At 33.6% G+C, this 72,089-nt stretch overlaps 2 protein-coding genes and 1 long non-coding RNA gene across 4 annotated transcripts; 2 read left to right on the top strand and 1 right to left on the bottom strand.

Annotated features, from left to right (window-relative positions):
• The first annotated feature begins 5,115 nt into the window (after positions 1 to 5,115).
• LOC138338232 (uncharacterized) lies at positions 5,116 to 29,230 on the top strand. 2 transcript variants are annotated; one of them, XR_011211674.1, is made up of 4 exons: positions 5,116 to 7,240; positions 24,741 to 24,829; positions 26,010 to 26,085; positions 28,919 to 29,230. It is a non-coding gene; the product is annotated as an uncharacterized lncRNA (long non-coding RNA). The 2 variants fall into 2 exon arrangements; XR_011211673.1 differs by lacking the exon at positions 28,919 to 29,230 and having other exon boundaries at positions 26,010 to 26,422.
• A 14,278-nt stretch (positions 29,231 to 43,508) lies between these two features.
• LOC138338544 (uncharacterized) lies at positions 43,509 to 46,603 on the bottom strand. The gene is made up of 5 exons (XM_069289518.1): positions 46,411 to 46,603; positions 45,842 to 46,324; positions 45,026 to 45,230; positions 44,367 to 44,933; positions 43,509 to 44,274 (listed from the first exon to the last, which is right to left on the bottom strand). The coding sequence occupies exons 1-5, from the start codon at positions 46,601 to 46,603 to the stop codon at positions 43,509 to 43,511; spliced, it is 2,214 nt and encodes a 737-aa protein (XP_069145619.1).
• Positions 46,604 to 54,567: 7,964 nt separating this feature from the next.
• Positions 54,568 to 55,044, top strand: LOC138338545 (secreted RxLR effector protein 161-like). Its single transcript, XM_069289519.1, has one exon. It carries the CDS (start codon positions 54,568 to 54,570, stop codon positions 55,042 to 55,044), a length of 477 nt encoding a protein of 158 aa, XP_069145620.1.
• Positions 55,045 to 72,089: the final 17,045 nt, after the last annotated feature.

Raw genomic sequence — 72,089 nt, forward strand, 5'->3', positions numbered from 1 at the left:
TAGCTTGATTTGAGATTGATTTTCAAGAAGCAAGAAACACACTAAAGCTGGTCTAAAATATCATCTATCCTTGGGAGAGCATACTTATTCTTTATGGTCGTTATTCAACTGACGGTAGTCTATACACATCCTAAGGGAACAATCTTTCTTCCTTACAATTAAGACATGAGCGCCCTAAGGTGAGACACTTGGTTAAATGAAGCCTTATCTAACAAATATTTCTTTGTTCTTTTACCTCTTTTAACTCTGTTGGTGTCGTTTGTATGGAGGAATAGAGATAGGACGACTATCTGGGATGATGTCTATGGCAAATACTATTTCTCTCAAGAGGGACGCCAAGTAGATCATCAGGAAAGACTTCTGGAAACTCACTGACTAAAGGAACAAACTAAAGGGAAGATATCTTAGCGCTTGAATCGTTAACTCGAACTAAGTGATCGATACACCCCTTGAAAACTAACTTCCTTGCCTTTAGGTAATAAATGAAACGACTCTTAGGTACAAACGAACTACTAGTCCACTCTATGACTAGCTCATTTGGAATTTGAAACTTCATAACTCGAGTTCTGAAATCTATTGATGAATAATAGGCATGAAGATAGTTCATACCCAAAATGACATCAAAATCTACCACGTCCAACCCTATTAAATCAGTCATGGCACTCTTGTAACTGACGAAAATAGGACAATCACAATAGACTCTTTCTGCTAGAATGGATTTACTAATAGGTGTGGAAACAGTTAATGGTTCGCTAAGTTGTTCACGAATAAATTCAAAGTTCAAATCAACATAGGGAGTTACAAAAGATAAACTTTCTCCTGGGTCTAACAATGCATAAATAGTAAAGTCAAAAACTCAAATCATACAAGTGACAACATCTGGCGAATCTTCCTTCTCTTGGGGATTGTCGAGATCATACAAGCGGTTTCTTCCTCTGCCAGCACCAAAAGTAGCTCCCCTAGATACAGCCTTCTCTGGTGAATCAGTTGATGAAGAAAGAGATCTATAACCCCCATTACCACCACCTTGCTTTCTCTTTAGAAATTCTTTCATGAAATGTACGGTTTGACCGCACCTGAAACAACCTGCGGAGCCTTCAAGAAATATGTCAGAGCAATTTCTACCACACATGGCGTAGGCAAGAGGCTAACTACCTCCTTGCACCACACTACCCTATGAATACGCAGGCCTAGCTCGCGAATTCTGACCATGATGCTCAACTCTGTCTCTAGGCGCAGGTGCAGTAGCACATGATGGTGCATGCCCTTTTAGCTTTCGAATAGTAGCCAACTCGAAACACTTTTCTGTTGCCAAAACTCATTCTGGTCTTTGCCTTCTTATTTCTATACTACTCTCTATCCCTCAGCTTTTCTTCTTCAACGTGCTGCACATAGACCATAAGCTTGGAAATGTCCATGTCACTAATCAACATTGCAGCCCTACGTTTGTTACTTGAGGCACTACCCAAACCAGTGTCAAAAATCTCATTCTACTACTCATATCGTTAACCATATCTGGAGAATAGCGAGATAGTTAGGTGAACTTCAACCCATTGTCATGAATATTCAGCGAATCCTATTTCAGGGTAAAGAACTCGCGTAACTTTGTTTCCTCCAGTTATCAGGGAAAGAAACACTCCAAATAGGTTTCTTCAAAGCAAAACCAACTTGTATGTGGTGCATCCCCATCTCTAGCATCCTTCCATTGATCAAATTTGGTTCTAGCCACACTCTTTAGTTGATATGCAACCAACTCAACTCTCTCTACCTTGACTACATGCATCACCTCGAACACCTTCTTCAAACCTTCCACAATTTCTTTTGGATCTTAAGTAGTGCTTGAACCAGTGAAGCTTGGGGGATTCATCATCAAGAATTCCCGAATCCTCAAAGTGTCAGACCCTTCTTGTCGACCTCCTCTTTATTGCCCGACCTGGTTGGTTACAACTTGACTCAAAATCATAATACCCTCACAGAACTTAGCATTAGTAACCTCCCCTTAAGTCTGCATTTCAAGATCATTGGGTAACTCTTGTTTCTTAGCATCTATTTCTCCTAGCTGGATGACTCCTTTTTTCCTCTTCGTGGAGGCATTTTTATCTGAAACACACACAAACACAAATTAGAGAGAGTTTTAGTGATAAACCATAAAGCATGAAAAGGAATATGCATTAATGGACATATTCCTAAATGTTGTAGCCTTCTAATCATAGATGTGGTGCATTTGACACCGAAGACTAAGACTCTAAGACACGACTTCATAGACTCCCTAGTACTCTTGAACTTTGTGCTATGATATCAAGTTTTTCACTCCCCGAGCCTACACCTGAGTGGGACTGGCACTCGGTAACAATTGTTGGCCTCTAGCGAACCCTTGGCTTGACTTTCTTAACTCAGTGGAAGACAAATAATCAGACTTATAATGACAAAATAATTTACTAAATTAAATACTAATACTATTTGGAATGTTTTAAATGTTTAAACATTCAACTTGGCTAAATTGACAACTAAAGTCTTTAGCATAAGAATAAACTCTAAAGACAACAGAACTACTAACTATCCATGAAACCTCTAAACTTACAGAGATGAATGTTGGGACAAACCCCACATCATTTTATTTAACAATCTAGAAAGCAATAAAAGATGTCCTATGGAATGCAAGGAGGATCACCAACTTACTCTGGGATGCTCAATTAGATCAACGCTACGCTGGATGTCAATCCTCATAGCCAGTGTCTTCACCATGATACGATGAAGGCAACTGGTATTAGTACATTTAATGTACGAGTATACACATTTCAATGCTAAATGTAACGTAAGGTTCAAAAGAAATAAGAAAGAACACTAACCTTGGCTCAGCTCGACTCATTATTTACTAACTCATATTCATCATATGCAGTTTAAAAGTAAATGCAATATAAAGAAAACTGATTGAAATATGTTGTAACCTCTGAATGTATACAATTATACAAATAATATTTGAGACGTATGTAAAAATACAACTAACTGATGTATATGGAAACACGATACTTCTGTGGGAGCTTCTGTGACCAAAAATCATCACTTAAGTGCTATAGTGATGATACAACGTTACTTGGCCCACACTGCCCAGCCAGCCTAACCTTGACTGAGTATAAGACCTGAATTGCCTAATTGATCCGCTAGTATTCTACGAAAAGGGTTCATCTAAAAATATGACCCTGTTCTACCAATCATGGCTACATGGTTTACATAGAGATTTCAGTTAATATGAACTCGCATCCCCATATCAATGCTTAATACTAATCCCAAAAATATATATTGGCTCTAATGTTTTTAAAACATATTGATTCTATGATTTGAGATTAGTGCTCAAAACATAGGTTTAAAAAGTTCTCTTGGAAATCATAGTTTCCCTGGTTGTTTAAATGTGAAAACATTGTTACTTCTCTTTAGGGATACGTAGTCCCCATATACTCTTGAAGAAAGGAATTTCTACTTAAATTTTTACTCTTTGCTCAGTTATATATTGAGCCTTAAAACAAAGTTAAAATGTTAGTTTAAGAATCTAGAAAACTTTACGCACTTACTTTTACTTGCTTCTTAACTGTTAGACTTGAATCTTAACTTCTTTGACTTTGAACTTAATTTTCATTGAATTGGATTATGGATTGAAGGATCATGATCTCATGTTTATGGATTATTTCATAATTTTTATTTGTACTTAGAGTGTTGAAATCAACTCGGAATAATAGGTACATCCCTTAGGAACTAGTACAAAAGATGAGGGAGAAATGGGAACTCCAGGTGACCCCAGCGCTCTGAGAGGCGGGGGGTGGGGGGGCGCAGAGCCTGACGGTCTGTCATGAGGGGCTCTCGTAGGCGCGGTGCCGCAGGTCCTTTCAATGGGTCTTTTGACTTTTCTTCTCCGATTTTCCACTTTAAACCTCTCAAACTTCCATGGATCTTCCCCAAAAACTTAGAATCACTAGTATCCTCTATACAATAGTGAAGGCTTGTAAAATAGTCCGGAAACACGAATCACAAACCAAGAAAGGTACACTACAACTCTACCAACAAGATTTCAACAATTGGTCATCAAGAAAATCAACATTCATTATTCAATCAATACAAAACTTGCTGAATTAAACATATTGGTGTGTGGATGAAAAAACCCACACTGAAATATCTTACATACCTCTATAGGAATCACTTACGATGAATTCCACTAGCGAAACCTTAAAATTCTTGAAGAAATCTTGGTCTTCCTCTTCTCTTGTCTTTTCTCCCAACCCTAAGTGTTCTCAACCTTTCAAAAACTTAATTGGGACTTGGTTTTACCCATATTAAACCCTGTAAAGGAGTTAGGCAACACTAAGGCAAAAATACTATTTTACCCTACTAAAATCCGGATTGTACTTTCCTCATTCCAACATCCCAACTTCCGAAAGGCATATATCCCTCATACAACATTTAAAATTCGCAAACTTGGCGTTGTTGGAATGATCTTCCCAAGGTATATCTAATCATATAAACACTAACACTAACTTTTCCTAAGTTGGGAATTATGGCCGTTAGAAAATGACCAAAAGTCACTTTGAAAACATAGAAATTTTTCAAGATTTCCCTATTTTTTTCCAAAAATCCTTATTCTTATTTTCTTCAAGTTACGAGATGTTGCAATTTAATAACATAAACTTATAATTTTAAAAAAATTTAAAGATTTAGAATAGTATTTTTAAATTTTTTATAGTAACTTTAAGACTAAATTGTATATACCCATTAGTTTTTTAAGAGCTCCCTTTTAGTCAACCACAAATAGACGATAAGGAGAACGAAGGGACGAATGTTTTGAAAAAAATATTCAAACTTTTTGCTGAATGGAAGGGGTGATTTGTTGAATCAATCCCATTGTTTTAGTCAACTTTAGCTATTCAATTGGTACAAGCAATTGTTAAAAAGGAATAGTAATTGGAGTTGAAAAGAAAAGATTTGGTAGTTGGAAAATTGGTAAGATTTGCAACCATTTTTGACTTTGCTATGTTTACATATGTCATTAGTGACATAGGTATGGTTTTATCCTTCTTAAATAGAGCATTCTTGCTCATTTGTAGAACACACCAAGTTTGAGAGGAAAACCATTTTGAGAGCAAAGTGAGATATTCCATAGACTATATAAGAAAATAGTCTGTGAAGAAAAATAGAGTGTGAGTGATATTTTAGTAAGAGGGAAACCAAAAGAGTGTTGTTCCTTTTGAGTGTGTAGTAGTCACATTGAGTGTTGTATTCGTGACTACACAGTGTAAAATTCCTTACTATAGTAATATCAGTTGCTCCTCTTGGCCCGTGGTTTTTTCCCTTATTCAGAAGGGTTTACACGTAAAATTCTTTGTGACGTTATTTTCTCATTTTATTTCCATTACTTTTACCATATATACTTTTGTGCTTGTCCGCGTTTATTGTGTTTTCTTTCTGATCTTACAAGGTAAATTTTCTTCTCATTTCTATTTCAAATTATTAAAACTAGAGTTTCATAAGGAAAAAAAGCATTGTCATTTATTTGTAATATTTTTTTTCATTTTTTTGTTATGAATTTATTTTTTTAAGAGTTGAACTTAACTCAAACGAGTTCTTTAGTCTGTATAAAGTTATTTTGTTAATGAAATTAGTGAATTCGATTTAGTTTTTTCAGCCAATAACTTTTTTTTTGTCTTGACAACTATTAAAGTTGTTTATAGGAATAATTAGGCATACCATTAAATACAAAATGGTCCAACAACTGCATGTAGTTGCCGGACGACTAGAAAAGTTGGTCGAACAACTAAGGCAGTTATTGGACAACTGTGTTTAGTTGTTGATCAATCGATTATTTGTAGGATAAATAATATTATTATTGATTTTTAAGGTGATGCAACTAAAGTTTTTCAATCAATACTATTAAGTTAATTCTATATTATTCATTTTTTAAAAAACTATTTTAGTATAGGTATAATGCATCAATATAAGAGGAATCGAATTGGGACATCTTCATCCAATCCAGATGCTAGAGAAAAAGCTAAGAGCTTAACTGGTGCTAAAAGAAGTGGTACTGAAACATTTAAAAGTAGTATGAGTTGTTGTGACCTATTAGGAGAAGAAAAAAGTGATGAAAATAGAAACAAACAATCTAATGAGATGGAAAAAAGCAGTAGGAGCAGCAATAACCTATTAGGTGAAAATATAATGAAAGTAGCTACAAAAATTCAAGCGAAAAAGGAAAGATGATGAGAGTGATGGAGATAAATTAAGTAAAGAGGAAAATAATGAAAGTGATAGAGATAAATCTAGTGAAAAAGAAAAAAGTGATTAAAGCTAAAGCGAGCAATCAGATGAAAAAGAAGAAGGTATTGAATCCTCTCCACATTATGTCAAAATCATTGACAATTATACATATAAATTTAACACTCACTTGCACCTATTTGGGTCTTATAATTCTAAAAACAATGCGGGAATCAACTTTGGAGATCAATTTCTTGATTTTAGAAAGTTTCTAACCGCACAAAATAATATGTTTTTCTAAAATTTTATAAAACTAGTATAAGTGTATTCCAAAGTAACGTTTTAGGATATATTTTATTTTTTAAAAGTTGATGGCGTCAGATTGATACAAAAATTGATGTTTTAAAAAAAGAAATTGCCACTTGTAAGAATTATGAAACTATATATATATAGTGAAAAGGATCTTTGTATCACTGGTGGAGAAAATATTGTTGCAAAAGATTATGGTGTTGAGAGGTACAGTGATGGTCAAATTGCTTTAGATACTTATAGATCTTTTGGGGATGTTATGTGAGTCATATCAAGTTGATCTAGGTAGGGTAGAAGATCTTCGGGTGGGATAAAAAATCCAAATGTGATGCCTCTGATGTTGAGTGTTGTTGTATATGGGAGACATGTGGTGATAAGTATGAAATATTTTTGAATGAAGTAAGATCCTTGTCAACAAAATTTTATGGATAGAAATCAAAGAGGACTATATATTCGATCTATGTAAGAACGTCTCCTTACACTACTGCATTAAAAAGAAGGTTGACCAAGGTAAAATATGCAAAGAAGAACATATTGGAAGTGAATTTTTACAAATCTCTTGATGTGCAGAAAATAAATGCTTTTAACTTTTTCAGTAACAAGAAGAAAGAGAAAGAAAAATGTATTTGCTTGAAAATTCAATCATCAAGACTCGGTGGACATGGTTGATCCATATTTTTTATTTGATTGAAAGGTAAATATTACTAATTTTCAATTTATTTAATTAATTGTTGATAATAAATTGTCTGTCAAATTTTTTTTAGCATATTGATGAGATTATCTCTTATGCGCAAGATATATATTTGTTTTCTAGGCACTATAACCAAACATATCTAATTTTGAATCTGAATTTCTACAACACCTTGTAAGATCAATACAAGAATTTTAGTGATAAGAGTTTAGGGGATAGTGCTCTACCAATACATGAGGCGCTCACATTGTTTGAGATAAACATCTCTTTAAATTGTTACGTGTAACTATTTAGTTGATTGTACGATTCCATCAGTTGTTCGTTGCAATTGTTAAGTCGTTTGTATAACTCTTAGTTGTTCTGTGCAATTTTTAGTTGTACGTACAACTGCTTCAGCTATTCCTGTAAATTTCTTAGTTGTTATACTTAGCTTATACTTAATAATTCACGAATTGACTAAATTGATATTTACTATGTCATGCCCCGAGCCTACACCTTGGGTGGGACAGACACTTGAAGATCATTGCTGGCCCACAAAAGAACCCTTAGCCTGGCTACTTTAATCAGCGGAAGACAGACCTCAACTTTGACACGAGTAAAAGCATAAATAAAGGGAAATACGTCATGTCATAAGTTTGGTCAAATGGAACTTGAGTTTTAATACCTGAAAACAACTCCAAACTGAAACATTATAGTCTACGAAGCCTATAAACTATGTAGGCAGGGATTGTTGGAAAATAGCATACACAGCGGAAGCATTCCAGAATCATACATCTTGCATGAATATAAACAACAACCACAAATAGTCATCACATACAAAATATTCTGAAAATTAACTCAGGATTACCTCTTGAAGCGTGTGCAGATATCTTGAAGTAAATCCAACTCCAGCTCTATAGTCTTCTACAGTGATCCCAATCAACAATTGAACTCCCTCAATACTTGGGTGGGCAAGTATTGTATAGAATACTCAATCCAATATAGGTTAGAAGAATCCCTATTTATAGAGATGTCTTGCTAGTCAAAAGAGGAGAAGAAAAGCAAATCCTTTTTCTTCAAGAACTTGAAACACAGATTTCTTCCTTTTAAAAGAAAAACACTCGCTACTTTTCCATCTTCTACTAGAAAATAGGATTCTGAGTTCTAGTTAAATTGGGCACTAGAGGGACCACATAATTTATTACTGAGGCTTCCTATTATGGAAATAATTCTAAATAATTAATTTAAATTATTCTTGCCATAATAAATTACAAATCATTCCACTAAAATTTGTAATTGAACTCCTCTATTTATTTCGAAATTTACCACTTAACACTTATTTGATTCCCCATGTTAAGATTACCGATACTAATCAATAAATAAAATACTGACGAATTTAATTCAATGATTAACTTCTTTTAGAGCAATACTCAACTTATTTGATGTGCAAGATTCATAAATCTACCGGCCGGGTTTACAAATGAAAACTTACAAGCTTCTCATAAAAGGTGTATCATCAATCTCTATACTGAAAGATGGATTCCATCAGCTAACTAATTATTTCACCAATATATATTATTATCATCCAATCTACAAGGCATATTGACCCATCTCAGAGTCTCACCTTTTAATAAATCAAAATGATAAATAATATATATAGATCATAATCATTATATCAAGATTAAGAATATAAGTACATTTAATAGTTTAAAGAATATGTTTTTTTTAAGTCAGTCTAAAACAACTATCTCTGCTTGGTCCCGTTCAATACATATCAAATGCACTAGCACGAGATTTTAGAACTATGCCATTCTCATAATCAAGATAAATTACATTTAATCTTGTGCTACAATCTTTCTGATTATATTGTCCAAATTTCCATCTATGATTGTGAACTATAAATTTTAACTTATAAGAATTGATGATTTAATCTTCTTTGTATAATCTTAAACTCTATGCACCAAATCATCTACTATATAAGTTAAGGACACATATATGACAATTGATCTATTAAATGTAACACTTTATTGAATTGAATAAATAAATAAACAATTGTTCAATATTAATACTATATCAAAATGCATGTTTAATAGTATATCCTAACAATCTCCCACTTAGCCTCATAACCATGCACCTACAACTCTAACACCTATTCCTTCAACATGTCTATCAAAAGACTTTTGCGGTAAAGCTTTTGTGAAAGGGTCTACAAAATTGTTCTCTGATGCAATCTTCGCCACCATCACATCCCCTCTCTGTACTATGTCTCTAATCAAATGGTATTTTCGCTCAATGTGTTTTGCCTTCTTATGTCTTCGTGGTTCCTTTGAATTTGCAACCGCTCCAATATTATCACAAAACATTGTAAGTGGCATTTCTATTGCAGGAACAACCGCCAAGTCTTTCAGAACGTTTCTGAGCCACATTGCCTCCTTAGCTGCTTCACAAGCTGCTACATATTCGGCTTCCATGGTAGAATCAGCAACACATGTTTGCTTGATGCTTCTCCAAACAATGGCTCCACCTCCCAAAGTAAACACATTTCCTGAGGTCGACTTTCTAGATTCCATATAAGACTGGAAATCTGAGTCTGTGTACCCTATGTGCACCAACTCATCTGAATGATAGACTAGCATGTAATCCCTAGTCCTTTTCAGGTACTTGATTATATGCTTAACTGCTGTCCAATGTTCTCGTCCAGGATTAGACTGATATCTGCTAACCATGCCTACGACAAAACAAATGTCACGTCTAGTGCATAACATGGCATACATGAGACTTCCTACCGCTGATGCATAAGGAACTGTCTTAATGCTTTCTGTTTCCTCATCTGTCTTAGGACATTGATCCTTAGATAAAGAAATTCCATGTCTAAAAGGAAGAAAACCTTTCTTGGAATCGTGCATGCTAAACCTGGTAAGAATTGTATCAATATAAAGAGCTTGAGATAAACCTAACATCCTTTTCTTGCGATCACGCAGAACCTTGATCCCAAGGATGTGAGCAGCTTCTCCCAAATCCTTCATATCAATGTTTGTGGACAACCATTTCTTAATTGAATTCATCAAGCCCACATTATTTCCTATGAGTAAGATATCATCTACATATAATACCAAAAACACCACTTTATCACCATTCCACTTTATGTAAACACAAGAATCATCAAGACATTGCTCAAAACCAAAAGACTTGACTGTATGGTCGAAAAAAGTGTTCCATGCCATAGAAGCTTGCTTTAATCCATAAATAGATCTTTTAAGCTTGCACAACATGTGTTCTTTTCCCTTTTCTATGAAACCATCTGGTTGTCGCATAAATATGCTTTCATCAAGACATCCATTAAAGAAAGTTGTCTTGACATCCATTTGCCAAATTTCATAATCATGATGAGAAGCAATGGATAAGATAATTCTAATAGACATAAGCATGACTACTGGCGAAAAAGTTTCCTCATAGTCGATCCCTTCTTTCTGAGTAAACCCTTTTGCAACAAGTCTAGCTTTGTAAGTTTGCACTTGTCCATCTACTCCTCTCTTTTTCTTATATATCCACTTGCATCCAATGTGTTTAAATCCATCTACACGTGGTTCTACAAGATCCCAGACTTTGTTAGAGTACATAGACTTCATTTCTTATTTCATAGAAACAATCCATTTCTATGCATCTTTATCTTGTAGTGCTTATTCGTAATTCACAGGTTTGGTATTCGAATCTTCAGGGATTCTGTCAAAAGACTCTCCCAAGAGTGCATACCGAAGTGGTTTTCTTATCACTCTCCCACTACGACGAGACACTACAGTTGCAGGGGCAGGTTCAGAGATATTTGTATTATTATGATCTTGTGGTGGAACCACATCATTTTTAGGATGTTGAGTTTCCATGTTATCTTCAGTATCTTACGGTGCGGAGATATCAATAACTTCTTGCTCTAATACAATCTGCTCACTCTTACTCCCACTACCTTGATGCAATGAATTTTAAAGATCTTGTACTTGCAGAATTTTATGTTTGTTAACATCTCTCCCACTATTATAATGCAATGGTATGTTACTCTAACATGTGGGGTCTGAATTTGGTTTTCATTATTTTCAGTAGATTGATTTTTTTTCTCTTTGCTCAATTCCTGTAAAACTAGATTACTTCTAGGAATATGGTTTGTTAAAAAATCCATTTCCAGAAACATGGCATTGGTAGTCACGATAACCTTCTTTTCTTTAGGATTATAAAACATACCACCTTTCGTTCCTTTAGGGTATCAAATAAAAACACATACTTCTGTTTTAGGTTCCAATTTTTCTGCCTTCCCTTTTAATACATATATTGGACATCCCCAAACCCGAATATGTCTCAAACTAGGTTTATGCCAAGTCCACAATTCAATGGGTGTCAAAGGAAAAGATTTAGAAGGAACTAAGTTCAGAATGTAATTTGCAGTTTCTATGGCATATCCCCAAAACAAATGCGGCAAATCAGAGAAACTGATCATTGATCTAACCATTTCTAAAAGAGTTCTATTTCTTCTTTCTGCTACACTATTTTGTTGTGGCGTTCTAGGTGCAGACATTTGAGATGTAATTCCTTGTTCTGATAAGTAACTAATAAAATTATTAGAGAGGTATTCACCACCACGATCAGATCACAATGACTTTATATATATTCCATTTCGTTTCTCTGTTTCAGCCTTAAACTCTTTGAATTTCTCAAAGCATTCAGACTTACGGCGCAACAAATATATATATCCATATTTTTAGTAGTCATCAATGAAGGTCACGAAGGACTCATACCCACCTCTAGCTTGAATGTTAATTGGGCCACACAAATCAGAATGAATTAACTCTTGTTTATCATTGGCTCTATTTCCTTTTGAGTGAAAAGGTCTCTTAGTCATTTTTCCTTCTAAACAAGATTCACATGTTGGTAGTGCCTCCACTTTTAATGAACCTAAAGGTCCATCATGAACCAACCTTGAAATCCTATCTAGATTTATATGACATAGCCGCAAGTGCCATAGATAAGTCTCATTAAAATCAGAAGAACATTTTCTTTTACTTGAAAGGTTAACATTATTCAATTCTACGATTTGTTGCAGTTCTCGATATACATTAATAATAAAAAGACCATCAATTAATGTACCAGCAGAGACAAGATGTTTATTATAACTAATAACACAACCGTTATCACAAAAACTACCATAACCATCTCTCAAATATTTGGAAACTGAAATCAAATTTCTTCTAACAGCAGGTGCATATAGAACGTCTTTTAAGATTAAAAATCTAACACTATCAAACGAAAAAGTAATATTTCCTAATGCTTAAACGTGAGCTGCAAAGCCATCAGCTTGAAAAACGCTAACTTCACGTCTAATCAGCTTGCACGTTTCTTGAAACCCCTGCATAGTAGTGCAGATATGATCAGTAGCTCCTGAATCTACACACTATGAAGTTAAAGTGAGTTACCTGGTTTGTTTTTCTTCTTGGCTAAGTAATCTGGACAATGTGCCTTCCAATTACCTGACATTTTGCAATGAAAACACTTACCCTTATACTTTTTCACTCCCCCAGTTAGAGGTGCAGTTGCCTTAGCTTTGTGAGCCTTTTTCTTCTTCTGTCCACCTTGCAGTTAAGAAGTAGAACCTTTCTCAACATTAAGTGCCATTGATGGTGCATGTTTTTTGACAACGGTCTCTGCCGCCTGTAGCTCATTCAACAATTGTGCCAAAGATAGACTCGTCTTATTCAAATTATAATTTACGCAAAATTGTTGAAAACTATCAGGCAGAAACTGCAATATCATCTCAACTTGTGAGTCATTGTCGATTTCAGCCCCCATAACCTGTAGTTCATTCAGAAGACCTATCATCTTAAGAACATGGTCTCTTACAGGGGTGCCTTCAACCATCTTAGTGTTTATGAGAGTTCTCATGGCAGTCTTCTTAGCTGATCGACCCTGGTCTCCAAACATTTGTTTGAGATTCTCCAGAATATCAAAAGCAGACAACATAGCTTGATGTTGATGTTGAAAAACATTTGACATTGAAGCCATAATGTAACATCGCGCCATCTCAACACCTTTGCGCCATTTCTGATAAGCTAACTTATCCTCATCACTAGACTGATCATTTTGTTTCAATAGACATTCCTCATGAAGCACAAACTTATATTCTTCAGCAGTTAACACAATGTCAAGATTTCTCCTCCAGTCAACATAGTTAGAACCCTTTAGTTTGTATTGACCCAAAATAGTACTAATGGGATTAAAAGGAGACATGTTGAATCTGAGATTAAAGAAATAGTTACAATAGATCAATAACATAGTCATATAACATTGAATATTTACATTCAAACTCATGATATACATATACATTCATGCATCTTAAATAGCCAATTGTTGGGATTGGAGAACTATTCAGACAATATACATATATCATGACCGATTATTCACTACATAAACTTATACAGACCTAATTCAGTTGGAGAGTCTACTGTTACTTTAAGTCAAGTGAAAATCCTCTAGTTGCATTGATCCAATTATATATTACTCAGTTTAGGAGAGTTAATACAAATTATCAAATTAGAGATTAAATACGTAATGACTTGTATTAATTTCATCCAATGAGGAGGAAGGTCTAAGCCAACACATAAACTTAATAACATCATTAATATTTAATCTTTGTAAAAAATTTACTCATCACCATTTTTTTTTCCAAATTTTATACAAAAAAAAAATTTCAGAAAGAAAATATGCGCACACCAAATCTTCAATACATTCCATGTACCATATCATATATATATTCAATAATACACCTCTTGATTTAAAAAAAATTATGGCTACCAATAATATGAACAATAAAACAACAACCATACTATTTTATTTTATTTGTACAAAATCAAAAGTTTCTTTCTATATTAAAACACGTGAGCCAAAAAAATTAATTTACACCCAAATTTTCCGTAATTTAATTTTTTTTTATTTTTTATATTAAAACAGTCAGCCACATAATATGAATACAAAATTGTACATAAGTGCTGCCACAAGACAACACAAAAAAATTGATCGGTGCAGATATCAAAATTTCTTTTAAAATTATCCATCGAAGGAACACCGTGCATGAAAATATGAAAATATTATCAAATCTTATAAATCAATTTTCATAAGTAACTATTACCGTATGCATTTAACAAAAATAAATCAAATCAAGTTTTTATCCGTTCTTTTCTTTTAGTGATAAAACAAAATTCACAATCAAGAATCAGACATATAATTTAACATATGCATATTTTAGGTTATGTATAAAGATGCAAGTATGGCTCTTGATTCAGTTGTTGGAAAATAAAATACATAGCTGAAGCATTCCAGAATCATACATCTTGTATGAATATAAACAACAACCACAAATAGTCATCACATACAAAGTATGCTAAAAATTAACTCAGGATTACCTCTTGAAGCGTGTGCAAATATCTTGAACTAAATCCAAATCCAACTCTATAGTCTTCTACAGTGATCCCAATCAACAATTGAACTCCCTCAATACTTGGGTGGGCAAGTATTGTATAGAATACTCAATCCAATATAGGTTAGAAGAATCCCTATTCATAGAGATGTCTTCCTAGTCCAACGAGGAGAAGAAAAGCAAATCCTTTTTCTTCAAGAACTTGAAACACACGTTTCTTCCTTTTAAAAGAAAAACAAACGCTACTTTTCCATCTTCTAATAGAAAATAGGATTCTGAGTTCTAGTTAAATTGGGTACTGGAGGGACCACAAATTTTAATACTCTGGCTTCGTATTATGGAAATAATTCTAAATAATTAATTTGAATTATTCTTACCATAATAAATTAAAAATCATTCCACTAAAATTCGTAATTGATCTCCTTTATTTATTTCGAAATTCACCACTAAACACTTATTTGATTCCCCATGTAAAGATTATCGATACTAATCAATAAATTAAATTACTGACGAATTTAATTCAATGATTAACTTCTTTTAGAGCAATGCTTAACTTATTTCATGTTCCAGATTCATAAAACTACCGGCCGGGTTTACACATAAAAACTTACAAGCTTCTCATAAAAGGTGTATCATTAATCTCTATACTGAGACATGGATTCCATCAACTAACTAATGATTTCACAAATATATATTATTATCATCCAATCTACAAGGCATATTGACCCATCTCAGAATATCACCTTTTAATAAATCAAAATGATAAATAATATATACAGATCATAATCGTTATATCGAGATTTAGTTTATAAGTACATTTAATAGTTTAGAGAATATGTTTTTATCAGTCAGTCTATAACAATTATCTCTGCTTAGTCCCGTTCAATACATACCAAATGCACTAGCACGAGAAGTTAGAACTATGTCATTCTCATAATCAAGATAAATTACATTTAATCTCGTGCTACAATCTTTCTGATGATTTTGTCCAAATTTCCATCTATGATTGTGAATAATAAATTTTAACTTATAAGAACTGATGATTTAATCTTCTGTGTATAAGCTTAAACACTATACACCAAATCATCTACTATATAAGTTAAGTACATATATATGACAATTGATCTATTTAATGTAACACTTTATTGAATTGAATAAATAAATAAACAATTGTTCAATACTAATACTATATCAAAACGCATGGTTAATAGTATACCCAGAAGCTAAGCTAATATAGAAATGAAGAGGATGTCCTCCATCATGCAAGGAGGCGCACCACAAACTTAGAAGCTCAATATGGATCAACAAAGCACTGCGTGCTGAACCTGGGTACCTGCGTCTGCATCAGAAAATGACACAGGTCAACTAGCATCAGTTCATTGAATGTATGGGTATGCGAGTTGGAAGACTAGACAAAACTTAGGCTTAAAAGGGAATAAGAATGAATACTTACCTTGGCTCTGCTCAACTGATTATCTACTAACTCTTATTCAATATACAGAGTTAAAAATAAATGCAATATAAAGATGTTGACTCAAAACATGCTTAAACCTCTCAGTATATATATATAATATTGTTGTTTATAAAATACAATGACTTATATATATATATAGAAATATGTTTTTCATGTGGGAGATTTTCTAACCAACAACCATCACTTAATAGCTACACTGATGAAAGAGTTGTCTACTGCACGCTGCCAACACATTCTATACTCAGCAAAAGGTAAAGGACTTGAACTGCCTAATGGATCCATTAGTAAACTATGAAAAGGTATCATCTAAAAAGTATGACCCTTTTCTATCCATGGTGGCTAACATGGTTTATGGGGATTGCCAGTTCTCTGAACTCTTTCCCAAATCGGTGCTGAATGATACTCCCAAAAATATAGTGGCTCTTATGTTTAAAAATATATTGATTTTTTTGTTTGAGATTACTGTTCAAAACTTAGCTTTTAAAAAGCTATGTTGGAATTCATAGTTTCCTCTTCCTTCTTTTAAATCTAGTCATAGGCTTTGTGGAAGTCTAGCTTCCCTTCTTTCTCAAAGGTTTGGAAACATTTTCTTTAGACTCTTAGGGACTACTTAGTTGACTTATAACTATTGAGAATTAAACTCAACTTGATAGTCTTTGCTTACTTGAAACATAACTCTTAGGGAATACTTAGTTTTCTGATAGCCATTGAGAAATGAACTTAACTCTTTACTCTTTCTTGACTTGAATGTTAAGTTTTTAAAACAAAGTGAAAATGTTTGTGAAATACTTTAAAATACTTTTTAACTTCACTTTGACTTGCTTCTTATCTTATAGACTTGGCTCCTAGCTTCCTTGACTTTGATCTTAACTTTCCTTGAATATGATTATGGATTCAAGGATCCTGATCTTATGTTTATGGATGATGTAGTGATTTTAGATGTACCTTAGAGTGTTGGAAACAATTATGAATTAAGTGTACATCACTTAGGAACTAGTACAAAAAGATAGGGAAATAACGAGGTCTTCAAGGGGTCCTGGCGCTCTGAGAGGCGGAGCGCCATAGCCTGACCGACAGAGGCTGTCCTCAAGTGCTCTGAGAGGCGCGGTGTGCCAGAGCCTAACGTACAGACTCTGTCCTAAGGGGCTTTGGAGGAGGCGCCACAGCATCCCCCCAACTGGTTTTTCAACTTTCTTCTTCGTTTTTCTTTTCTAAATCTTCCCAAAATCTCATGGATTTCTCCCTAAACACTAAGGATCCCTAATTAACTTTTTACCCAATGATTTAGACCCGAAATCAATTTTAAAACATGGATTACAACTAGCAACAATCAACAACAATCCAGTCAACGAGAATGTGAAACTTTCTTTCAAGATTTCAACCTCCAACATAAGTTAATTCATGAACTCGATGGTTTTAAATGAAATTGGTGTGCGGTTGATGTACCCTACAACAAAATATCCCACATACCTTGTTAGGGATCACCCCAACGAAAATCCACGACGCTAAACTTGGTGTTCTTGCGTCTTTCTTCTTCCTCCTCCTTTTTTCTTCTTGCATTTAAAACCCTAATATATTTTTCTAAATAAGTAAATTGAATGAGATTAGTTTAGATCCCAACATATTAATTCAAAATAAAAAATTAATTTACTTGAGGAAAAGACCAAAACACCCTTACTAAATCCGGTTTTGGAACTTTCACTACTTAATAGCCAATCTTCCAAAGGTCATATTTCACTCATATGACCTCGGAAATTCACAAACTTGGCATCGTTGGAAAGATCTTCCAACAAGATTTCATTCATAGAAATAACACATACAAATTATTCATGGTCTTGCGAGTTATGACCTTTTTAAAATGACCCAAAACATACTTTTGACATCTTGAATTTTTTAGATTTCCTTACTTATTTCCAAATTTCATCTTTCTTTTTTTTCCCTAGCGTACCCTTAGCTTATCTAGAATTCTATATGTTTCAATATATCCCTCTTGGGAACATTCGTCCTCGAATGAGAATTCTTTCTCTAAGCTAAGCATAGTAATATCATTTCAGTACTCAACCACAAAAGCAAGAAATTACATGTTTATACATAATCTTACAAAGTGCTAGTAAGAGAGTTTACTACCTTTATCTACATTCTCTCTGGATTCAAAGAGATGTGGATACCTCTTCTTCATATCCTCCTCATCTTCCTAAGTCGCTTCTTTAACAAATTGGTTCTTTCAAAGGACCTTGACCAAAGAAACTTCCTTTGTCCTCAACTTGCAAATCTGAAGATCCAAAATTTGAACCGGAACTTCTTCATAGGACATGTTATCCTTAATCCCTACATTCTCTGTTGGTATTATCAGTGAAGGATCCCCAAGAAACTTCTTCAACATAGAAATATGGAATACCGGATGAACCACTTCTAACTCTTGTGGTAGCTCCAACTCATAAGCCACATTGCCCACTCTCTTGGAGATTCTATAAGGTCCAATATATCGGGGACTAAGTTTCCCATTCTAACCAAATCTGATAACCCCTTTCATAGGTGAAACCTTAAGATACACCCAATCATCTACCTCAAACTCTAATGGCCTTCTTCTAACATCCGTGTAAGACTTTTAGTGACTTTGTTCAGTCTTCAACCTTTGTTGAATCACTCTCACCTTCTCCATAGCTTGGTGGACTAAATCAGGTCCTATAAACCTAGCTTCTCCATCTTCGAACCACCCGATAGGATATCTTCATCTTTTTCCATGAAGGGCTTCATATGGGTCCATTTGGATGTTCGAATGAGAACTATTGTTGTAGGCGAACTCAATGAGTGATAGATGATCATCCCAATTTCCCTTGAAGTCGATCACACAAGCTCTCAACATATCTTCTAAGGTATAGATAGTACGTTCTGCTTTTCCATCCATCTGAGGATGAACAAAAGTGCTCAAATTCACCTTAGAACACAAACCTTTCTGGAAATATTTCATGAATTGTGCAGTAAATTGTGCACCTCTATCTGAATAATGGAGATCGGGACTCCATGAAGTCTTACCACTTCCGGAAGGTACAACCTAGCATAATCCTCAGCCAAATAGGTAGTCTTGACTGGAGAGAAATGAGTTGACTTTGTCATTTTAACGACAATCACCCAAATGGAATCATGTTGCCTTCGCGATCTTGGCAAACCTCTAATGAAGTCTGTATTAATAATCTTCCACTTGCATTTCAAAATCTCTATATTTTTGAGCTAAACCTCCAGGCCTTTGATGTTATTCTTTCACTTGCAGAAAATTTGAATGTTTTGCAACAAGTTCAGCAATGTCTTTCTTCATGCTTTCCTACCAATATACCTCTCTTAAATCACAGTACATTTTGGTAGAACCTGGATGAATGGAATATCTTGATCTATGAGCCTCCTCCAAAATCCTCTATCAAAGACCATCCACCTGAGGTACACATAATCTGTCTTGGTATTTCATAAAGACATAAGGGGTTACAAAAGATAAACTAGCTCTTGGGTCTAATAATTCATAAGCACTAAAGTCAAAGACTCGAATCATACCAATGACAACATCTGGAGAATTTTCTTGTTCATGGCAATTATTAAAAGCATACAAGCAGTTTTTTTCCTTCGTTGTACCAGAAGAAGCTCCCCTAAGTTCAACTCGATTTGGTGGAGGAACTAATGAAGATTGGGCCCTACTGCTTGGATTCCAACCACTATGCTTGCCTTGGGACACACTCTCATGAAGTTACCCTCTTGACCATACTTGAAACAACCCGTGAAACCTTCGCGACAGTTTCCAGAGTGATTCCTACCACACTTGGCGAAGACAGAAGGCTTAGTACCTCCTTGCACCACACTACATTGAGATTGAATTGGCCTAGCCTTAAAGTGCTGTGAATTCTGGCAACTATACTCACTTTCTAGGTGCAGGTGCACTTGCATATGATGTTGCATGCCCCTTTAGTTTCTAGAATTGTGGTCATCTTGAACCACCTTTCTGTTGGCCAGACTCATTTCTGGTCTTGGCTTTCTTGTTTTAGTACTCTTCTCTATCCTTCACCTTTTCTTCTTCAACTTCGTTTAACATATACCATCAGTTTGGATATGTACATGTCCCCTATGAACATGGAAGCCCTTTATTCCTTACTTGAAGCACAACCCAAACCTGCAACGAACAAACTCATTCTGCTCCTCATGTATTTCACCATCTCCGTAGCATAGCGAGATAGCTGGTTGAACTTTAACCCATATTAATGAACACTTATGGAGTCCTGTTTCAGAGTACGGAACTCCCTCTCCTTGGATTCCTTCAGTTCACGAGGAAAGAATCTCCGCAAGAAGGCTTCCTCGAAGAAAGCCCAACTTGGATGTGGTGCATCCTTAGCCCTACCATTCTTCGATTGATTGAACCATGTTCTACCCATACCTTTCAGTTGATATGCAGCCAATTCAACCCTCTCCGCGTCGACCATATGCATTACCTCATACACATTTTCAAATCCTTGATGAAGTTCTCTATATCTGCAGTAGTGTTTGATCCAGTGAAACTAGGGGGATTCATCCTAAGGAACTCACGAATTTTCAAAGTATCTGCCCCTTCCTATCGAGCTCCTCTCTGCTGCCCGACTTAGTTAGGCACATAATTACTCAAAATCCGGATAGCTTCTAGAAATTCAACATTGGTAACCTCTCCTTGAGGTTGTACCTCTAGTGCATTTGGAACCTCTTGTTCCTCAATATTACTCTATGGATTCTTGAACTCTGTGCTCTGATACCATGTTTGTCACGCCCCGAGCCTATACCACCGGCATTCGAAGACCATTGCTGGCCCTCAAGCGAACCCTTGGCCTGACTACTTAAATCAGCGAAGACAAACCTCAACTTTGACATGCGTGAAAACATAAATAAAGGGAAATACGTCATGCCATAACTTTGGCCAAATTGCACTTCAATCTTAATAACTGAATATAACTCTAAACCGAAATACTATAGTCTACGAAGCAACTAAATTGTCTATATAGGGATGTTGAGACATACCTCACAACATCCTAAAAGCGAAGCTAATATAGAAATGAAGAAGATGTTCTCCAAGGTTTGTAAAGAGGCTCACCAAAAACCATGAATCTCAATCAGGATCAATGAAGAGGTGGAAACTACTCCGGGGTACTGGTGTCTGCATCATAAAATGATGCAGGTCAATTGGCATTAGTAAATTGAATATACCAGTATGCGAGTTCGAAGGCTAAACAAAACATAGGCTTGAAAGGGAGTAAGAATGAATATTTACATTGGATTCGCTCAACTAATGATCGACTAACTCTTATTCAATATACGTAGTTAAAAAATGCAATATACAGAAATGCTGACCAATAACATGCTTAAACCTCTGAGTATATATATATATATATATATATATATATATATATATATATATATATATATATATACAAGGACACAATTATGTGTGAGATGTATATAAAATACAATATTGCTATGTATAAAATACAATGACTGATGTATATATGAATATATTTTTTCTGTGGAAGATTCTCTAACCGACAACTATCACTTAAGATCTACAGTGATGATATAATGGTATTCCGCATGATGCCAGCGCATCCTATACCCGTCCAAAGGTACAGGACTTGCACTGCCTAATGGATCAACTAGTAAACTGTGAAAAGGAATCATATAAAAAGTATGACCATTTTCTACCCATGGTGGCTGACATGGTTTATGGGGGTTGTCAGTTGTCCCAACTATCATCCATATCTGCGCTCATCTAAAAGCTTGGCTTGCTTCTAGGATGCACCACATCCAAGTTGGGCTTGGTTCGACGAATCCTTCTTGGGGAGATTCTTTCCTCGTAAACTGAAGCCTTCTAGCTTTCCTTCCTTCTCAAAAGTTTGAAAACATTCTTTAGACTCTTAGGCACTACTTAGTTCCCTTATAACTCTTGAGAAGTAAACTCAATTTGATACTCTTTGCTTACTTGAAACTTAACTCTTAGGGAATACTTAGTTCCCTCATATCTATTGACAAATGAACTCAAATCTTTAATCTTCATTGACATGAACTTTATGTCTTTAAAACAAAGAGAAAATGTTTGTGAAAGTCTTAAGAAACCTTAATAACTTTACTTTGACTTGCTTCTTAATTTCTAGACTTGGATCCTAGCTTCCTTGACTTTGATCTTATCTTTCCTTGAATTGGATTATGAATTTGAAGGATCATGATCTCATGTTTATGGATGATTTCATGATGCTTAGACATACCTTAGAATATTGGAAATAACTAGGAATTAGGGGTACATCGCTTAGGAACTAGTATGAAAACATAGGGAAAAAACGAGGTCTCCGAGGGATCATAGCGCTCTGAGAAGGGCGGAGTGCCATATCCTGGCGGATAGAGACTTTCCTAAGGCATGAAGCGCCAAAGCCTAACGGACAGACTCTGTCTTGAGGGGCTTTGGAGGCGCGGCGCCCCAGCATCCCCTCAACGGGTTGTTCGACTTTCTTCTTCATTTTTCATCTCTAAACCATCCCAAACTCCAATTGAATCCACCAAAAACACTTTGGATCCCTTATTGAATTATTACCCAACGATATAGAGCTGAATTCTGTCTTAAAACATGCATTACAACTAACAACGATCAATAACAATCTAATCAAGAAGAATGTGAAACTTTCTTTCAAGATTAAAACCTCTAACATGAGTTAATTCATGAACTTGATTGTTTTGATTGAAATTGGTATTTGTGTGAAGTAACCCAACACAAAAGAGCTCACATACGTTGTTGGGGATCACTCTTGACGAAAATCTACGAAGCTAAACTTAGTGTTCTTGCGTCTTCTTCTACCTTATCCTCCTTTCTTCTTGCTTTCAAAACCCTAGTCTAATTTCTATGTACATAAACTGAATGAGATCAGTTTAGACCCCAACATATTACTTCAAAACAAAATAATTAATTAACTTGAGGAAAAGACTAAAACACCCTTACTAAATCTGGTTTTGGAACTTTCACTACTCATAAACCTATCTTACCAAGGTCATATATCACTCATACGACCTCAGAAATTTGGAAACATGGTGTAGTTAGAAAGTTTTTCCAATGAGATCCATACATATATAGAACTCACCCAAATTCTTCATGAGGTAGGAATTATGAAACTTTCTTTTGAAATCTGAAATTTTCAAGATTTCCTTACTTATTTCCAAATTTAATCGTTCTTGTTTTTCTTACCTTAATCTTAGTTTATCTAGAATCTGAGATGTTTCAGAATGACTTACTTTATATTTGATAATTTAAAAAATGACTAAATCGATCTTCGGTTGTTATTAAACGATTTAATTTATACTTATTTCTTCACAATAATTAAATTAATCTTTGGCTATTATTAAACGATTTAGTTTATACTTAATATTCACAAAATCACTATATCGATGTTCAATTATTATTAAACGACTAAGTTTAGAGTTTATAATTCACAAAATGACTAGATTGATGTTCAGGTATTGTTAAACGACGTAGTTAATACATAATAATTCACAAATTGACTAAATTGATCTTCAATTATTATTAAACGACTTAGTTTATTCTTAATAATTCATAAAATTACTAAGTTGATGTTCAGTTATTATTAAAGGACTAAGTTTATACTTAATAATTCAAATAATTACTAGATCGATTGCAAGTTATTTTTAACAACTTAATTTACACTTAATAATTCACAAAATTACTAGATCGACCTGTGGTTATTATTAAAAGACTTTGTTTATACTTAATATCGATCTTCAACTTTTATAAAACAACTTCGTTCATGATTAATAATTCATAAAATAACTAGATCAATCTTCGTTTATTATTGAACGATTTAGTTTATACTCAAAAGTTTACAAAATGACTAAATAAATCTTCAACTATTATTAAATAACTTATTTTATACATAATCATTTACAAAATGACTAAATTAATCTTCAATTATTATTAAACGATTATGCAAAGTTGTTAGATAACTCTCCAATATCGTTGGATAACTCTTTAATATCGTTGGACAACTAATTCAGTTGTTTGAAGGACTTGGCCATTCAACTGGTACAATTGCCCAACAACTTTAAAAATTGATGATATAAAAATTAGAAGCTTCTGTTATAAAAATTAGAAGTTGTTGAGATGTATAATGTTTTTGAACTAATAATCGTATCATTAAGTACATGTTATAAATACGATAAAAATAATAAAACTACATCATTACTTGTTTATGTAACTTCATTTGATCTGGTAAGAGATCTGGTTTTTTTGTGGCCAATTTTTTTTTACATAATCAACATTTGTTTCTCTTTTTTGAAACGCCTTATCCTATATAAAGATACATGTTTCATCCGCTTTCTTTACGCATAGTTTTAATTTCATGTGGAGGTATTTACTCTCACTAAAATTTTGGAGAAAGATTTTAAAATTCTTCAGCTAGCAACGGATAAATTGAATCTTTATATGCAAGTATATACAACTCTAACTTATAATACAGAGGAAAACTTGTAAATCATCTTGCCATATTTATTTCTAAATTAATGCATGAGTGTTGTCATAACGTGTTGACTAGGTATTTCTTTCAAATCAAACTCTTGACAAGAACACATTTTGCTTTGAAGATGGACCATTGTGATCCCATTGTATGTGATGACGGTGAAGGTATCTTTATCAATTTGATGAACCAATAACTTATTCCCCAGATTCTTTTTATCCATTATTTTGATTTAAACTTAATATATAAAATGGATTTTAACTTGGCATATGTCATTCATCTCTCATAAAAAAATTCTGACCATCTTTTATTTATATTATTCAACAGGAAAGTAATGGAAAATTTTCTTTCTTCGTTGAACAATACATTAACAGACTTCACACTATTTGAAGTCAATACATCATACCTCAAATATTAAAAATATAAAAATATCAACAAACTAATTTAAAAAGTATTATTGACTTTAAACAACGATTTCAAATTTGGAACAACTATTCCAATGCCCATCAAAACTGCACTTGATTAAACTAATCTTAAATTTGTTTCAAAAACTATATAATAGTCTCAATAACTATAATAATTTTTTCAGCAACTAAAATTATTGTTTGGAACCCGCAATATTTGTGTTTGAACTAATAAGAAAATTTACTTGCTTCCTGAAAAATATTATTTACTCTATTTGAGAAATTCAACATTTTCAAGATAATCCACGACTTCCGCATTAATCATTTTGATTTATTCAAAATGACCATAAAACATATCTGTCCGGTATGATTTTTGTTGGATGATACTAATGTCCCACAAAATCTCCACAATGAAAATTTTTATGAGCATTCTGACTGAGATGCCTCGTGCAACATCTGCGGTGCGCTTTAGAGTTAAACTTTGATAACACTTTTTCGATGCTTGAATGTCTATCAGAAATTAAGCACAACTTTAAAGTATCAGAGAGTGTCTAACAGTTTCTCAAAAAAATACTCATATATAGTATCAAACTCATTATTTACTACACAAAATACAATAGATAAATGTGATTTTTCGTGCGACAGAAGACAACTAATCCATTAGAACGACCTCTTAAAAATGTACCATCAACAACAAAGACTTTTTCATGTGAACAATCCCTCTAATCCAAGATCCATGTGATATAAAAAATATTTGAACATTCCCTTGTCATCAAGTTTTAATGATGTCTTGGTCCTTCATTTACAATCTTATGCATACGGACATAACCTCGATGTCCCTCTTATCATATCATTTGCAATTTTGCTTTTTTTTAAACACTTCTAGTAGTTAATATTGCAACCCAAATCTGCTTGAACAGTAATTTTTATATTTTTTGTGTAGGGACCTTTTCCATTCAAGAAACTAGGTAGCATGCATTCTTACGAGGACCTCCGCTGAAGCATGTGGATGATAACTTGTAAGATCTTGTGCTCGACATGAGTGAATGTTGCAGTGTCGTTTAATCTCAAATTATTTACAATTTTAAATTTTTGTCACTCATAACGACCAATCATAATTTTGATCTACACATCTAGCACAACACACATCTTTAGAACTCTTCACTAATTTGAGTCTTTGATCTTTCTTCACAGAAGCAAGCTTCAACAATCTAGTTAATTCTCTCTTGTCCATGAATTTTACCTTTATAAAAACCTATGCCTTCATCATCCATGTGGTTGCCTTGTGTAGAAATAAAATTCTAAGAAGCATCCTTGCTTATAGAAATATCAATAGTAACATGATATTTTTCATCATTTGCAATTGAATTTGTTGCCTTTGCTATTTTATATTCTTAAAATGGACCTACTTCGATCATTAAAAAATCATAAATCCGAATCATTCCTTATCCTAGAAGGAGCTCCTTTTTGCTTTTTGATGAATCCAAAAATATAAATAATAGAGAGATCATCTTTACCACAATTTAAGTCAAACCTAAAAATTATGATCTCAACAAACTCATTATACGGAACATTCTCACTGATCTTTATTGGTACTGTTTCTCGATCCTTTAATCGTAAAGTATAAGAAGTAGGATTCACTACCCATTCACCATGTAAATCAAATGATATTCTATAGATGGACACACTACCTTAAGACATCACACAATATTTATAACATCTGCAATTCGAAATATCTATGAAGAAGCTAAGAACTAGAAATAGCCATATTTAAAAGTAACAAAAAAATCAGGAATTTGTTTAAGTTAGGAAAAGTTGAGTTTTATCAACTTCAAACTCATAACTTCTAAATCATTATAAGTTATATGTACTTCCATATATTGTTGGAAGGCGCTTGGGATAACCTTTCCGACGCTTCCAAGTTTGTTCAATTTAGAGTTTGTATGAATGTGTTATAACTATTGAGAGTTGGACTATTGGAATAAGCAAAGTCTGAAAATCTGATTTTAGAAGAGTAGTTTGGTCTTTTCCTTACCCAATTAAATTAATTCGTTTTTAGAATTTTAATTGGAGTAAAGTCAGATTTTAGTGAGTTAAGAAAAATGAATTATACACTAAGGCTTGGAGAGAAGAGGAGAAAAGGGAAGAAAGTTCAATATTCATCAAGAATCACTTGTGGATTTCGTTAAAGGGTGATCCCTACGAGTTATGCCAACTTTCGTAGTGTTTGGTTTATTTACCCACACATCAATCAAATTTATTCATCGTAATTTCATTCTTGAAATTTAAGGATTTAAATTTTGGATGAGTTCTTGAAGTTTCCATATCGATTAAGTTTTGATGTAAGATTCTACTTTGGTAAAATTAAAACGACAATATCTCTTAGAATATAACGAGCTACATGAGACATAAACTATTTAACTAGATTTAATTGAATTTACTTTCTAAAGCCGCCAATTTCGCATCTATCCAATTTTTAAGGAAAAAGTTATGACTATTTTAGTAACCTATACAGCGCTATTCAAATTGTCTGGCAGAAAGCATTAAAAAGGGTTGTTTTTCTTCTTTTTTTTTTACCTTCAAGAAAAACCTACACGAATTTCTTGACTAATAAAGGTTAAAAACAATCTGATTTTCATTTTTAGTCATGAATATCATAATTATTGGCCATAGAGATTTCAAGAAACTATTTCAAGAATTTCAGGAATGATTTTCTTGATCATTTACCTTCAATGTAGGATTTCAAGGTGTCTATTTACGTTCTTATCAAATATTCTTCAAGAACCTTGTTCTTCATATCTAGAATCATTCCTAAAAATCATGAGATATTTCCTATCACAAATCATACTCCTTGAATCCACACATCAATTCAAGAATAATCAAGAAGTTAAGAGTCAAGTCAAGAAGTCAAGCGTTAAGTCAAGATAAATTCTTAAAGTTTTTCAAAAGTCTTTCACAAATCTTTTAACTTGTTCTAAGACTTCAGTTTCCAAGTTAAGCAAAGAGTTCAAATTTGAAGTTATTTTCTTCAAAACAGTATCTGGGAACTGAGTATTCCAAGAAGTTTTAAATATTTTTACATTTAAGTAAAAACGGTTGAGATTTCCAAAGAGTATTTGAGCTAGTTTTAATAAAAGAGTAAATGCTTTCATAATCAAGAAAGAGGGGAAAGTTTGATTTCTGAATAGTCTTTGAGCTATGTTTTTGAAAAATTATCTCAAATGACAGGAAGAAGTATGTTTTAAACATAAGACCTAGTTTTATATTTTGAGAGTAGTATTGAGAATTGATATAGGGAGAGTTCAGATAAATCACATCCGCCATAAACAATGTAGTCATCATGGGTAAAAAAGGATCATACTTTTTAGATTATTCCTTTAATGTTTTTTAGCATAGATTAGTGGATCCACTTAGTAGTTTAGATCAAATATCCTTGGCAAGGTATTGGATGCTCTGATAGCGTTAGAAAAATCGTTGTATCATCACAATAGTTCTTACGTGATGGTTGCGTCTAGTAAAACTCCCAAAATAATATTTTTTATTTTTATATAGATCATAAATATTTATATTTTTATATACAAATAAAGTTCATATTGTATCTTTGCATACTTAAAAAGTTATGATTGTATTTTTAAATATACGGAGTTGAAAATCATGTTTTAAATCTTTTCTTTGTAAAACATTTATTTACATTGTTTTATATTGAAACAATCTGAGTTAAGTAAAGCCCAGGTAAGTGTTTCTTTAAGACTCTTTTCAAGCCTATATTATGTTTAGTATACCAACTCGCATGCCCGTTCATTCAATGTACTGATGTCAGGTTGCCTGCATCGTGTTATGATGCATACACAGGTAACTAGGATCGGCATCCAGCGCATCATTGATCAAGTGAGCATTTTAGAGTTTGTTGGTGAGCCTCTTTGCATTCCAGATGACTCCCTTTATTTCTTTCAGTCTTACATTCAGTTCTTTAGGATGATGTGGGTTTTGTCCCAACATCCATTTCAGTTGTTTTAGAGGCTTTATAGATAGTCCGACAGTTAGTTATGAGTCTATTAGCTTTGTATTCTAGGTGTATTGCTAGGAGACTTGAGTAGCCATTTTGGTCATTTGAATGTTTCTTTTAAAATATTTTTAGTTTATTCCACAAGTTCTTTATTTAGAGTATTCTTGTGTTTTTAAGTCTTCCGTTGCATATGTAAGTTTGGTCAAGGGTTCGTTTGGGGCCAGCAATGGTTCTCAAGTGACAGTCCCACCTAGGGAATAGGTTGGGCATGACAATATTTCAACTAGTCAGACAGTCATCAAACAAATTTGAAATCACTAATATTTAATATCTATTTATACACCTATTTCTTTTTTTAAAAACTATAAAAAAATAGTAAGAAATGTTTTGTAGATTTAAAAGTTTTATACTTCTTCTATTGACCTATAACAGAACACAATTGTCGAACAACTGGACTAGTTGTTGGGACAACTTCTACTATCACTGAACAACTAAAGACAGTTGTGGGACATCAACATAGACATATTTAACTATTTCGATAAACAATTTCGACATTCATCCAGACAACTAAGAAAGTTGTTTACTGCAACAATCACTTTTGATTCACTAAATACAACTTAAGAATGGATACAAAGTAATTTTCATACTTATTAATAATGTTCTTTTTAGTTTATTCAAAGTTCAAGAAAATAAAATCTATACAAAAAAAACTCATATATATATATATATATATATATATATATATATATTCTCTTTTCATAAGTTTTTCTTGATATATCTAATTAATAAAAACACACATTTTTTCATATAAAGGAGGAAAAAGAAGGAGACAAATATACCTGCGGTTGAAGAGGATCATTGGGAATACGATGTAGTGAAAAAGAGCAGCTTTTTTTTTTTCTATTTTTGTAAAATTTTAGAATTTTAAGTTTAAAAATATAGAGGTAACAGTTAAAAGATTGTGGTTATGGAGAAAGTTTTAGTTTTTAAAAATTTAGTTTAGTAATAAAAATTATATTGAAAATGAAATGCCTATATATTATGTTTGTCCTAATCTTTAACAAGTAATTTAAATGTGAACAACTTTAAAGTTTTAGGATTGTAGTTCCTAATTTTTAGCTTCAAGTTTTTTTAGCATACAAAGATATGTATTGGCACTCTTTAATTCATTCAGTCAAAAACAACTCCTTCAATAATATTTTCTTTTTCTCTATACTGTTTTTTAACTTACATATATATTTCTAGATTCTAACTTTTCCATCAGCGGTATCAGAGCACAGGTTATATTATGAAGATAAAAAGGAGAAATACATAGTAAGTTAATGGCTTCAAAGAGAAATAACATGCAAGCACCTATTCTGCGTTTTGATGGAAAACTTTTTAAGGTCAAAGGAGTATTGGCCAATTGTGAAGGTTGGTATCTGTCACGACCCAACACGAGTCATGAGTGGCACCCACACTTACCACCCCTAGGTGGGCGAACCAACAAGTTTGAACCCCAACATATACCAATAGTACAACTATAAATAACAAAAATAATGCGGCAGCTCCAAAAGTTATTAAGTAACCAATTTAAGTAAGTTTATAAAGTTTAATACTTATTATCCCAAAATCTTATAGTTATCACATCAAGGAAATCTATTTCAAAATTACCAAGTCTAAGAGTGTTTAAGAAACTAAAATAAGCAAAAGATGGTCCATGTCCGAAATTCTAAGACATCAAGACGTGAATGAGAGAATCCAACACGAGTTAGAATTAACTGCTCACCCTGAATTCTGATGTGCTTGAGACTGGCTAGAGATGAAGGCGAGTCGAAGTCGATGGTACACTTGTTGCACTCCACAAAAGAACAGAGAAGAAAATACAAGTAGGGGTTAGTACAAGGAACACGTACTGAGTAGGTATCATCTGTCAATTCAAAATATAAATCAAAATATATTGAATAATAATATAAAAATCAACTACAATATTTAACAGGTGGGAAGCAAAATTCATATGAACCATTGACAAGAACTCTATAATAGGTACACCATCAAGCACACCTATGAGGACTCATGCCTCCACACCATACTCATTCGGAAAATAGGTTCTTTGAGATTAAGTATATTAAGTTACTTTAATGTTCCTTTCCTTTAATATTATTGTGCCGGAACATGACAGTCCGATCCCATATACTGTGACGGAACGTGACACTCCGATCACATAATATCGTGTCGGAACGTGACACTCCGATCCAATTATCTCATTATTTTATTTCATCAAGTCTTCTTTATTCAAGGCGTCATTTTAATAGAGAGGGTTCAAGATTAGAAATTCAACAGTCCCATAATTTTAGGCCAACCACAAATCACACAATAAAAACATACAACCACACAATCAAGTACATAGGAGACTTTACAATATCACTCAATACATATCAATCGCTATTTAGAGTTCATATATCAAATAGAAATAAACCATAACCTAGCTCCAACGAAGAACAAAAGTCAAGCAACTACTTCTTCAAAGCTTTTCCTGACCTCAATGCCTCCAAACACTTCCAATCTATCAAATATATATGGGCATAATTTATAAGTTAACAATTCTATAAACAATAATATTATCCTATGTATAGCCTACACCCAAAAAACTCACAAGATTCTATAACCAATTGTCTAATGTTCAAAATTAGGTGTAAGTCTTAATTCCTCCAATTAACTTATCTTTCGTGGAATTTAAATAATTCGATACATCTAATATTTAATTACCTATATCAATGTATCAAAATATAATTTATAATATAATAATAAAATTATAACGTTTAAAAGTTAAAGTCACTAGTTAAAACCAGTGCCAACACACAATTATTAAATTATCACTTCCTCACTTGCATCCATCGTCCCAACTCATCAGTGGGTACAACATAGTTCTCCATCTACATTTCATTTTTATAATTCCATTAATTAATTAACATCAATTCATTCACTTTAATTATTTCCACCCTCCTTTCCTATCAAGTTATAACACATCGTATATGATTATAATGAATTGGTCTACTCATTACTGCTTATCATTAATTGGATATTAAGAGATTATACAATAATTTCAAGAACTGTAAGTATGTGAACTTGCATGTAAGAATTCATCATTATCCCTAACTATTGAATTTAATCATTATCCTATATTTGGCCGCTAGGAAATTTTTCAATAATCGCAAAGAATTCACATTGACCAACAAACAAATTTCAACCAATTTTTAATAATATTAACAATAAACCGGTTTTTTAAACTTAATGGCATCAACAATTCACCCACAATTTTTCGTTACAGCCTAACGACCCTTCAACTCCATAATCATTATACCATCGTTATTTAGCCTTGACCATTAAAGTTTCTCCCCAATTTCACATAATTAATCCAACGGTTTATCGGATGTAACTTATTATCCAACCTTTATTATATATTAATAGTTTATACTTTTATTATTTTATTGACAATATATATATATATATATATATATATATATATATATATATATATATATATATATATATATATATATAAACAAGGACAGAGATTGAAAATTTGGATGAAGACTTTTTTACCTGCAAGGTCATATAATCGATCCTTTTTTTTGTACTCCTCTCTTCACCGCTTTTCTTTTCTTTTACATATGATTTATTAACCCTAATTATTATATGACTTATTATAAAAGAGGTAAAAGTGACTCACTATTAATTTTAATGTTATTTCTTCTAATCACCAATTAAATAAATTATTAAAACTGCCCAAGTAATTTCATAAATATAATTTTAAATAGTCCAAAACACCTATTTAGAATATATCGAAAGTATTTTCTGACATAAAAAGTTCTTGTGCTCAAAACGGCTGAAAATGGTCGTTACAATAGATATCATTTTACCCATCGTTTGTCCTAGAACGATCATAGGAAGAAAGGCGAGGGCGAGAAAGAGTACCTGAATCTGTAAAAAGATGTGGATATCTTTCTTGCATATCAGCCTCACTCTCCCAATTGGACTCTTCAACTTCCCAATTCTTCCACTGAACCTTGATAGATGCAATCACCTTTGATCTCAACTTGCCGACCTCCCTATCTAGAATAGAAACAGGCTCCTCCTCTTAAGACATATTCTCATCAAGAAGAACTGAATTCCAACGAATAATGTAATTTCCATCATCGTGGTATTTTTTCAGCATAGACACATGAAATACCAGGTGCACTCATGATGGCTCTGGAGGCAAGGAAAATTCATAGGCCACCTCCCCCACGCTCTTCAAAACTTTAAATGGACCAATATACCTCGCACTAAGCTTACCTCGCTTATCAAACCGCATCACATATTGCATGGGTGAAACCTTCAGCAAGACTTGTTCACCCTCCATAAAACAAAGTCCCTAACCTTTCGATTTACATATTCCTTCTACCTTCTCTGAGCTGCTAAAAGCTTCTCTTGAATGAATATTACTTTATCTAACGATTCCCTAAAAAGATCGGTACCCCAAGGTATTACATCAAATGCATCAAACCAACCAATGGGAGACCTATATCTCCTCCCATATAGTGCCTCAAATGGGTCCATATCAATACTTGAGTGATAACTATTGTTGTACGAAAACTCTGCTAAGGATAAGAATTTATCCCAATGACCACCAAAATCTATCACACATGCACGAAGCATATCCTCCAACACTTGAATTGTTCGCTCAGACTCCCCATCAGTCTGAGGGTGAAATGCAGTACTAAGATCCAATCTAGTACCTAATTCAACATGTAGGGTCCTCAAAAACGTAGAAGTAAATTGCGTACCTCTATCTTATATGATGGAAAGTGTAACTCAATGCAATCGAACAATTTCTGAGATATAGAGTGTGGCTAACTTCCCTGCATTGTAATTCATCTGATCGGAATGAAGTGAGCAGACTTACTTAACCTGTCAACAATAACCCAAATAGAATCAAACTTACCCTATGTCTTTGGAAGACCAACTACGAAATCCATTGTAATTTTTTCCCACTTCCATTCAGGAATGGGCATTATCTGATGTGTCTCTCCAGGCCTCTAGTGTTCATACATTACCTGTTGACAATTCGGGCATTGAGCAACAAAATCAATAATATCACGTTTCATTCTACTCCACCAAAAATGTTGCTTTAGATAACGATACATCTTAGTTGCACCAGGATGTATAGAATACCTTGAACTATGAGCCTCACTAATAATAGTGTGAATCAAATCATCCAACGGGGCACACATACCTTTACCTTAATCCTTAAGATGCCTTCTTCATCAATTCCTGCCTCTTTAGCCTCTCCTCACAATACCATATCTCAAATTCAGCTCAGCGATAAACTGATTTTCCTTAATCTTTTCATGAAAAGAAGATCATGCCTCCACACGGATTGAAAATCCTCCTTTCTCTAGTTCTTCCAACCTCATAAAGTCATTATCCAGAGTATGAACCTCTCTAGCCAATGGGTGTCTAGGAACCTGTAAGTGGGCTAAACTATCCATGTTCCCTGCTTGTCTACTTAAAGCATCTGCCACAACATTAGCTTTTCCTGGGTGATATAAAATAGTAATATCATAGTCTTTCAATAGCTCCATCCACGTCCTCTGCCTCAAATTCAAATCTTCCTGAGTAAAGACATATTGTAAACTACGATGATCTGTATAAACTTCACACTTTACCCCATATAGATAATGTCTCCATTGCTTTAATGCAAATACAACTACAACCAAATCCAAATTATGGATCGGATAGTTACGTTCATGCTCTTTCAATTGCCTCAAAGCATAAGCAATTACATTCCTGTGCTGCATTGGCACTGCACCCGAACCAGAATAAGATGCATAACAATAAACAATAAAATTCTTACCTTCTACTGGCAAGGTAAGAATTGGTGCAGTAGTCAACAAGGTCTTGAGTTTCTGGAAGCTTTCATCACATTCGTTCGACCATACAAATGGAACATTTTGCTTAGTCAAATTTGTCAGCTAGGAAGAAATAGAAGAAAATCCCTTGACGAATCGGCGGTAGTAGCTAGCTAAACCAACAAAGCTCCTTACCTGTAAAACATTAGTAGGCCTTACCCAACTCTTCAGTGCTTCAATCTTATAAGGATCCACCATCACTCCATCCTTGGAAACCATGTGCCCCAAGAAGGTCACTGAATCGAGTCAAAACTCACACTTGGAGAATTTGGCATAAAGCCTTTTCTCCCTCGACAACTCCAATACAACTCTCAAATGCTTTTCATGTTCTTTCCTTCTCTTTGAGTATATCAGTATATCATCAATACATATAATATAAAAGAGATCCAGATATGGCTTGAAAATCCTGTTCATCAGGCTAATGAAAGCAGCAGGGGAATTCGTAAGGCCAAAAGACATTACTAAGAATTCCTAATGCCCATACCTGGATCGAAAAGTAGTCTTTGGCACATATGTTGCCCTTATTTTCAATTGATGATAACCAGATCTCGAATCAATTTTAGAGAAGACACAAGCACATTGTAACTGATAAAACAAATCATCAACGTGAGGAATGGGATATTTGTTCTTAATAGTTACCTTATTCAGCTTCATGTAGTCTATGCAAATCCGAAAGCTTTCCATCTTTCTTCTTCACAAATAAAACAGGAGCATCCCAAGGGGATGCACTCGGTCTAATAAAACCTTTACCTGACAACTCCTAAAGTTGGGCCTTTAACTCCCTTAACTCAGCTGGAGCCATTCTATAAGGGGGAATGGGACGAGTGCCCTGCTCCAGGTCAATACAAAAATCAATATCTCTATCCAGTGGCATACCAGGAAGGTCTGCAGGAAAAACATATAGAAACTCACGAACTATCGAAACAGACTCAATCAAAGGCACTTCGGAGGTATCATCCCTGAGATGTGACAAGAAGGATAAACAACCCTTATGCACCAACCACTTAGAAAGAAGAAAAAAGATAATACAAACTGGGGTGGAAATATGGTCACCCTCTCACACTAGAGGATTTGTCTCAGGCTTGGCTAATGTCACAGTTTTAGCATTACAAACTAACATTGCAAAATTTGGAGAAAGCCATGTCATACCCAGAATTACGTCAAAATCAACCATATCTAGAATAATCAAATCTACATAAGTATTGCTCCCCACAAAAGTCACAAGGCAAGACCTTTACACCTTCTCAACCATCACAGCCTCACCCACAGGAGTAGTGACACGAATAGGCATGTCAAGAAAATCACAATATAAATCAAGACCAGTAGGAAATGAGGAAGATACATATGAAAATGTGGATCCATGATCAAATAATACAGAAGTCATGCAATCACAGACCAAAAGAGTACCTGTGATAACAACATCAGATGTCTCTGCTTCAAACCTTCCAGGGACAGCATAACAATGGGCCCTATCACTTGTCTGTCCATTGCCCTTACTAACCTGCCTGCAGTAGTTCCAAGTTTCCCGCTACCCCGATTGAACTGGTGACCGCCATTACCTTGGACACCACGTCCTCCAGAATGGCAACCTCTACCATGACAACCTCTACCTCTAACTACTGGGGATCTGTAACTCTGCTTTGGACAATATTTCCTAATATGTCCAGCCTCTCCCCACATCCATAACAATTCCTGGATTCAAGTATAGGTTTCTGGGAAAATGACAAAGTCTTGAGATAACCTCCAAACTTAGAAAGAGGTTGACTGATCTGTGATGGACCCCTAGCTGATGCCACCAATTAAGACTGAATAGGACGCGCTGGGTAACCTTCTGAACTCTTCCCACTGGAGTAAAAACCACTAAACTCATCTGTGTTACAGAACTTCTTAAATGTCGACACCATGCTGAAGTCGTCTGGCTTCAACCTCTCTACCTCTATCACAAAATCATCCACCTCTTGAAAGGATTTTGCTGCAGCGGGTACCTGTAAGGATGGAATCTCCAAATCTGACCTCAATCATTTCACTAAGAGGCGAATCCTCTCTTGTGGGATGAAGCAAAGCTGAGTGGCATACCTGGATAGTGAACGAAACTTAGCCTCATAAGAAGCAACAAACATCTTTCCTTACTCTAGGCTCAGGAACTCATCTCTCCTCCTATCCCTCAAAGTCTGGGGTATATACTTCTCCATAAATAAGCTAGAAAAAGATGCCCAAGTCATAGGTGGTGCCCTTGCTAGTTCACACTCAACATACGACCACCACCATATTTTGGCATCCCCTTGAAACTAGTAGGTCACAAACTCAACACCGCATCGTTCTACTATGTCCATTTTATGTTGCAGCTCATGAAAATCAACCAGAAAATCATAGGCATCTTCAAATTCATCACCCTTAAAGACTGGAGGTTTCAACTTTAAGAACATAATGAAAAGTTCATGTTGATCACCTGTCATTATAGACCCTATAGTCAATCGAGGAAACGTGTTTATTTTCAATGATGCATCCATGCGGGGAGCCACAACAGTTGCATGTTGTACTCCCTGAACCTGAGGTGCGTGTGCAGAAAACACTGGAGGTGTCTGGACCTGATCAGATAACCCGCTAAGATAACTAAGAACTTGATTAATCATCTCTGGGGTAGGCTGGGGTGGTACTTCCTGATCCTGAATCTGCTCATTTTCCCTTTCTTCACCCTCTCTCACTACCTCATAAATCGATGGAGGAGTCACTTCTCTATTCCTAGCTGGACCATGTGTTTGTCCTCTACCTCTAGAGAGCGTCATCCTACGACCTCTACCACGGCCTCTTCCACTGCTCCTCCTCGAGTTACAGCCCTAATGGTTGTCTCAAGCTCACCCTGTCTTGCCGGTGTTGGTGTTGGCACAGTTGTTTCTCTAGTTCTAACTATCTGTGAATTAGAGTGATAAGGTCATATACTAATTCGTATCACCCAGATACCAATTGGATCACAGTAATAGCACTAAAGAAATAAAGAATGGAGTTTTTCTAAAGTCCTATAGCCTCTCGAAGAAAAGTAAAGGCGTCCCCATACCATTCCTCAAGACTCTACTAGACTTGTCCTTGTGTGATGAGACAAACGAACCTAACGCTCTGATACCATATTTGTCATGACCCAACACGAGTCATGAGTGACACCCATACTTACCACCCCTAGGTGGGCACACCAACAAGTTTGAACCCCAACATATACCAATAGTCACTACACCATTTTCGGCCTACAGCAACACCACGTAAGTGTAGCCTAAACTAGCAAAAAGTGTGGCCTTTGAGAAAAGGCTACACTTTTGGAAATTAAACAACACTTTTTAGGGGATGCCCAAAAGAAGTGTAACCTTTGACATTAGGCAACACTTTTTAAATGTTGCCATCTTTGGCAACACTTATAAAGCATAGCCAAATAGGTATAAGGGCACGCTTTGAAGACGTGCATTAGCGACACCTATTTTTTGTAAGATTACACTTAAAAGCGTTGCCTTTTCTTATTTATTAGGCACACTTAAAAAGTGTTGCCTTTAATTGGTCATCTATTGCAACATTTATAAAGTGTAACTTTATATCTCATCTATTGCAACACTTCTAAGGTGTTACTTTATATGTCAGCTATAGCAACACTTAAAAATTGTTACTTTATATCTTATCTATAGCAACACTTATAAAGTGTTGATTTTATATCTCATCTATAGCAAAACGTATATAGTGTAACTTTATATCTACGTAAAGCAACACTTACAAAGTGTAACTTCAACATTTATAAGCCTACATGTAGCATAAATATATATAATATAGTTACATACATACAAGTGACCTAAAACACAAAATGAACTAATTAATCATTAAATTGAAGCTAAATATTTCAAATAAACTTCGAGAAATATTTCATGTACAACCAAAACATAGAAAGTGATTGCTTAAAGATCTCTAATATCAACAAGTTCCAAAAACCCAAAGTGTCATTCAAATGTATATGACAACAATATAAAAATTTCTTCATCTTTTGTCACAGTGGATCAAGTTTACTTCAAGCCAAATTCAAATTAAATTACCTGCATTTTCCTGCACATTTAAAATAAAATTATAAGTTTGTGAATTAATTGTGGAAGTGCATAATCAGAGAGAATTCACTGTAAGACAACCAATCCAAATCTTAATACAATTTCCATGTAAAAATTACACATTATAAGGACTACAACATTTGTGCAGTCTTCTGTTGTTGGCTCTCAAAAATTAACTTCAAAAGTTTAATTTGTGCAGTCTTGTGTTGTAAACTTCAATGTAAAAATTACACACAAGTAGTTCAAACAAACCAGTGATGACCACTGGAAACAAGGTTCATAACATAGTTTAGAAATGTCAACAAAAATCAATACACAACAACATGACATGATATTTTCAAAGAACTGCAGCATAGTGCAGTTGCTGAAGGAAGATGGGGAAGTCTGACTAAGTGTGGGGTTGCGGAGACCACGACGGTCCGTCGTGACTGTGATGGTCCGTCCTGCAGGTTCTTCATGAAGTTCAGAGAAGTAATACCAGTACCCATATTCCCACAATTTAACTAAGTATGGGGTTACGAAGTCCACGACGGTCCATCGTGACTGTAAAGATCCGTCCTGCAGGTTTGTCATGAAGTTCCGAGAAGTAATCCCAGTACCCATTTTCCAAGAGTTTAAAGTGTTTTGGAACGGAGACCCTCGACGGACCGTCGTGTCTGTGATGGTCCGTAGGTGGCAGCGTAGTACAGCTGCTGAAGGAAGATGGGGAAGTCTAAGTGTGAGGTTACGGAGTCCACGACGGTCCGTCGAGTCTATGACGCTCCGTCCTGCAGGTTCTTCATGAAGTTCAGAGAAGTAATCCCATTACCCATATTCCAAGAGAAGTAATCTCTAGGGCAAGGTTCATCATCAGACAGTGAACAAAAAAGACACAAACAAAAAATACAGACAAGAGAAATGTTTAGTAAGAACAGAAGGAATGCTATAAAAAGACACAAACAAAATCTTCAACTAGGTAAAGATTTAACAGACAGTGAACAAGTAACCATTAAGGATCTATCAAACACAATAAATCTACCCACAAGATCTTCTATTAATGGTCAAGCTCTAGATGGTTTCTCTACCCTAGAAAGGTAAAGGCTTGCAAACCATTAAAATCTATAATAATAACAATAGTATTATAATTTTCTAGCATGAAGACATTTTAATCACAGGCTGCAGCACATTAATGTGTTAGCCACAGACTCCTCAATTGTACAATACTAAAAGAACAGTTATTCAACTAACGATTCGAATGCTTAAGCCTAAAACAAAAACATTTTTAACAGTTATAAATTGGTGGACTAAACTTAGACAAGTAAAAAATAAGTTTTTAATTTCATTACCAAGAACACCAACTAAACTAGAAGAAAAACAATATTGACACTATTAACAGAGAATTTGAAATACAAAATACCTTTTGAAGAACCAAATCTTGAGCTGACCCCGAAGAAAATGGAAGATTTGTGCCTCTTACAGCTTGTGCACTACTTGCATCAATAGGTGACGCAAGGTTAGATCCAACACACCCTGGTATATCTTGAAAATTCAATCCAGGGTTGTTTTGCATCAATTGAGTGAATAAATGTCGCATTTCTTCTCTCAATTCTTCCTTTAGAGATGTGATTTCATCGGCATGCTTTTGTTTTAGATTGTTAATTTCATCATCTTTCTTCAAAGAACTTGTTGTCACTGATCTACCATAGCACCTAACTTGACCAGGCTGCTCCTTTCCAAACACTGCCCTAAATGCATCATCAGCTGTTTCCCCAGAATTTTGGCGATTTTGAAGTTCAGCCTATTGAATAAAATTGGAATCCATAGTGAATTGTAAGTACTATTTCATTTCCAATCCTATGATAGCGATCAAGCATTAAAACATTATGAAAACTTTTCGTAAAAAATAATCAAATAATGTCGACAAATAATTGATATCTCCTCGAACTTGCACAAGAAGAAGAAGAAGAAGGCATACGTGATTAAATTTTAATGTAGTCAAACTCCCCACAATACAAATTTTAAGTCTGAATAAAGTTCACTAATAATCCTCTTTGAAAAACTTACTATTGCAATTTGGGTATCAGCCTGGATTTCCTTTCCCGTCTTAGTACGAGTTGCAATAAATATTTCAAGCTCTGATGGTTCTTAGTTGTTGTCTTTGGCTGCACACTACAGATTATATCAAAAGAAATTTTAAAAAATCAGTAAGTTCTTATAAAGTACAAAAAAATGAAAATCAAATTTTGTATGAAATGTCAACTATGTATTACCAATGCCACGCGTACTCTAGCAAAATTAATAGGTCCCATTCGATGCCTCCACTTTTATTTTTTCCTGTTTTGAGAATTCATCTCGCATATAGCCTATTGTTAAAAACAAAGAGATAATTGAATTGATATGTATAAAAAGAATAGATATGACACAGAATTAGTCGATGAGTGGAAATGCAACATTTTAACCTTACTTGAACAGTTGGGTGTTTCCAATACTCGATCAACTGGCGGATTTGATTATGTGGAATGCCATCAGGACATTTTGCTAGCATATCCTCAAGGGTACTGTTTTTATCAAAAAAATTCTTTTTAATTTTTTGCTTGTGTCGCCTCCAAGCATCACGAAGACCAGTCATCACCCACCTCTTTCCTTCTACTGGAAGTAGAAATCTGGAATATGCAAAATAAAATATATTTAGTTTCAGTACGTAAAAAAAAATATGAATTCTCAAGAGTGGTTGTTTTTACATTGACGTATTCCCACATGCGCTTTTTAGTATCATTTGGCACCACATGCCAACTAGTGTACATCAAGCTGACGAATCTAGGATTCCTTGCAATTGTTCCTATAAAGTTGCTTAATTGTGACACTATCTTATTAGTTGGTCCCACCGCTTGTCCTTTATCAAATGTCACCTCCTTTCTTTATTCCAAATTTCTTGCATGAATACCTTTACATGTTGTATGTCCTCGAACTTTTTTTGGCTTCTACATTTCTAGATTGATGTAACAGACATGAAATAAGATATTTCTTTTATAATGAGTTCTAAATCTTACAATGTTTAAAACATACCTTTTGTACTACAATCAATGTCAATTTCCTCTTCTTGTTCCACATGATCATCCAATCCTTTGTTATGTTAATTCATAATAGGAGTATGCATAAATTCGACATCACTTGTTGTGTTGTTGTCACGTTTTGTTTCATCATCTTTGTGTATCCCTTGATCTTTTAGAAACTGATCAAGAGTACTAGCTGGTATGACCGACTTTCTCTTTACCTGTTTGCAATTTGGTAGATCAAGAATATTATGTCGTGCCTCTCCATTACCTAGTGTTGTTCCAGTCACATGTGCTGAAGCAGTAACATCTTTATTGAATGACGTATGGAACCTAGAATTATTCATAGGAAGTTTAGTTCCATTATCTTGAATGGACTCTTCAAATTGAAATAACCTCTGTTTAGTTTGTCCTTTACCTGCAATCATGCATGAGGTTCTAAGATCTTCCCTTGAAGATAATTGAATGACTGATTTGTGCCCAAGCAATTTACTCTTTCCATGTTGTGGAATGAAATCCTCAAAATTCTTTCTTTTATGTGATATTGGTGCGTGCTCTTTCTTAGCTTTATCATTGCGTTCATTTTCAAGTTGTTCTCTCTTAATCTTGAATTTGTTGGCCAATTCAGCACTTGATCGGTATTGCATATCAACATCCAGATTCTTCAATGGACTTTGATCTTTGTTTGGATTCAAACCTTTTTTCTTTAGCATTGTTGATGGATTCATTGTTTTTTCTTTGTTTAAATCTCTTCAATTTGTTTCCCAATAGTAAGTAAACCTACAAAAAAATAAGATTGTTTAAGTGAAAGAAGTAGTAGGACGGATACAAATTGGATGAACTACATGAACAAACAGAAAAAATTGATAATATATGAAACAAGAGGCCGTTGGCTGCATCCACATTTAAAAACTGGAGAGCTTCTTATTACTTAAATTAATAAAAGGTAAAGAGTTGTACCTCTCTTGGAGCGACAAACTAAGGACAACGACCAAACCAGAAGCAACTTCAAACTACAGAGTTGAATGCCTCTAATGCCAACTGTCTGATAATAAAATGAAACCAGAAAGTATATAAATAACAAACAACCAAATCAAACAAAAAATAATCTAGAAGTATAGGTTCCTCAATAAAATAATAATCAGATAAGAAGGCAACATATTACATTCCACAGATTAGATATATTAATGTATTTTACAAAAAAAAACTATTATATTACAATAACAGTGAGTGAGAACTATATGAGCATCACAACAATAATGAAACTCATGGTGTGTCTTATTCAGACTCTTCTTCAGACTCGACTTCATCATCAGACTCATCTTCATACTCATTTTCAGACTCGTCTTCAAACGCATCTGAAAACTCATCTTCATACTCATTTTCAGACTCATCTTAGAACTCATCTTCAGACTCGACATCAAGTTGTTGATTGACAAATTGCTCCACAGGCACATCAATGATTGTTTCTGGTAAATTAGTCCTTGTTAAGAGTACTTCACCACTATCTTTTGGTATAGATGGACCCTTCGAATGTTCAGATGGCTCATTTTCATAACTTTGTGGGAGATTAGATTCAACTTCATCACCCATGTTAAACAAGTCGCTTGGAACAGTCTTCATAACATAATGTTTATCTTGATCATATGGATCTTGCACATGGAAGCATTGGTGTACTTGAGATGCAAGCACAAAAGGCTCTTCCTGAGAGCATCTCTTGTTAAAGTAGACATAAGTAAGGCCATAAACATCTTTTTCAACCTCATACCAATCACACTTGAATAAAACAACCTTAAAATAGTTGTAATAGATTAACTCAACAATATCAACTATTCTACCATAATAAGTCAAATCTGCAGCAATCGGATTTTTATCCTTTGAGCTTGCAAAGCTTGTAGTTGAGGCAATTAGTGTAACACCACTATTTTTTGTTTTACGCCTTGCATCACGCTTCCTAACATGGAATCTATATCCATTTATGAGATATCCAGAATATCTTTTTGCAACAGAATATGGTCCTCTAGACAATTGTTTTATCAAATCAGGCACAACCTCTTGCAAAGCACGAGTTTCAAACCATTGAGAGAAGTTTTGACAATGATTCTTGGCTTTGCTCCATTTAGATCTTCGTGACTGATTATTAACCTCTTGCTCATGCTCTCTACAAAACTTTTACTATATTTGTTAAAATAATAAATTAAAAAATATTAAAATTAATTATACAAAAGAAATGGTATATTCAAATTAAGGTACCTAATATATTCTTGAACATCGTCACAATTTCCCAATAAGTATGCATGTGCCTGACTTAGTGACTTGTCATCTAAAATAATTCGATCAATTTTCTTTGCTCCTAAAGGAACTCCTATGCTAGAAAACAAACTCACAGGTTCTGCGTCACATGGTTCACATTCATCATTGTTTCGCGCTCTCCTATTAAATATGGTATGCACACCCCGATGCAGATATTTTGAGAATAAATTCATGCAATCTATTTCCACTCGTGTCTCTGCTATGCAACCTTCTGGAAAACGCCTATTGCGAATGTATGATTTGAATGTACCCATTTCTCTTTCAGTGGAATACATCCATTGATTTTGCACAGGGCCGCCTAATCTCACTTCATTCACCAAATGAATAGGCAAATGAATCATGATATCAAAAAATGAAGGAGGAAAAATTCGCTCGAACTGATTTACTATTTCTATGATCTCTACTTCTAAGCAATCCAGATCCTCCACTGTGATTACTTTTTGGCACAAACGATGGAAGAAGGACCTTAGACGAATCAAAGGAATAGCCACATGATCGGGAAGAATGCTTTTAGTTAGTATTGGAAGCAAGTAATGTAAATGAAATGAGCATCATGGGTTTTATAATTAGACACCTTTCTTTCATCCAAGGGCACACACCTAGATATATTGGAGGCACTACCATCAGGTAGCTTGGCTGTCTTTAAAACTCCACAAAAGATGGATTTCTCTCCATTTGTCATTGAGAAGAATGCCTTTGTAAACTTTGTTCTCTTACTATCTTCTGTATCTTGTGGATGAAGGTTCTTCATGATTCCCATATCTTTCAAATCATAGCGTGCTTTTGCATGATCCTTTGTTTTTCCTGAAATATCCAAAAGAGTTCCAAGTATGCTATCAACTATGTTCTTCTCTATGTGCATTACATCAAGATTGTGATGTAACAAGTTGTGCTGCCAGTAAGATAATTCAAAAAAAAAGTTGACCTTTTTTTCCATGGTCCATCATTTGATCTCTTTTTCTTCTTCCCAAACACATTTTCAAAATCACGTAAGCTATTAAGAACATCAATTCCCTTTAAAGGAGCTGGAGGAGGCCTAAATTAAGTTTTTCCATTGAATGATCTTTTGTTTGATCTCCATGGATGATCCATCGGTAGAAAAACACGATGATTGATATAGCACATTTTCCGACTATGTTTAAGATAGCGAGAATTAGTGCCATAGTTACAACAAGGGCAAGCAAACTTTCCTTTTGTACTCCAACCAAATAACATAGCATATGCAGGAAAATCACTGATTGTCCACATAATAATTTTAACTCGTCTATCAATGGTTGTAAGTAAATATCAATGTCATTTCCAAGTGATCGCGGTCCAGTTATAAGTAAAGAAAGTATGGAATATTCAGATTTCATGTACATCCAAGGCCAGATTATAAATCATCAACATAACTGGCCATGTGCTATGTGATATACTCATGGTTCTAAATGGATTGAATCCATCAATTGACAAGCCAAGTCTCACATTGCAACAATCTTGAGCGAAACCTGGATGCACCCTATCAAAGTCTTTCCATGCTAGACCATCAGCCGGATGCCTTAACTTTCCATCTTCAAAACGTTCCTCTTCATTCCACCTCAAAGAATCTACCGTCTTTGAGCACATAAATAGCCTTTTGATTCTAGGAATTAATGGAAAGTGTCTCAAAGTCTTTGCAGAAACTCGATGTTGTTTTTTTAAAGACTCAAGCTCACTATCAACTGTAGGATCTTGAATATATCGTGAAGCTCCACAAGTATGACAAAATTCGTCATCCTTATGATCATTCCTGAACAACATGCAATCATTTTGACATGCATCAATTTTACCATAATCAAGACCAAGATTCTTAACCATAGACTTGGTTTTACTGTAAGACTGAGGAATGTTCAACTCGGGCATCGCCTCTTTCAATAACTCTAGAAGATAAGTGAATGATTCATTGCTCCATCCATGTAAACACTTCAACAAATATAAGTGAGTGTGAATTATAATTTAGAGAAACCTATACAACCAGCATATAATTCTTGGTTTGCCTCTTCAAGTAAGCTATAGAATTTCTTGGCATTTTCATTTGGACCATCATAAACTCCTCCAGCCTGTGCAACATCTCTAAATTGATCATTCAACAACCTATCAATATCATCATACGAGTAATCCATATCATCATCAACATTCAACTTGATATCCCATTCCATGTGATTGATCCATCTAGTATAGCCTTTAACGAATCCATGGCATATTAGATGATCATACACTACATTCCTTCGGTTCCAAAGAATATTACAACATTTCGCACATGGACACTGAATTTTCTCTCCATGAGGATCTCCATAAGAGTAAGCAAAATCTAGAAATCATTCAATGCCATCAATATACTGTTTGCTATACCTTGCTAAATTCATCCAATCCTTGGATGGGATATGTGAACTCCTAGAAGAATATATCAATATTTAGTCTTTCAGCAATAATCATTAACCAGTTAACAAAAAAGTTTTAAATGTCACGAGTAATCCATCAGAATCATGTATTATGAGATGATAAAAAATTCTTACCTAGTCATGAGGCTTTCGCTATGTCAACTCAAACCTTTATTCATCCACAAATGTTTTTCAATGTTGATGTTACTATAAATGAAAAAATAAGTAAAGTTAATAGGATATACATAAATGTGTCCATAGATAAATGCGGAGATTTTGAGCGAAGAAATGCAGAAGAGACCACCTACGGAGCTTGTGACAGTCCGTCGTGCTTGTGACGGTCCGTAGGTGGCAGCGTAGTGCAGTTGATGAAGGAAGATGGGGCAGTCTGACTACGTGTGGAGTTACAGAGCTTGTGGCGGTTTATAGGTGGTAGCTTAGTGCAGCTGCTGAAGGAAGATAGGGAAGTCAAACTCAGACTAAGTGCGGGGTTACGGAGACCACGACGGTCCGTGGAGTGTGTGACGGTCTGTCCTGCAGGTTCGTCATGAAGTTCAGAGAAGTAATCCCAGTACCCATATTCCAAGAGTTTAATTGTTTTGGAACGAAGACCCTCGACGGACCGGCATGCTTGTGATAGTCCGTAGGTGGCAGCGTAGTGCAGCTGCTGAAGGAAGATGGGTAAGTCTAAGTGTGGGGTGACGGAGAACACGACGGTCCGTTGAGTCTTTGACGGTCCGTCCTGCAGGTTCTTCATGAAGTTCGGAGAAGTAATCCCAGCACCAACCCTTTCTTTGAGTGCAATCAATTGGAATTGTTGAAAAGTGAATCAAGATCATAGATCCCCTGTTACCACCCCAAGGCAACCTAAGAGAGAACGAATGGCACTAGCAAAGTCAACCCAGGAGAGAACTCTTACGGATTTTGTATAATAGGAATCCAAGGAAATCTAGTATATGCAGAAACACAAAGCATAGGCAACACGACAAATATTGATGTTGAAATCACAGCAATTTGGAAAGCACTAAGTTATTGCAAGAAGTGTGGGATCACAAATGCCATTTTAGAGATTGACTCACTACGTCTCAAGAACATGATTCAATGAGAGTGGAGGTTAACTTGGAGTTTAATTGATAAAATAGAGGAGATGCATATGATTATGGGAATAATTCAAATCCAGATAGTACATATATTTAGAGAAGTTAATCAATTAGCTAATTACATCACAAACATATCTATTAACCAAGAAAAGAGGCAGCAGTATCACAGATTTCAAGATCTACCTAGTAGTGCAAGAAAGATCTTAAACATGGACAAGCAACAGTACCAACAATCAGAATAAGAACAAAGAAAATCTTAACCATCTGCTGAAATTAACATGAAAAGCAAAGGAAGAACCACAGAGTCACCTATTTACAAAATCATTTGTGGCCAAGCAGGGGAAAAGTATTTGTTTACAAACCAACAACCCCCACCTGAAGATAGACCGATATTTGATATCTGACAAAAGAAAAGAGCAGCAACAAGCCGAAAACAAAAAAAGAGAAAAAATACATTCATAAGTTTATTCTGCCAATGCTGTGAAAATAAGACAATGTTTAGTAACAGAAGGAAGTTAGCATCTGAGATTTTAAGCAAACAATACTGACGATTCCAACTAACTTTCATTTTATTGACTAATTGATATGCAAAAGAAGCAAACAATACAAATGATTCAAAATATAAAACAAGGACTACAACTAAGGAAACTTGTACAAAATAAATGAAAACTAGAGGAAATTTAATCGCCTAAATGAGTTATCATTATTTGGGAAATACCAACAGAAAGGAACTGACTTCTCATTTGACACGAGGTATCAAAATTAGTGATTCACAAAATTACGAGGGCAAATAAATGAAGATGCAAATTCAAAAATAGAATGCTCAACCACTGTCCGAACAAGGATAAAAATCTCACAAAACTAAACGTGAACTTTAAACTGAAATTATCTTAATATTGGCATTAGCGACAGATACACTGAAAACCACAAAATAAAAGATAGAGAATGTCATCATTAAGTTGATTAAACACAGACTTAAAGAGAAGAACATTTGAAGTAAATAGGCAGCCAACTCATGCTAGTAAGAGGGTCACTTTTGTGCTTATGGCAAAAACTACTGAATTAGCTAGGCTAAAAAAAGTCCATGCAAATGTAGTCATCAAATACCATGAAATGATTCTAACAACTTCATACTACGAGGTTATCCCAAAACATTTCGGAATACTAAAGTTACTATTACACTTGAAAATGCACTAGAGAAACAACAAAATGACTTCTTCACTCTTCAAGACATACAGTCGAAAACAAAAGAATTGTTCCAACAAACAAAGACAAGACAAAATTATTGTGATTAACTAATGAACAAACAAAGATTAAGACGAGCACAGTAAAAAAATTAGCGACCATAGATTAAAACAAACATTATAGCAAGAAAGATCTTAAACATGGACAAGCAACAGTACCAGCAATTAGAATAAGAACAAGGAAAATCTTAAGCATCTGCAGAAATTAACATGAAAAGCAAAGGAAAATCTAAACGTTTACGAGCTACACTCCAAAAATCAACTGAGTTTCGGAAAAATCAAATAAGTTTTTGAAAATAGAATCGTTCTTACTCTTAAAGAAATCGTTTTTACTCTTCAAGGAATCGTTCAACTCTTCAGCTCAGTTCATCGAATCTTTAGCTTGTATTAGAAAAGAGAACTACTTCATCAGTCATCTTCACTTCTCTTCACTTCAAACCTTTAGTTCTTCAGCTTGTATCGGAACCTTTTGTTCTTCAGCCAATTCTTCTGCGGAAAAGAGAAACGTGAAAAGGAAAGCAGAAAGAGGAAAGTGAAGTCAAAATGTTTTGTTAATGTTTATTTTTTTTTGGCCAATAAAAATGGGAGGGAGTGTGAAAAAGGAAAGCTGAAAGAGGAAAGTGAAGTCAAAATGTTTTGTTAATTTTTAATTTTTTTTTGACAATAAAAATGGGAGGGAGTGTTAAAAATATTGGAGGGAATATAATATTTTAGTGAAAAAATCAAAGGCAACACTTATAAAGTATTATTTTTTTAATTATATAAATAGGACATTTTAGAAGTGTGGTCATATATGTAAATAGGTGTTGCCAATTATATCATACTTTAACAACACTTATAAAGTGTATCTTATATTATTAAAGAGTACACTTTTGAAGTGTTGCCAAAATTATTGTAGCTAAAAGTGAAAATTTTTTGCAACGCTTTAAAAGCGTTCCCAAAACTACTTTAGGCAACACTTTACAAGTGTAGTCCAGAATAAGTGTGGTCGTAGACCTAAAATGGTGTAGTGAGTTCAACTATAAATAAGAAAAATAATGTGGAAGCTTCAAAAGTTATTAAGTAACCAATTTAAATAAGTTCCTAAAGTTTAATACTTATTATTCCAAAATCTGATAGTCATCACATCAAGGACATCTATTTTCAAATTACCAAGTCTAAGATTGTTTAAGAAACCAAAAAAGGAAAAAGATGGTCCATGTCCGAAATTCTAAGACATCAAGATGTGAATGAGATAATCCAGCACGAGCTAGAATTAATAGCTCACCCTGAATTTTGATGTGCTGGAGACTGGCTAGAGTTGAGGGCGAGTTGAAGTCGATGATACACTTGCTGCACTGCACAAAAGAACATAGAAGAAAATACAAATAGGGGTCAGTACAAGGAACACGCACTTAGTAGGTATCATTGGTCAACTCAAAATAGAAATCAATATATATTGAATAATAATATAAAATCAACTACAATACTTAACAAGTGGCAAGTAAAAAACATATGAACCATTGACAAGAACACCATAAAAGGTACACCATCAATCACAAATATCAAGCACACCTATGAGGGCTCATGCCTCCACACCATACTCATTTGGAAAATAGGTTCTTTGAGATTAAGTATATTAACGTTCTTCAATATTCCTTTTCTTTAATGTTATTGTGTCGGAACGTGACACTCCGATCCCATATACTGTGTCGGAACTTGACACTCCGATCACATAATACCGTGTCGGAACGTGACACTCCGATTACATAATACCGTGTCGGAACGTGACACTCCGATCCAATTATCTCATTATTTTATTTCATCAAGTCTTCTTTATTCAATGCGTCATTTTAATAGAGAGGGTTCAAGATTAGAAATTCAATAGACTCATAATTTTAGGCCAACCACAAATCACACAATCAAAATATACAACCACACAATCAAGTACATAGGAGACTTTACAATATCACTCAATACATATCAATCACTATTTAGAGTTCATCTATCAAATAGAAATAAACCATAACCTAGCTCCACCGAAGAATCGAAGTCAAACAACTACTTCTCCAATGTTTTTCCTTTCCTCAATGCCTTCGAACCCTTCCAATCTATCAAATATCTATGTGCATAATTTATAAATTAACGATTCTATAAACACTAATCTTATCATATGTATAGCCTACACCCAAAAACTCACTTAATTCTATAATCAATTTGCTAAAGTTCAAACTTAAGAGTTAGTCTTAATTCCTCTAATTAACTTATCTTTAGTTGAATTTAAATAATTCGATACATCTAATATTTAATTACCTATATCAATATATCAAAATATAATTTATAATATAATAATAAAATTATAATGGTTAATAGTTAAAGTCACAGATTAAAACCAGTGCCAACACACCATTGTTAAATTATCACTTCCTCACTTGCATCCATCGTCCCAACCCATCAGTGGGCACAACATAGTTCACCATATACATTTCACTTTTATAACTCCATTATTAACTAAGAACAATCCATTCAATTTAATAATTTCCACCCTCCTTTTTAATCAAGTTTTAACACATAGTATATGATTATAATAAATTGGTCTACTCATTACTGCTTATCATTATTTGGATATTAAGAGATTCTACTATAATTTCAAGAACTGTAAGTATGTGAACTTGCATGTAAGAATCCGTCATTATCCGTAACCATTGAATTTAATCATTATCCTATATTTGGCCGATAGGAAATTCTTCTATAATTGCAAAGAATTTACATCGACCAACAAACAAATTTCAACCAATTTTTAATAATATTAACAATAAACGGTTTTTCCAACTTAATGGCATCAACAAGTCACCCACAATTTTTCGTTACAGCCTAACGACCCTTCATGAAATAAAATAGAGATGTAGGAAACAAATATGGCAAAGGAAATTTTAGAGCCAATGATGACTACGACAAAGGTAAAGGGAGAGTTTTTGAAAAATCCAAGATAAAATGTTATCCTTGCCATAAATTTGGCCATTCTCGTTTTGAATGTCATACAAGGATGCCTAATGATAAGGAAGAAAAAACAAATTTTGTTGAGAATAAGGAAGGAGAAACCTTGTAATGGTGGTTCATATTGAAAACGAGCCCGAAGAGCAAACATTTTGGTATGTGGATACTGGCTGTAGTAACCACATGACTTGAAGTAAGTCTTCTTTTACTAATTTGAATGGAAACTTCCAGTCGACAGTTATTTTTGGTGATATTTCAACATTGAATGTGATTGGAAAGAGTAATATCCGGATTAGAACAAAAATGGGTGTGTCGGAATCATATCTAATGTGTTCTATATTCCTGATTTAAAAAGTAATTTTGTAAGTGCTGGCCAACTGTTAGAAAAGGGATATGTGATCATATTATGTAGTTATACATTTCTGATCCTTCCAAAGGAATTATTGCTATTGTGAAAATGAGTCAAAACAGGTTGTTCCTTTTAAAGATAAAATGTTCAATCTTGCTCTATGGCGGAAGTGAAAAAAGCTTCATGGTTGTGGCATTTTTGATATGGTCACTTGAACTTTGGTGGGTTGAAGATCCTTCAAAGGAAGAGTATGGTAACGGAGCTACCTGAAATTGTTGTTCCCTCCCAAGTTTTTGAAGAATGTGTTGTTGACAAACAACATCGTTCTTAATTTCCCAAAAGCAAGTCTTGGAGAGCCAAAGAGGTACTAGGGCTGGTACACTCATATATTTGTGGGACAATAACACCAATCTCGAATGGAGGCAAAAGGTATTTTATTACCTTTACTGATGATTATTCTAGGAAGACTTCGGTGTATATTTTTCAAGAAAATCATAGGCTTTTAATATATTTAAAACCTTCAAAGCTCGTGTGGAGAATGAGACTGGAAAGACCATTAAAAAACTTCTGACTGATCGCGGAGGAAAATATTTCTCTAAGGTATTTGATGTTTTCTGTGAGACTCATGGCATTCGTAAAGAGCTCACAACATCCTATACACCACAGCAAAACGGTGTGGCAGAGAGAAAGAATATAACCATTCTTAATATGGTTCGTAGCTTGCTGTCTCAAGGAAGAGTTTCAAAGGAATTTTGGCTTGAAGCAGTAAATTGGAGCATTCTTTAACAGAAGTCCCAGTTTTGCTCTTCGAGATATGACACCTGAGGAGGCTTGGAGTGGAAGGAAACTGGCAGTAGATCACTTTAAAGTTTTTGGTTCCATTACTTATGAACATGTTCAAGAAGGCAAAAGAAATAAGCTTGATGATAGAGGTTAGAAATGTGTTTTTCTTGGTGTCAGCGAGGTGTCCAAGGCATACACAAGCTATTCAATCCATTGACAAAGAAGGTTGTGACCACAAGAGATGTAGTTTTTTATGAGGAGAAAACATAGGATTTGAATATGCATCAATCTAATCCAATCCTAATTAATAATGAAGTTGAAGAAGAAGTTGCAACACCCAAAATTTCTACTGAAACAGCTGATGAAACTTCACCATCAGTTTTGGAAGAAACTGTTGCAACAAATCAGCCTCTTCGTCGTGCTCGTAGAAGGCCCCTGTGGATGATGGATTATGAGGTAAGAGGAATTAATGTTAATGAAGATGTTTCCAAATTTGCATTGTTTACAGATTGTGATCCTACAGCTTTTGAGAATGCCGTCAAAGAGGAAAAATGGAGGAAAGCTATGCATGATAAGATTGATGCTATTGAATGAAACAACACCTGTGGGTTAACAAATCTTCCAAACGGGCCCAAAACCATAGGTGTCAAGTGGGTCTATAAGATGAAACTCAAAGAAAATGGTTAAATAGACAAGTATAAGTCATGATTAGTGGCTAAAGGATACAAGCAAGAACATGGTGTGGACTACACAAAAGTATTTTCTCCAGTTTCAAGGCATGACATAATCTGAATGATAATTGTCGTGGCAGCACAAAATTTATGGCTTATGTTTAATTGGATGTCAAATCATCTTTCCTAAACGGATACTTGGAGGAAAAGGTATTTATCGAGCAACCGTATAATTACATAATATTTGGATATGAGCATAAGGTATACAAGTTGAAAAAGTCTCTTCACAGACTAAAACAAGCTCTGCGAGCTTGGTATAGTTGCATTGAGGCTTACTTTCTAAAATTTGGTTTCCAGAAATGTCCATAGGAACACTCTTTTTGTTAAAATTGGAGAATTTGGAAAAATGCTCATAGTGTGTTTATATGTTGATGATCTTATATTTACTGGAAATGATAGTGTCGTATTTTCTGATTTTAAGAGATCTACGATAAATGAATTTGAGATGTCTGATCTTTGCAAGATGCTTTATTTTATTGGTTTAGAAGTAGTGCAATCTGTTGATGGGATATTTGTTTCACAAAAGAAATATTTGGGGGAAATTTTAGATTAATTAAAGATGAAGAATTGCAATCCCATCGATACTCCAGTTGAGTTTTGTTCGAAGATAAACAAAGTTGGAAGAGGAGATATGGTAGACAACACACTCTATAGGAAAATTGTAGGTATTTTGATGTATCTTACCGTTACAAGGCCTGATATCATGTATGTTGTAAGTCTCATAAGTAGGTATATGGAGAGTCCGACAGAAATTCACTTCCTAGCGGCCAAGAGATTCCTTCGCTACTTACAAGGAACTAAGGATTTTGGTTTGTTCTATAAGAAGGGTGAAAAATCTAATTTGATTGGTTTTGCTGATAGAGATCATGCAGGAGATCAAGACGATAAAAAGTGCACTTTCGGCTATGTTTTTGTGCTAGGAACAGGGTTTGTTTCATGGTCTTCTAGAAAGCAAAAAATTGTCACTTTATCGACTACTGAAGGGGAATTTGTTGCTGCTACAGCTTGTGCTTGTCAAGATGCTTGGTTAAGGTGAATTCGAAAGAACTACAATTCAAACAAGAAAGAGCAACTACAATACTCTGCCACAATAATTCGGCCATTAAGTTGTCAAAAAAATGTTGTTTTACATGCAAGAAGCAAACACATTGATGTGAAGTATTATTTCCTACGAGATCTCAATAATGAAGGAACAATAGAGTTGCAGTAATGCCGAAGTGAAGACCAGTTGGCAGACATATTTACTAAACCTCTAAAGTTTCTTCCTTTCCAACAGCTGAGAAAGTTGATGGGAGTCAATACAATGGATGAATTAAAGAAGGTGCAGTTAAACTGAAGCTTGACAACTTTCAATTTAAGGGAGGGTGTTAGTTTATAAAAATTCAGTTTAGTAATTAATGTTTTGTTAGAAATAAGATGTCTATATGTTATGTTTTTCCTAGTCTTTAGGGAGTAATTTAAATGTGGGCAGCTTTCAAGTTTTAGGATTGTAGTTCCTAATTTTTAGCTTCAAGTTGTTTTAGCATATAAAGAATTGTATTGGCAGCTCTTTATGTCATTCAGTCAAAAACAACACCTTCAATAATATTCTCTCTCTCTCTCTCTCTCTCTCTCTCTCTCTCTATATATATATATATATATATATATATATATATATATATATATCATTTTTTAACTTGCAGATATATTTCTAGATTCTATTTTTTCTATTGGAAAGCATATAGAGGTAAAAGTTAAAAGATTGAGGTTATTGAGAAAACATCTTTACACCTAGTTGAAGAAAAACCAAATTTTGGTACACACTATTAATGAGAGCTCAAACTCAAACAAAAAAATCCTATACTTTCAAGTCTTAAAAAATAAATCAACCAAACGACAACTATACACTTTTTAAATTTTTTATAATTATATGATAGTTGTAATTTTTTTTATTTGGATTCAAATTAGCTATCTCAAACTTTATAACTATATGAAAAAATTGATATACACGTGTCTAGAATTTTTTTTATTTTATCATTTTGCAATACTTTGATCTTGTTTCTTTCACTTCATGTGTTATATCACATAGTGATGAAAATACACTAGTTATTTTTCATCCATTCATCACTCCATTTGTGTCAGTTCCATATAGTAGAATTCTTATTTTCTACTTTTATTCCTGAAGTTGAGATCTTTAGTCCATGAGAATTTTTTTGCGACCCTTGTTAGCATTATTTAGAAGGAAGAATATGATGTAAGAAGTATTTTGTTAGCATGAAGTTATTTAATATATTTATACTATTTCTTTTCAACATTAGTAAAGAGAAGAAAAAAGTAAAAGTTGAATTCCCTTAAGTTTTTTATTTTGATGAATTGTGTAAGTTATAATTTCTATGTAATTGTTTGATGAAATAAACCCGTAACTTGCGTAATTAGTTGCTTCCTATAGTATTACAACGAAGCAAAGAGAGTAATACATATATTTTATTATAAAATAAATCTAACATATTGTTTATAAGTGTGTTGTACATTTATTTATTATAAAAATACCTTACAAATTGAGTAAATTATTATTTACTCACTCTTTTGCCTTTTCCGTTTGTTTCCTAGCTAACTCTCCTTTAATTAACTAATATATTTGTTTCCCATGGCTTCAAACCACAAGCATTTTGTTGTGAATTTTTGTCCGTAATTATTTCTCTACCTTTGAATGAACAAACCTAGAAAAAACAATGATTGATATAATGAATTTATCGTTTTATCTATATTAATTATGAAGTATATGAATTAAAAATTTAGATAAATGTCAAAAACACACAAAAATTATTCCCTTTTTTGTTTCATAATTAAACTATGGAGAGTGAGAATTTCATACCTAAATTATCATTTCTTAGGGTGTGTTTGGTATTAAGGAAAATGTTTTGCTAGAAAATGTTTTCCTAAAAACAAGTAGATTTGTGACTTATTTTCTCATGTTTGATTGGTGAGTAGAAAAGATTTTTACGAAATAATTTTTAATGTTTTTATTTATCACTGAAAAATATTTTGAGAAATGTCTTTTAGTTTTACTAGAGTAGAAAATAATTATTGAAATTGAAAATATTTTTTAACTAGAGGGGTGGGGTTGGGGTAAGGGTAACAAAATAAAAATTTTAAGTTGACAATACTTTTTAAAAATGGAAATTTTTTTGGGTGGGGGTGGGGGCTGGTAAGGGGCTGCCGGGGGTAGGGGTGAAAATACAAAATTTGAAAATATGTTTTAAAACAAAATGAGAACTTATTTTGGGAGGTGGAGTGTGCGCGGGTATTGGGGTGACGAGGATCGAAGTAGGGGTAAAAAAATAAAAATAATAATTTAAAGTCGAAAATAATTTTTTTTTAACAAATTTAAATTTTTTTTTGGGGGGGGGGGGGGAGTTATTGGAGTGAAAAAAGAAAATTTTTCAATTGAATATATTTTTTTTAAAAAAAAAATTTAATTATTTTTGGAGGAGTAGAGGGATGATATGAATCGGGGTAGGGTGAGTGAAAATATAAAATTTTTAAAATGAAAATACTTTTTTAGAAACTAATGTTTTTTTAAAAAAAAAACTTAATTTGAAGTTGGATGAGAATTTTGGAAAAAAATTTCCTTCACTTTTTGAAGGGAAGTCATTGTCCTTAATTTTGAGGAACATGGGTTCATTTGGAAAATATTTTTCAAATCTTTTGTCTCAACCAAACATTAGAAAATGTTTTCCTTCATACCAAACACACCCTTAGTTTGGGAAACACACCTCACTGGGTGTGTAGTATAATCTCTCTGTTATTTGAAAAAATCTTGACACGTGACATTCCACATACATAAAACATTCCACCTTGGTAAAATTAAATAATAAATTATTGATATTAATTAAAAATTAAAGATTGAAGTATTACGATCCCCCCCCCCCCCCAACCCCCAAAATAAGAAGGATTTTTTACAAATATATTTTTAAATTTCATTTATGAAATGTATTTTACAAAAAATCATACTTCCAGCTCCCCCACTACCCCACCCACCCAAAAAAAAAAAAACTGCTCATTCAATACCTAAAAAGAAATTGATATTATTTTATTTTTAGAAAACAAAATTCTACCATTTCCTTTGTAAAACTCAACTCCTAATTTTTTATTTTTATTTTATATTTATCTCATTTTAATTAGATATGTACATATATTTTTAGGAGTTTTTTCTACTTTTATACCGAATATAAGTTGAAAAAAAATTGATTTAAGTAAAGTCTTGCGGCGGCAAGTAAAAAGTATTTTTAATATGTAATTATCAAAAACAAAACAAGAAAAAAAAATTGAAAGCGAAGGGTTAGGTAGAATAGGTAGAATAATTTTTAATTTTATTTTAAAATCTCTAAGTTAATATTTGAACAGGGGGATAATGTGGCAACTTTTTAAAATAAAAGGGAGGGTGTATTACACACACTATGATAATAGTATTAAAAATAGACAGTTGTGTTTCTCAAACTAATAAGTGATAGTTTAGGTATAAAACTCACACTCTCAATTGTTTTGGTATGAAACTCAAAAAAAATGGATAGGTTAGATGTATTTTTGACACTTATCTCTTAGAAGTTTAAGATTTTCAAGAAGCTGTACTTTTTTTAAAAGTAATTAATTGAGGGTATGATAGGGAAAAAAATTATAATCTCTTAATTTATCAAAATGAACAAGTAAAACAGAAAGAAATTATAAATAATTATGAACGGGTAAAATATTTTGAGTGTATACATTACTATGTTGATTGATAATGGCAATGTACTTGATGAGTGTTGTGAATTTAAATCAATTGTGTTGACACCCAATTTTGGCCTAACATTTTTAAAATTCGTGATTTTTAAGCTTTGTTTATTTAATAGAAAATTTTTGTCCGATGATTTTAAAATTCATACATTTTGAGTCAAATATAAAAAAAATAAAATAAAATAAAAATTCCTTTCCTACATTGTCTCTCAAACAATTTTCAATTTTGCAATAGTCCCACATCGGTATTTCGTCCTTTTTGAGGATTTTTGGGTTTCTATATAAGCCCACTTCATTCATTACTTTTAGGAGAGGATTTTGGAGGGAAAAACAAAAGATTACTCATAAAATTTTGAGAATTCTTGGTTCCCATAGTTCAAAAATTTTAAAGTGTTTTTGTGGTTTTTCGAGTTGAGGAGGTGGAGTCGTCTCTTTCAAACTCGGAGTTCCGGTTCGCTGTCCAGAACCCGGTAAATTTTTTTCTTAGCCTTGTTTTATTTAATTCCTAACTCTTTTATGTTTTCTGTTTATTATATGTAGCTTGTTTTGTTTTTTTAGTTTAATGTAGTTCTAAAAGTCAATTAATATTTGTGTTTATTGTAGTTTTAATATCAGCATTATTTTACGATTCGATGTTTATTTATTATTACTATTGTTTTAAAATTGTTAGTCAACTATTTGCTATCTTAATTTTTCAGGTTTTGTTATTATTCTACTTTAATATTATTTTTAATTTTTATATATATTATGTTATTGTTGTTTCCATTTCTAATAATGTTATTTTAGTTTGGTTGTTGTTTTCCATATTCTCTTGGGATAAGTTTGTTATGTTTTGTTGATGTTCAGTTTATATATTTTATATGTTAAAATGGCAAATGAAAAATCTATCCGTCGGTTTTGGAGGCCTTCCCATTTAAAAAGACGGAAAATTAGTTAAGTTCATATTATTTGTTTTGTTAAATTGGGTCGATGAAAAATCTATCCGTCGGGTTTAGAGGCCTCCCCATTTTAAAAAAGACGGAATTTTAATTCAAGTTTATATATTTTATATGTTAAAAGGGTTGATGAAAAATCTATCTGTCGGGTTTAGAGGCCTCCCCATTTTAAAAAGATGGAATTTTAATTCAAGTTTATATATTTTACATGTTAAAAGGGGCCAATAAGAAAACTCTCCGTCGGTTTTGGAGGCCTTCGCATTTTAAAAAAGACGGAAATTTTTAGTTTAAGTTCATATAAATTGTTTGAATAAATTGTTAAAATGGCCGATGAAGAAATTACCGTCGATTTTCAAGGCCTCCCGTATTAATAAGACGAATTTTTTATTTTTAGTTATTATTTGAATTATTCATTTTTATTTATTTGGTACTAACTCTTTTACTAAGTGTTTACAGGTACCCAAACATGCACCCTTGAAGCCATTCGAAAAAACTCGAATTATATTTTATTTCATTATTATGTAAATATTGACGTTAGGCAAACCTTGGGACGATGATTATTATTTTGCTTTATTGTGTATATTGTGTGTTTGTTATATGTGTTTACTTTATATTCTTCCTCAATTTGAAAAAAAAAATTCAGTCGGGAACCACATTTGTGGATTCCGAAGGGAGCCTAACCCCTTCCCTTCGGAATAACTTAAACCCCTTATCTAGAATCAATTTGGTTTTGTAGATTAATAATTGGTTTCCTAGTTTTCCTAAAATTAGGTGGCGACTCTTTTTAAAACTCGTTTATTTTTAAAACTTTGTTAAAGTGGAATCAATTAATTTATTTTCGAGTTGCCGTGACGTTTTGACTTATTCCGAAAGAGTAGGGATGTAAACAGAATGGCGAATCTGATGGGGAGTTTAGAGGTTTTAATCAATATGAATTTTATTTTTTTTTTCAAATTGAGGAAATTTTTGTTCTATTGTTGTGTTATACCTTTTATTTGTATATTTTGCTGATTATTTGTATATTATATTTAATCATTATTTATTTTATTTAGTGTATATTATCATTGCATTTCATAGCATAATCTTCGTCAAATGACAATTAATTTGCATTAGGACAAAGGAAGTTATGTGGATTACCACGGCTTCCTTCAGAAAAATACACAAGTCTAATCTTTGAAAGTAATAAACGAATAGTTGGCTTGCGGTCATCCAACATCGTTTATTAGCTTCACCCCGTTGTCTTTCTGACTCGGGTAACTGTCGCTTCTATACCAATTCTAGTCACCCTAGGATAGAGCAAAACCAAATCCGAATTTAAGCATCAGCCTAAGATGACTCAACACCCAAGGCGTGTTGAGTCCATTAGAAAGACCACCTTGAGTCCATAATGGCTTCTACCCTAAAAGGACGACCATAATTGTGTGTAATTTGAAGGACGTATACGTCTTTTGACAAACCACAGTCCATCTGAATTAGAAGGTTATTTTAATAGTTTACTTTTGTCAAGCTCGAGTTTTCAGAAGCTATCATTCCATTTAAAGGTGTCGACAATCGTAGATGACAAGAATTTCAAGAGGAAGACACTTCGACAAAGGCTTAGAATAGGATAATACCCCTACGTGGGATTGAATATTTGTAAAAAAAATTTCATTCTTTCTTTTTCCTTTGACTTCAAAATTCTATTTCATTTGTTCATAAATTGTACTAAGTGTTTTGGGAGACAATGGAAAGTTGTCAAAAGGCGTAATACATCCTTCGAATCGATAGGTCTACCCTAGGCATAAAAGGGTCACGTATTTGTATAGGACGCGCAATAATTATTTGTATGTTATGTGATATATTTCAGTTTGTCTTTAATTAAAACAGTGTTTATGTGTTTTATTCATTGTTTGTGTGATATTTTACATTATTCATTATGTACAGGAACTAACACTTTTACATTTTGAGTTGTTCTTCTTTACAGCGAAAATTAATTTATGTTCAAATTCAGAAATCTTTTTTTGTCCGAAGTCGCAAGAGACAAGAGGATTAACAAAATTTGAGTCCTTGTATTTCACAAGACGTTAATATCAAGTCAAAAAACGATAAATCAGGGGAGTACTTGACTATAAGGTCGCATCTACTTATTTTTATTATTATTTTGCATGACGGTCCTGCTCTCACATATTTTTGTAGGGATACCGTCCCCGACATCAGTCGGGGATGGTCATAACAATGTCTGGATCTCATGAAAATTGGAAGAAGACAAAGGTCAAAGAAAACATCCAAAAAGAGTACAAAAAATTATTACTGTAAAAATTCGTAGGTTACATTCAACGGACAGTATAAATATTGACGATTAAGAAGCTATAAAACATATTGGTACGAAAAAAACATCATCACTACAAATTTTAGTGGCGCTAGACATAGAAATTTCTGTGAGTTTTCTAAATTTTTAAATTATTTTATGGCTTATCTGGTGGAACTACGCGTACCTGATTCTCATTTTAATGAGATACGTAGGCAACCCTTCTTGGGTTCGGTATTATCTTCTCCAAAAAAAAGATTTTATAAAAAATTTTTGTGCATATTTTCCCAGTCATATCTGCCAAACTACGCGTACCTGATTCCCATTTTGGTGAGATACGTAGGCAACCCTTCTTGGGTTCGGTATTATCTTTTTCAAAAAAAAATAAAAAAAATTATAAAATAGTTTGTGCATATTTTCAAGCCATATCTGGCCGAACTACGCGTACCTGATTCTCATTTCGGTGAGATATGTAGGCAACCCTTCTTGGGTTCGGTATTATCTTTTTTTAAAAAAAATTATAAAATAGTTTGTGCATATTTTTCAAGCCATATCTGGACGAACTACGTGTACCTGATTCTCATTTTGTGAGATACGTAGGCAACCCTTCTTGGGTTCGGTATTATCTTTTTCAAAAAATAAGAAGGAAAAAAATTTATAAAGTAGTTTGTGCATATTTTCCAAGTCATATCTGCACGAACTACGCTTACATGATTCCCATGTTAATGAGATACACAGGCAACCCTTTTTGGATTCGGTATTATCTTCTCCAAAAATAAAAAAAATATAAAAATTATAAAATACTTTGTGCATATTTTTAAAGTTATATCTGCACGAACTACGCGTATCTGATTCTCATGTTAATGAGATACGTAGGCAGCCTTTCTCGGGTTCAGTAATCATTTTTCAAAAAAAATTGTTTGTACATACTGTTAGAGTCATGTCTTCAACTTGGTCGGGACCTATATGATTAAGAGCATGTAAATATATTCAATATGATGGAAAAGACTGACTTTGCGGTAAACTACAGATTCTCGTGGTACCTCTTATCTGTACTTTTGTGATGCTTGAAAATTCTCTTGCATTCAATCAATATAAGAATAAAACTAACCTTATGTTTCATGTGCATTGTGTGGTGAGATTTTGATCAAAGTTCAATTGTGTTACACTGTTGATCTAGAACTTGACCTGAATGTTTTCGAGGCGAAATCATGAGTAATATTTGGTTTGAGAAAGAATTGTAGGCCTTTTTTGATCCGATTGCGCCTTTCAAAGCCTACAAAATTACATTAATCCCTAGTTTTCCCATTTTAAGCCTGAAACCTTCATTTGGACAACCATATCTTAACCACTACCCGTTTGAGTGCTTACGAGCACTATCCTCTCTTGGCCCAACCTTCTTGAGTGCACAAAGAATGTGCAAATTATAAAAAGAGATCAATGTTTGAAATTTCAAAAAGCAAAGATATTGAGTCTCTCAAAATCAAGGAAGCAAAGACTCTAGAGAAAAAGAGAAAAAAAAAGTGGAAGAAATAAAGAAAGGCAAAAAATTTTCTTTACAGAACCAGTGAAAGGTTGGAAGGAATATTACAACAAAAAGGAAAATTATTATAATGAAGAAGTGAATAAAAGAAAAGCTCCAAGGAGTAAGGACTAAAAAGAAGAAAAAAAAAGAAGAGGAAAAAAGCTCAAAAAAAACTCAGAAGAAAAAAAAAGAAGGGAAGGGAAGAGCGTTAAAAATGAGAATTCAAAAGAATTTGAGAGGGCAGAGAATAATGAAGAAGTTTTGATGCCAAAGGCGTACCAATCATTAAGAGCACAAATTCTGTGTGACGCTCAAGGAGGAATTCAGTCACTTTTACTTCAAATAAATATCCTATCCATCCCTAAGCCTACATTACAAGCCAATGACAAGCCCTACATGATCTCATTCCAAATGTTCTCACATTAGTGGAGATCTACATAAGGGTCAAGCATATGGCATCACAGTTCTGTGCATTCAACATTCTTTTGAGTGTGAGTGCATTTTGAAAATGTCCTATAATCAAATGTTTCAAATATGTGTGAAATAGGACTAGCCTTTGTCGTGAGTGCACTTGAATAATGAGGATTGATACAATTCAAAACCTTTGTTTGAAACAAGATGAACGGATCTTGTCAATCCTTAAGTATATTTGAGGTACCACTTGAAGCGGTAGGAATTACCTTAATTCAATCTTTAAAAAAAAAAGGAAAGAAAGAATGGGAGATTTACCTGCAATCCTAACTGTTGGTACCAATCGTGGTGAAGATTTGACTATCTCCTCACATTTCTTTTATTTTTGAAAAAAAAAATTGTCTTGAGTTGTTCATTATAAAAGGTGTCATTAAGTTAATCTTATATGGGTGAGACTCCTATTTTACTTCATTGGGTTGTCCATACCCAAAATGTGATATGTCTTGTTTTAGGCTTTGAATATAGCAAGGAATACCATTTGCATATTCCATCATGTTCATATTGTGCATTTTCTACTGATAATCTTTCAGATTCTTTGCAGCACTCATCATCCACAAGATTGAAATTACATTTGACCTGATTCCTGCCTCGACAGGATATGTAGGCGCCACGATGGCAAGGTCATATACCTAGTGTGATTATTACTTCTCATTACAATAAAAACTGGGACATAATTTTTGAAGATATTTTAAAAATACACAATGCAGATAGTCAACAAGTAAAGATTGAAGATCATTTTGAGATGTGCCAAAATTCTAACTGGGATAGAATTTTGGGGAAGACCTCAAAATTCTGATAAGTACTGCCAGAAGCTTGATAACAACTACAAAGAGCATGCATCACAAGTTAATTCATGCATTGAGAGTCAATTCATGCATACCTAGTTGATATTCATGCATTGAGAGTCAATTCATGCATCACGAGTTAATATTCATGCATTGCGAGTTAATATTCATGCATTGCGAGTTAAAATTCATGCATCGCGAATTAATATTCATGCATTGCGAGAAGGAAGGTTTCATACCTCGCAAAAAATTCATGCATCGCGAGAAGATCTCATACCTCGCAGAAAATTCATGCATCGCGAGAAGATCTCATATCTCGCAGAAAATTCATGCATCGCGAGAAGATCTCATACCTCGCAGAAAATTCATGCATCGCGAGAAGATCTCATACCTCGCACAAAATTCATGCATCGCGAGAAGATTTCATACCACAAAGAAAATTCATACATCGCGAGAAGATTTCATACCTCGCACAAAATTCATGCATCGCGAGAATATCTCATACCTCGCAGAAAATTCAGGCATCGCGAGAAGATCTCATACCTCGCAGAAAATTCATGCATCGCGAGAAGATTTCATACCTCGCAGAAAATTTCGTACAACGCGAGAAGATCTCATACCTCGCAGAAAATTCATGCATCGCGAGAAGATCTCATACCTCGCAGAAAATTCATGCATCGCGAGAAGATCTCATACCTCGCATAAAATTCATGCATAGCGAGAAGATTTCATACCTAGCAGAAAATTCATGCATCGCGAGAAGATTTCATACCTCGCAGAAAATTCATGCATCGCGAGAAGATTCCATACCTCGCAGAAAATTCCACGCATCGCGAGAAGATTCCATACCTCGCAGAAAATTCATGAATCACTAGTTAATTCATGCATCGAGAGTTAATTCATGCATTGCGAGTTAATATTCTTGCATCGAGAGTCAATTTATGCATCGCGAGTTAATTCATGCATTGCGAGTTAATATTCATGCATTGCGAGGTAATATTCATGCATCGAGAGTTAATATTTATGCATCGCGAGAAGATATCATACCTCGCAGAAATGTATGCATCGCAAGAAGATTTCATACATTGCGGAATTCATGCATCACTAGTTAATTCATGCATCGAGAGTTAATTTTCATGCATCGCGAGAAGATTATATACCTCGCAGAAAATTTATGCATCACTAGTTAATTCATGCATCGAGAGTTAATATTCATGCATCGAGAGTTAATTCATGCATTGCGAGTTAATATTCATACTTCGAGAGTCAATTCATGCATCACTAGTTAATATTCATGCATCGCGAGTTAATTCATGCATCGCGAGTTAATATTCATGCATTGCGAGTTAATATTCATGCAACTAGAGTTAATATTCATGCATCGCGAGAAGATTTCATACCTCGCAAAAATGTATGTATCGCAAGAAGATTTCTTACCTTGCGGAATTCATGCATCACTAGTTAAATTATGCATCGCGAGAAGATTCCATACCTCGCAGAAAATTCATGCATAGCGAGAAGATTTCATACCTCGCGGAAAATTCATGCATCGTAAGAAGATTTCATACCTCGCAGAAAATTCATGCATCGCTAGAAGATTCTGTACCTCGCAGAAAATTCATGCACCGCGAGAAGATTTCATACCTAGCCGAAAATTCATGCATCGCGAGAAGATTCCATACCTCGCAGAAAATTCCGTGCATCGCAAGAAGATTCCATACCTCGCAGAAAATTCATGAATCACTAGTTAACTCATGCATCGAGAGTTCATTCATGCATCGAGAGTTAATATTCATGCATCGAGAGTCAATTCATGCATCACTAGTTAATATTCATACATCGAGAGTCAATTCATGCATCGAGAGTCGATTCATGCATCGCGAGTTAATTCATGCATCACTAGTTAATATTCATGCATCACGGGTGAGAAGATTTCATCCCTCGCAAAAATTCATGCATCGCGAGAAGATTCAATTCCTCGCAAAAGTTTACATATCGCAAGAAGATTTTATACCTTGCGGATTTTATGTACTGCGAAAAGATCTCATCCCTCGCAAAATTTTATGCACCGCGAGAAGATTTCATCCTTCGCAAAATTTGAACATCGCGGGAAGATATTCATGCTCCGCAAGCAATCATGCACTGCTAGAAAAAGAATCGTGCATCTCAAAGGAAATATTTATCCCTCAACGTCAACTGACGTTAATGCCGAGGAGAGAAATTGAGTGTCGACACGGTGGAAGACACTGTCTTCCACTTAAATTGCATTTTAAGCTGACGAGTTTTATCTCAATCTTTGTCAAGAGCATTTGAAAGGATGAATTCCTTCAAACAAAAAAAAACAAAAAAAAAATTTAAAAAAAACAAAAAGAAAAACAGGTGCAAACTACTTCAAGAAGGACGCAACACATCATGGAACCTTTTGGAGACAGGTCTGGGATTGACTTCCACCAAATGCAACCGCACTTCTCTACAAAGGTCATGTGTTCGGTCAAAATTGGGTTTGTCAATTTTCGTTGTCCACGATTTCTTTCATCAATCATACACAACGAAAGGGACAGCTGTTGACACCCAATTTTGGCCTAACATTTTAAAAATTCATGATTTTAAAGTTTTGTTTATTTAATAGCAAATTTTTGTCCGATGATTTTGAAATTCATACATTTTGAGTCAAATACAAATAAAATAAAATAAAATAAAAATGCCTTTCCCACATTGTCTCTCAAACAATTTTCAATTTTGCAATAGTCTCACATCGGTATTTCATCCTTTTTGAGTATTTTTGGGTATATCTATATAAGCCCACTTCATTCACTATTTTTAGGAGAGGATTTGGAGGGGGAAAAAAAAAGATTACTCATAAAATTTTGAGAATTCTTGGTTCCCATAGTTCAAAAATTTTAAAGTGTTTTTGTGGTTTTTCGAGTTGAGGAGGTGGAGTCGTCTCTTTCAAACTCGGAGTTCCGGTTCGCTGTCCAGAACCAGGTATATTTTTTTCTTAGCATTTTTTTATTTAATTCCTAGCTCTTTTATGTTTTCTGTTTATTATATGTAGCTTGTTTTGTTTTTTTAGTTTAATGTAGTTCTAAAAGTCAATTAATATTTGTGTTTATTGTAGTTTTAATATTAGCATTATTTTACGATTCAATGTTTATTTATTATTACTATTATTTTAAAATTGTTAGTCAACTATTTGCTATCTTAACTTTTCAGGGTTTTGTTATTATTCTACTTTAATGTTATTTTTAATTTTTCTATATATTATGTTATTGTTGTTTCCATTTCTAATTATGTTATTTTAGTTTGGGTGTTGTTTTCCATATTCTCTTGGGATAAGTTTGTTATGTTTTGTTGATTCAGTTTATATATATGTATCGATACTTATTGTTGCTTCGTTCCTTGAAACTCTATATATAATTCTTTATGCAAATTTAATATTTGAATCTTCCCATTTTGAGATGCCAAAAATCAATTGACCATTTGAATTATTGGGTTTTGGAATTAATTATTTATAAAATTTAAGTCAAAATTATTCAGCTTAACTCATATGTACCCTATTAGATTTGTACATACACAATTATATAATAGATATAGCTAAATAACATTTAACGAGAGAATGTGGAAGACCTTGTGATCATAAATGTATTATGTATAAATGACAAAGTCCATAAAATCATGACTTGACTAACATGTTAAGATTTGGATCATCCATCTTATTTTCTTATTTCATTAGATCAAATCATTTTGATGATACACAACTCAAATTGATTTATGTAAAACTTCTTTAGAAGATTTTTTAAAATCTCATGAAAAGTCATTTACAGAAATAGAAATTATTAGGTTCTTAGACAAATTATAACAAAACAAATAAATAATTTAACCATATAAAAATTGAGCAAGTTGAGTTATGACTTGATCTTTAGCTCGTTTCAATTTAAATAATTCTAAGTCAATCAAATTCATTTTTTCTATTTTATCATACTCACATTCACTCCTACCGCCTAAAGTAGACCTACAGATATGTCCATTATTAACTAATCGACAAATTGCTAAAAATAATTCTTCAAATTTGGAATACAAATTATGATAGTTCTTATAAAACCAGCTAGAGTATTTATTTTTCTAATCAACTAATATGTAATGACTTAATAATTCATATTATAAGGTTAGATTTATTTGTCATAGTAGTTAAATCTACTTAATTGAATCTAATATATGGATAGCTAATTAATTTTGAAATTAAATTTGAAAATGAGTATATTCAAAAGAAATGAGCCAATTGCATTTTACGAATGTGTTTATTTCTAGTATCATATATTTAATCATAATATTTTATGATTTGCAATCCAACCTCTTTATTTTCTTACATATTATTGTCGTTTTTAAAGAAATCCACAGGGGCAATATTGAAAAATAAATTTAAAAAAACTCCATCAGGAAAAAAAATAAAATGCTTCTTGTTGTTGGTTTTGGTGGACTGCTTTTCCTTCACATTTCTAATACAGAGATTTTTGTTTGATTTTATTTTTTGTAAGTAATTTCCCCTTGATTTGGTTTTGTAAGGTAAATGACTGAATATCAAATTTTAAAGATAATTAGTTTTTTGAGATATTTAATTATTTTAATAATTTTAGATATATTATAATAGTCATATGATAATGTTGTTAAAGTCTAAATAAGAAGTCTAAAATTAAATATATGTTTGATATAAATTTATACTTTTAAATTTTTATGCATAAACTATTGTATATATATTTTTAATGTTTCATAATGCTAAAACAACGCCCACCAATTGCAAAGTCACTATTTTTTTATTGAATATTTCTTAATTATATGTGTATTTTAAGTGTTTGTATTTTAATTTTGCCCATGTGAACTTATTTTGCAAGATTTTTTTTTAAAAAAAAGGGTGCAAAATGCAACTCCAATTTACCTTTCTGTCTTTTTTTGTATTACTGTAATAAAGTTTAAATTAGATAATGTTCTCTTCAAAATCAACTTTAGTTCTAAGTTCAATTTAATGTATAATCTACTATAATTAAGGGATAATGCGCAAGTACCCCCTCAACGTATGTCCGAAATCTCAGAGACACACTTATACTATACTAAGGTCCTATTACCTCCCTAAACTTATTTTATTAATAATTTTTTACCACCTTTCGGCCTACGTGACACTATCTTGTGGGTCAAATGCTGGTTGACTTTTTCTTTCAAGCTAGTGCCACGTTGGTCGAAAAGGAGTAGAAAATTAGTTATAAAGTAAGTTCAATGGGGTTAATACGACCTTAGTATAATATAAGTGTGTCTCTGGGATTTCGGGCATAGATTGAGGGGGTACTTGAACATTTTCCCTATAATTAATCATTTTAGTTTTTATTAGATTTTTAATATTTGAACCTTCTATTTAGTGGATCAATTCTCCAAAGTTCAACACCCTATTTCGAAAGAAAATTAGTACTCATATCCTTCCCCAAATTATAGAAATTAAAAATAATCATGGCTAACATGCTTCGATCTAATCAAGCTGCTAAAATCATTTATAAGCCTAAAGGTCTAGTCATTTATGATGAGTGTAATCGTTGTATTTTATCATGTGTTAATACTAATGATGATTGTCAAGCTTTTGCTCCTTGCAGTCCCGTTTGGCAATATAAAATTTTTCAAAGTCAATTTTGTCATTGTCATCAGAATGTCCATCGTAGATTGGATGTCTACAGTCATGAGGTTGCACCAGCACAAACACAACAACATGTTAATTTTATTAGAAAATTTTAATGAATCGTTGAATTGTTGTTGGCTTTGCCATAAAAAAAACATAAAATACTTTTAAACTTTTTATCTATTATCAAAATTATTATATTTTCTTAGATCTATTCCAATTAATGTTTTTTTTGTTCTATTTTTCATCTGTTTGAAAGTAATGGTATCAAATATAACCGATTTAGGAGGGGGGGGGGGGGAATGTATAGATTATTGATTTAAGATGACAAGATTTAAAAGTCTCATTTACTTTCATAAATTATGTATCAAATCAAACATATTCACATGTATGAAATAATTTTATTTTACACTCCAAAAATGTTGGTTTGTCTTAAATAAATAAACATAATTACATCAAGGTAAGAGAAAGAAAAATGAGGGAAGAGATTCATAAGATTAAGAAATAATTTTATCATGGTGAAAATTTACATATTCAAACCAAGTGATCTATTGAAAGTCTTCAAAAAAAATTTCATCGTTCATCTCCAAATACAAATTTTACTCTAAAAAGTTGAAATAAAAAATATTTAACTACTTACTTATTTAATAAAATAAAAATCCACCATATACTTAAGATTACAAAAGATTTTCATGTCCATTAAATTTACACTAGCATTAATTCTTGCCTAGAGAAAAAGTAAAAGCGCTATATATATATACCTATATAGTGAGGGTGCGTTAAGGCGAGTTGATGAGCTAATACGACTGGCTTACTTTTTATATTTATGTGGATATGGAGGGAACTTGGCGTTAAGCACTGGGGCCAGCCACAAAGGAATAGGTTTGAATGTTGATATATACCGTCTTTCAGCTGACCTTTCAAAACCATGCTTCGCGATCAAGCTAGAAAAAGACTAAGCAAGTGTTGTCCTTATTAAATGGCGGATAGCTTAGAATAACATTCATTCCTGAACATCGCTGCCTACTTAAGACATTTCGATGCGGCCCGCGAGAGAGGTACCAAATCGAGGCAAACTCTGAATACTAGATATGACCTCAAAATAACAGGGGTCAAGGTCAGCTAGTGAGACGATGGGGGATAAGCTTCATCGCCGAGAGGGAAACAACCCGGATCACCAGCTAAGGCCCCTAAATGACCGCTCAGTGATAAAGGAGGTAGGGGTGCAGAGACAACCAGGAGGTTTGCCTAGAAGCAGCCACCCTTGAAAGAGTGCGTAATAGTTCACTGATCGAGGGAGTAGAAAATTTAAATATAGATGATCTAAAAATTAATTTTATGAATATAATAGAATGTGAACATAATTTTGAAAAAGATACAGGATTAGATAGTAATCCATGTAACTGGTGTAAATGGTATCCAAGTAAATATAAAAGAGCTAAATGTAATAAATGCTTTATAGAAGGATGTATAAGTTGTATAGAAACACAATTAGGAGTAATAACTCAGAAAAGAAAAGAGGTATATACAAATGAACCTCAAATAAATTTAAAGGTATTAGTATTAGAAGTAAAAGTCAAAGAATTAGAAGAAAGAATAGTAAGATTAGAAAAAGGAAAAATTTTTGAACAGGAACTACAACTAGATAATCAAGAATTAATGAA

This window comes from Solanum lycopersicum, chromosome 9 (assembly GCF_036512215.1).
Source record: "Solanum lycopersicum chromosome 9, SLM_r2.1".
In the NCBI taxonomy this organism is placed as follows: Eukaryota; Viridiplantae; Streptophyta; class Magnoliopsida; order Solanales; family Solanaceae; genus Solanum; species Solanum lycopersicum.

Bases quoted from the DNA above. Each gene is read 5' to 3' on its own strand.
- LOC138338544 (XM_069289518.1), bottom strand. From the start codon at position 46,603: ATGGAATGGGATATCAAGTTGAATGTTGATGATGATATGGATTACTCG. The intron at 46,325-46,410 runs GTTTCTCTAAAT...CTTATCTTCTAG, and splicing joins ATTATATGCTGGTTGTATAG to AGTTATTGAAAGAGGCGATG. The intron at 44,275-44,366 runs GTACCTTAATTT...AAAGTTTTGTAG, and splicing joins GATGTTCAAGAATATATTAG to AGAGCATGAGCAAGAGGTTA.
- LOC138338545 (XM_069289519.1), top strand. From the start codon at position 54,568: ATGAAGAATTGCAATCCCATCGATACTCCAGTTGAGTTTTGTTCGAAG.